This window comes from Silurus aristotelis (assembly GCF_946808225.1).
Source record: "Silurus aristotelis genome assembly, chromosome: 27".
NCBI lineage: Eukaryota > Metazoa > Chordata > Actinopteri > Siluriformes > Siluridae > Silurus > Silurus aristotelis.
Genome location: NC_139600.1, coordinates 8,300,642 through 8,372,730, shown reverse-complemented (window position 1 = coordinate 8,372,730; position 72,089 = coordinate 8,300,642). Strand labels below are relative to the sequence as shown.

The 72,089-nt window shown below is 39.0% G+C and overlaps 1 protein-coding gene across 2 annotated transcripts; it reads left to right on the top strand.

Annotated features, from left to right (window-relative positions):
• The first annotated feature begins 14,581 nt into the window (after positions 1-14,581).
• elavl2 (ELAV like neuron-specific RNA binding protein 2) lies at positions 14,582-66,977 on the top strand. Of its 2 annotated transcripts, none has more exons than XM_083532574.1 (8): positions 14,582-15,145; positions 39,200-39,290; positions 41,572-41,812; positions 52,755-52,858; positions 59,630-59,783; positions 61,448-61,673; positions 62,224-62,262; positions 64,686-66,977. In XM_083532574.1, exons 2-8 carry the CDS (start codon positions 39,219-39,221, stop codon positions 65,011-65,013), a joined length of 1,164 nt encoding a protein of 387 aa, XP_083388700.1. In that variant the 5' UTR covers positions 14,582-15,145; positions 39,200-39,218; the 3' UTR covers positions 65,014-66,977. The 2 variants fall into 2 exon arrangements, with proteins under 2 accessions (XP_083388700.1, XP_083388701.1); XM_083532575.1 differs by having other exon boundaries at positions 14,656-15,145; positions 41,575-41,812.
• The last annotated feature ends 5,112 nt before the right edge of the window (positions 66,978-72,089 follow it).

Below are 72,089 nucleotides of genomic sequence, written 5' to 3'. Positions count from 1 at the left end.
CTTTATATATATATATATATATATATATATATATATATATATATATATATATATATATATATATATATATATATATATATATATATATATATATATACACAACATTACAACAGTATCTTCTCCTGAACTGCAGTCACAGTGGAGTAAAATAAATGTTCAAGGGGGCTTAAGGAAAAACTATTTGTCCTTCTGGATGTTTTCGAACCTAATCAGGTACCTCACGACATTAGAGTTTACTGACCAATCGAAGCACAGCGGAACACCAGTAAGTCATCAGCTGAGGATGAAACACAGTTTTGAGGTGAGAAATACTCTAACACAAGGCTGGAAGTATTAGCTCTGTATATGAGAAGGTTGTGAGTTCAAATCCCATGACCCCCAAAAGCAAGCTTCACTCCAAGTGTCAACTATTTTCTGTTTAAAAAGCTCTATAATTGGACTTGATCTGCCAAATTATAAGTATAATACAAGTATAATGTAATATAAAAAAAAAAACATGCCTGTTAATCCTGTTTTTTTCAATGAAAATTTATCATACATCTGTTTTTACTCCAGTCTGTATGACACTTTCGAAAGTTCGCATCTCTTTTGCTTTTAATTCACTTTTCGACCTTCTATAAGCTCTCTGTTATTTTATCAACAGGCAGTTTAGCCGAATAAATATTTTAGGTGTCAGTTAAACAATTGAGTAATTGAATGTTTAATTATTAAGTCGTGGGTGTTTGCTCAGAGAAATGAGCTTAAAAATTGTTCAAATCTGTGCGAAAATTAAATGAATCTCTCCATCATAGCACAAACATTAAGTGTGAGACTTTTTGTTGAATTATAATGACTTTATATCATTGTCACCCCCCCCCCCCAAAAAAAAAAAAAAAAAAAAAAAAAAACAGGTTGAAGTATTCAGCTGAAGAAGGTTCTAGAAACTTCTTGTTTCGAATAAAAAGTAAATCTGGAATGGAGGTATTATAGAGAAGCTAAAGATGCCAATCAATAGTGAGGAACAAAATGGAAAGAATTTGTTTTCCGACCAATCAAATGCCTTTGTGATGTTTTAAGATTAAGCGAGAGTTGATGGTGGAAAAGTGGGAAAGGTGTCGATTTTAAAGTGGAAAATCAATGTCCATTTCCTACATGGTTGAATAAGAAAGACATGAACGTACATCATGCTTGTGTCAATCCTTTTCTGGTTTTTTATTTTTAATAACTGATTGACTGTAAATGATCTTGTCATGGATCAAAGGACAGCATCAGGTCTTTCTTTGCTAGCTGCTAAAGCACAGAACAGAAACCTCTTACTTGTGGTAATCAGATTTGTGGAGATATATACAGTATTTATATATATTTTCTTTTATATCTTTTGGATATCTTCTGGATATTTGGCCAGATCAGCAAAAACAGAAAATAAATGTTTAATGCGATACACAAAAAAATGAATTTTTTAATATAATTCTTTATACATTTATTTAATTGTGTTTATTGCAATCTCTGTGTGCTGCACTTATTCATGGCTTGCTCAGCTTTTTCCATTGTTTCTTTTTTATGCAATAAATTAAAGAGTTTTACAAGAATGTTTGTAGCCTTACAAATCTGATTAAGGTTTTTACTGTTTTGATTCTATTATTCATTGCACAGTGCTTCAACGTTCGATTTTTTTGGGGGGTAAGTTTCTTTTAATGATGCAAAATCTAAAAGTAAACTATTTATCTTTAAGTAAGTAAAACTACTGTATGTTTTTACAATTATTTTGCTTTAGGATACATCCTTCCGAATTTTAAAGGCAGTGTAATTAAAAATTTAATTTAGAAAATTGTGAATCGGTGCCATCCAGATGAGGATAGGTATCTTTCGAATTGGGTTCCTCTTAAGGTTTTTTAATCATCTCAGGGAGTTTTTTCAATTATTATTTCTAGCCACAGTTGTCACTGGCTCACTCATTAGGGACAAACTTGCAATTATAGGGAACAAACCTATAGGCACTAAACCTGTATACTTTTTAACTTTATAATCGCTTTATATCTGTAAAACTGAAAATAAAAATTAATTGAATTTAAATGAAATTTATCGTTATGAGTTCCTAATTGTCAAACTAATTCTGGGTTGGAAATAAAGGTAGGTAACTGAAGAAACCACGTGCACTATAGAATAAGTTAACAAATTTGTTTTAGATAGAAACAGTTGAGTATTGGTTTTACGGTTCAAGATGTTCCATTGTTTTTATATTTAATCTTGTTCTTTACTGCAAAAGACATGATGTTTGGTGCTCGTCGGCCAGACGCTTTGACAGTTGTTGTATCTCATTTCTCTCCAATTGTGGTACTTATTTAATATAATCACATAGGAAAATCACTTAAAATTGGAAAATTGTATGAACCCAGACAGACCCGCAAAGACAAAAAAAAGATAAATAGAAAGAGAGAGCAAGACAGAGAGAGAGAGAGAGAGAGAGAGAGAGAGAGAGAGAGAGAGAGAGAGAGAGAGAGAGAGAGAGAGAGAGAGAGCGAGGATGCATTCAAGACTTCATTCATTATGTTTAGAACTTTTATAAGAAACACATTATATAATTATAAGAAACCAACTTATACATTCTTTTATAACCGCTTTATCTGTGTAAAGCTGCTTTGAGACAATGTCCATTGTTAGATGCGCTATACAAATAAAATCATTTTTGTTTATGTTGTTTATATTTTTATTTTTTAAACAATGTTAAAAGTTATTTAAAAGGCATGTATTTTAGCTGAGATCGACTACAAGCAAAATAATGTGTATTGTTTGCTTTGCTACAAAATGTTACACCTTCAGCTAGTCTTAACTATAATTAAAATCATAACCCTTGAAAGTTCAGCAAGCATTTCTCAAGTCAAAGCCACCGGAGTTAAACTTGTAACTCAGTGGTTAAGGTCTTGTGCTGGCTGACTAATTTTGAGTTTAAATCCCATCCCCTTTCTTAACCTTCAACTGCTCGTCTCTCTGCTCAGATTGTATTCTGCCTCACTTGTAAGTCGCTTTGGATAAAAGCAGCAGCGTGTTCATTTCATCTCTGAACACACTCTCAGCAACAGCTTTAACCAAGAACGGCTGTTTTTCCACTTCAAAGCACCATGGCCTCGTTTCTCATTCCCCGCCTTTTTTTCCCTGAGATGAGAGCTAATTTTAAAAAGCTCCATGACTGAATTGGAGAGCGTGACATATGGTTGAATGCGGCAGCGACATCTCAGAGTCAATTTTGTTGCGGAAGCGTCGCCATTAAAGATCACAACAGCGTTCAAATGGAATTCATATCGACTGCGATACGGTGCCGGCATCCTCACTCTCCCACTTCGTCAGATTCAGAGACACTCAAACCTTTTGATGTGACATAAGAGAGCTTGTTGAGAGTGTAACACTTCAAAGGTTCGACACGTGTGCTAGTATCAAGAGTGTTTGACACGTTTCATACATCAATTCTAAAGCTGGAACTATTTGGAAAGTTTCATGTTCCTGTATGGAGGAGCATTCTGGGTATGAAATGCTCTTTGTTGTTTAGATTTGGTGTAATGGTCATACGAAATGGCATATGTTTGTTTAGTAGTCTACATTAAGTCCTTTTGGCATTAATGTTAATCAAAAGCAGCTTGGGGTTCTTCCGCATTTTCAACCACCAGCATACATTTTACATATAATTCTACAGGAAGTGGCTGCAGATCAAATGCACTGGCACGTCAAAAGTCATTTGCACAGTTACACTGGATACACTGGGCTTTGAAATGCTTGTGACAAAGTTTCAATTCATTGATACAATATATAACTCAATATAAAATAATAACATATTATACATGAATGTACTGAAATTATGTAATGGCATAAGGTAAATGAAAACAATAGAACAATGTATTTCTCTTTGCTAAACTGTTCCTCTGGTAAATTCTCTCAGCGCCATTGCTGCTACGGGAATATGACGTATCACAACACCGAGACCGAAATGTGTCCTGAGAGTCACATAAAATACAGATTAACATGGCAGAGGTAGAGCTGCATCTTCCTGGAGATGGCATTGTGTTGAATCAAATCAAAATCGGATCACACTGCATTTTAATGGGGGTAAATCGTAGCTGCTTCATATGTATCTTTAATGTATCATATTGTTGGCTATGCATTCAGATGCGAATCGCATCAGCCTCAGTTATGGAGATGTACATCCCCACTGTATAGTAATATATAGTGGCAGTAATAAAGTGACACAGTGAAAAATGTCGGACTACAGAATATTAAGGAGTCTGGTGCCTTGCAGATAAATACTGTTCTTTAGTCCCGTTGTCCATGATTACATGCAGCCATGTATCTGCCAGATGGAAGTGTCATAAAACAGGTAGGTGATTATAGCAATTAATGACACTGCACGCCATCCTCAAACAAAATGTTAGGTAATGTCCTGTAAGGCCAGAAGTTTATAACTGGTGATAAGCTTGCTGAAGAGCTTTGGTTGGGAGGAAGAGCAGTTTACGTAGCAAACAGTTATGTGAATGGGCAGAAGGCACTCTTTGGTGCAGTGTGAAATGATGTGAGAAGAAATGCAAAACTTCTCAAGCCTCCATGGATGGATGGATGGATGGATGGATGGAGGGATGGATGGATGGATGGATGGATGGATGGATGGATGGATGGATGGATGGATGGATGGATAGATAGATAGATAGATAGATAGATAGAGCAAATTATATGTAAACATGTTATTATTTAATATTACCTGAAACATTTACTTATAGAAGTATCTGAGGAAGAATAAATACTTTTTTCTTTTTCTGTACCATAATCCTTAGCTTTCCTTTTAATTACAAAATAGATCACTTGCATGAGTGTTGTCCTTCATTGGTATCGAAACTGAATCGCAGAGAAGTTTCCTTCCGTTTAGCGTGTCCTTCTCTAACGCCCCTTTTTTGCATTATAAATATGGAAGACTGTTTCCTCTTCCTTTTCCCCCAGCGAAATGGAAATCAATGCTAATCTAGCCGGGTGAATCGGGCAGCATTAATCTTGTGGATCTGTCTGTTTGACTTGGGTGGAATCGATCAATACGACGGACTGGAGGGAAAATGCTCATTAATCTCTAATTCTCCTCAAAGACACTGGCAAACTAAAGAGAAAAATAAACTGTTATTGTTGTATTCCAAACATGTCTTATATCTGCTATATGTATATTAATGGCATATGGAAGTAAAACAGTATGTGAATTGGTGCGTGTTGCTTAGTGACAGATGTCATTAAGTAAAAGCAGGGGAATTCAATTAAAGCAAATCAGCTGATAGCATGGTTTTGTTTTAGATATATTTAATATGAGTCTCTGCAATATTCCTTTACCCTGTTCAACACCCTGACTGCTATAGATACACACAAAGCATTAAGGCAACACTAACTGCAGTATGTAGTGTGCCTTTTTTTTTAAGACTCAGTACTAATATCAGGACATATTCAGAGTTGAGTTAAAGGTATAGTGGGATTTGGAATTGGCATTTAATACCTGAATTGTGTACAGATTTAAGCCATATGCAAGGGTTATGTAAGAATTACACACCCTTGTTTAATTATTAACTTTTTTTTGTTTAGGTTTTTTTTGTATTTGTTTTTTGTATTTTTTTATTTAAATATATAAGCTGAGCCTACTGGGCCTGAACATCATTCTTTGCAACTAGTTTGTGGACTTCTTGACTGGGAGAACTCAGTCAGTCCAGATCGGGAAGAGCATCTGCAGCACCACCACACTGAGCACTGGGGCCCCTCAGGGCTGTGTGCTCAGCCCACTGCTGTTCACTCTGCTGACTCACGACTGTGTAGCAATGCACAGCTCGAATCACATCATCAAGTTTGCCAATGACAATTAGCAAGAACGATGAGTCAGCATACAGAGAGGAGGTGAAACAGTCAACAACCTGTATCTGAACATTGACAAAACCAAAGAGATGGCTGTTGACTTTAGAAGAGCACAGAGCAGCCGTTATCCAGTGATCATAGATGGATTTTCTGTGGAAATTCCTTGATGTTTATTTGGTCACTCAACACCAGCTCCATTACCAAAAAAGTCCAGCAGCATGGCTGATGAAAGCCCATCTTCCTCCCCCTATCCTGACAACATTCTAGAGAAGGACTATCAAGAGCATCCTGGGCAGTTGCATCACTGCCTGGTTTGGGAACTGCACCGTTTTAGATTGCAAGACCCTTCAGAGGATAGTGAGGACGCCCGAGTTGATCATTGGAGTCTCTCTCCCCTCCATCACGGACATTTACACCACATGACCGGGCACACAGAACTAAACTGGAACTGCAACTTACATGCACACACTCAATCAATTGTGTTACTGAATTCCTACAAATCTGAACAGAAAAACACTCATACTTAATACAATTTACACACATCCATGTCTTCAGCACCACCTATTTTATATTATTATTTTATTATAACTATATTATAACTTTTTACATGTTGTATGGCACAAAATTGAGTGTTTATATAATTACACTCTTCCTTACAGTCCTTACACTCTTATTGCATTATGTACTTTATAACACATTATGCAGTAGGTTTATTGGTGGTGCTATTTTCTATTTTTAAACTGTTTTGTGTTGTCTTTTGTCTGCACTGTTAGCGTTAGGTTGCACACGATTTACTTTGTTTCTAGGACAACTCCCTTGGCGGAGGTCTAAGGCTAAGCGAAACCCTCAGCGGAGGTCTGAGGCGGAACAACGCCCTCTGCGGTGGTCTGGGGCGGAGCGATGCCCTCTGTGGAGGGTTGAGGCGGCCCACCATCGGCGGGACTCTGGAGTGCGTCTGCGCCATCAGCGGGACTCCGAAACGTAGAGCGGCGCCCTCGGTGGGACTCTGAGGCGGAGTGGTGACCTCCGCGAAAATCTGGAGTGGACTCTGAGGTGGTGCAGCGCCATTGTTGGTGCTCGCCGGCGGTGCAACACCCTCGTCGGTGACTGGGAGCAGTGCGACGCTACTGGAAAAAAAAAACAGGCGGAGAAACACCCCCAGCTCAAGAACTGAGCGGCACCCCCAGCGAGGAACAATGGCTGGGCGATGCCCCCAGTGGGGTTTGGAGACTGGGCGTTGTATTCAGTGGGGCTTGGTGACTGGGGATTTTTTAGGCTGCAGGGACAGCCAAACTGAAACCCAGTCTCCTGGCGAAAACCAGGATAGCCTGAGCATAAGGTACTCTGGCGCCGCTGGCGTCTGCAGTCCAGCCCAGGGCCTTCCCTGAGAGAAGGAGGAGTGTATTTCCGCCGCGTTAGCATGCGCTTTAGCCTGGACGAGTGCTTCCCAGAGAGCGATGCCGAGTACCTCGAATGGATCTGTGACTGGAGCTGGGGATCCATTGAGGTAGATTTTTTTACGGTTCGATCTTCTGTCACAGATAGACCAGTCGTTAGAAACTGGGAGTAATACTGAATGTTCTTTATTGTCCACAAATACACACACAAGAGTTTGAGAAGTGACTGAAGCAAAATGGCACACTTAACTGAGTTTTCCTTAGAATCATAGCCAGGAGCATGAAAGCATGAAAGCACAGGGAGCTTGGAAGCATGGATGCCTGGAAGCACAGAGAACCAGAAAGGTAGGAAGTCCAGGTGATCTATGGTCATAACTGGTAGATCGGACGGTGAGTAAAAGGGAATGGGACCTTATAAAGGGGACAGGTAAATGGAGGACCGGTGTAGGTGATTAGTAGCAGTGAGAGGCTGAGTGAGAGTGTGAGCCTTGGAGGTAGGCGGGGCTGGTGGTTCTCTAACATTTGCTCAGTCCGTATTTTTCTAACCCTATTTTTGTTTTAGATGCTATAAAAAATTTAAAAAAACACCTTTAAAATGTTCGATGTTTTGAATGAAGAAAAAAATTGCAGAAGTGTGAGCTACAGACCGGTCATTTGGATGGTCTGAAAGACACCCCTACTATACATGCAGCTACATAACCCAGCTTCAAATATGTGTGACTTGCCTTACTATTAATATAATGTAACCTTTGAACTAAAGTCACAGATCCAGTGGTGTCCAAAAGAACTGGTGCATTTTTGTGTCCTAATATATTTATTAAATTGGTTGTCATCAGACACGTTTGTTGTTTTGTACAGTATGTTTTATCTCATTTTATTAAATTTACAGTATATTGATCTCAGTTCCTGCTATATCACTCACTTTTGAATACCTATTTCTCTTTCTCGCTTTCTCTCAGAAATGTATATTCCAGACTGGCAGCTCTCCAGGCCTACATGGCTAATGTATTCTCTGTCTCAGTCAGTGTGAGAGAGAGTGAAGTGCTTTCGAATGAAGTGGGCTTCAGAGAAGATGATACTTATGCACAACATTTCACAGGTAATCAACACAACCTGAAGACTACAAATTGGGCTTTTGTTGTGATTCAGATTTTCTGAAACACCGGCTTTAATTTGGTTAACAGCCATATCATGTACGCAGCGACAGGGCCTAAACGAATCGAATGAGCATGTGGGTGTTTTCAGCCACAACATTCACATGATGTGTAGTACTGTCTGTGGAGGAGAAACACATTTTTAATTCATATTTTATAAATACATTAAGGAAATATCGGATGTGTATTGGGGGTGGTCACGTCTGGGGTGGAGTGCATTACATATTTTAGTCTGGTCTCAAGGGTCTATGACATCATTCATCAGCCTTATTAGATATGCATTATGGGTACTGTGGGATTTTCTCCTCCCCCTCCCAATGAGTCATATGTGTGCAATGGATGAGATCATTTAATTTTATTACCCAGAAACCATTGTGGGGCAAAGGAACTTTAAGACTCGCTGTTGTTGAATTGTTGAGATGGATTCATACATAATTTTGTTGTGCTCATACATGTTTTGGGTTTATGATCATTTTAATAGATATCAGTGTTTAACTTATTAATATCATTATATTAATAGATTGGTGTGCTAATAGTAACATTAGAGACTTTTCACATCAACTGAGTTGATTAGGAAAGAGTGACAAAAATGATAATAAGACATTATAACCATAATAAAGCATTGTACTTTGGATACTTAGTACATTTAAAGGCAAATACTTTTGTACTTTTACTCAAATGAAAGTTTAAAGGGAGCACTTTTACTTTTACTGGAGTCATATTTTACTGAGTGTATCTCTTCTTTTACTCAAGTAAGTGGTTTGTGTACTTTGTCCACCACTGTGGAGAACTCAGAGACAGGATTGTTGCAAGGCACAGATATGAGATAGGCTACAAAGTTTTTTTGTTAAAATGATGATTCCTAAGAGCACAGTGGCCTCCATAATGGAAAAAGTGTGGCACAACCAGGACTCTTCCAAGAGCTGGTCACCTGGACAAACTGAGCAATGATCCCCAGTAAGAGAGGTGACCAAGAACCTGACGGTCATTTTGCTTGAGCTCTGGAAGTCCTTTGTGGAGGGGGACAAATTTCCAAGAGAACAATCATCACTGCAGGCACCTGAAGGACTCTCGGATAGTGTGAAACAAGATTCTCTGTTCTGATGAAACCAAGATTTAACAGTTTAACAGGGCCTAAATTCTAAATGTTATGTCTGGATGCCCAAAACCATCCTAAAAGTGAAACGTGATGGTGGCAGCATCATGCTGTGGGGGTGTTTTTCTGCATTAGGAACTTGGCAATTGGTCAGGGTTGAGAGAAAGTTAAATGGAGCATAGTAAAGAGATATCCTCAATAAAAACCTGTTCAACAGCTCTCAGGACCTGAAGCCAATGCTTCACCTTCCTACATGACACCAACCCTTGCACCCAGGAAAGACAAAAAATTAGTGGCTTAGGAACAACTCTGTGAGTGGACCAGCCAGATCCCTGACTTAAACCCTATTGAACATCTTTGGAGAGACCTGAAAGTGGCTGTCCACCGACGGTCCCCATCCAACCTGACCCAACTTGAGAGGATCTGCAATGAAGAACGGCAGAAAATGCCCCAATCCAGGTGTGCAAAGACTTGAGGCTGTAATTGCTGCCAAAGGGGCTTCGAATAAGTACTAAGTAAAGGGTCTGAATACTTATGTACATGTGATATTTCATAGTTTTGTTTGTTTTGTTTTTTTCATTTACAGACATTTCTAGAATCCAGTTTTTATTTTGTCATTATGGTGTACTGAGTGTAGATTTATGAAAAAAAAATTAACGATTATAGTATCAGGCTGTAACATAGTAAAATTGAAGGCAGTCTGAAAACTTTCTGAATGCACAGTAGTTCCCGCCAAAACGATGAACCACTTGTGATGTCATTGCTCTGTCTTAAAATGTCTAGCATGAGTGAGTCAGTAAAGCTGAATAAGAACCTAGGAAGAGTGTTGGAACGTGTTCGGTTGTTGTAAAATTGCCGCGGTAACATTTCCATTTCCCGGCAGGCACGAATAAAGTGTTATCTTATTAAGCGATGTCATCAAAAAGGCTCGGCTGATGAAAAAATAGCTTTATCTGAGCATCAGCTCTCACCTTGCTGTCTGAGATGTCACTGTGTAGCCAGGTAACGATGCCTGAAAAGCAGTGTTTTACTGCAATTATGCCCATTATCTCGTCTTGCGATGTCAGAGGCTGATTGTTGACACTCGTTCCTCCCCCGAGCATGCGCTTCCTCTAATCACCTGTCTCACATTCAGGGCATGCTAGCATTGCTCTTCTCTGGATGCAGAGCATGATAGCGCATTAGTGCAGCCGCTATTGACTTTTCACCTCCTTCGCCAAGGGGTGAATGCGACGGGCACAAATTTAGCTTGCAAAGACGGGCAGGTCAAGGAGAGTTGACCTTTGACCCTATAAGGGCAGAGCAAAACTGCGAACTGGAATATAAGCTAAAAGCAGTCTTTATACAGTAATGTGTATGTTTGTGCCTTGACCCATGCATTGACCTAAAGGAAATCTCATTAACACATTATGTCTCCTGCTGATTCTATATCTCTTTATGTGTTATGTGAATTTGGGGGGAAAACTAAAATCGATGTTTATTGGATTATGGTTGAATTTTATTGTGTGCGTTTTTGTGTGTGGTTTTTTTGTGACATGTCCTCTGAAACTCGATCTATTACAGTTTATATTGCCTTTACGGTAACAAGTCTCTTGAAAGCTATCTCGCTGATTCCTGGTAATGATGCACCATGAAACATATAAGTCCAATTTGGTCTCCCGGGATAAAAATGCAATATAATGTTTAAATGCTCAAGGGGACAGTCGTAGACAAAAGCACATATTTTTTATTGTATCAAGTGTTCCATTTTATTAGTTAGATAAGACACCCAGACAAATCTAAATAACAAAATTACGAAATATATACATTTTCATTTCCAATTGGTCAGAAAGTGTGGATTAATGTAATGTGGATCCAACAGTAGTGCAGCTTTAAATTAATTCACAGGTTTGTAGCAAAGCACTAGCTCAGTGGTTACATCTCTGGGTTACAGGTCGCAGGTTCAAGCCTCGGTATTGCCAAGCTGCCACTCCTGGGCCCTTGAGCAAGGCCCTCAGTGCTCCAGGGGCACTGTATCATGTCTGAGCGTGCACTCTGATCTTAGCTTCTCAACATTCCTGGGATATGTGAAGAAGGAATTTTGCTGTAAAGTACATGTGACAATATTAAAGTATATAAACAATAAAGTTGTACCAAATCTTACTTGGTTCATAAAATAATATATTATTTTCACAGACCCTTCAGATACACAAAGAATCTATTAACTTATCGAACAAATAAAGATGCTGACTTGCTTTCTGGAATTAAATGTTTGTGGAACATGTATGGAGGAAGTCTCCAGTGTTAGCAGTGATTAAATGTTTATATTATGTGAAAATCGTCAGGACTCACTGCTGTCTGGTTTCTTTGAAAATTATGTTTCTTGAAGAGATGAAGAAAAGATGAGACTGTTAAGCTGATGCTCAACTGGTGCTCCACATAACATTAACAGGTGAGAAAGAACAACATGATGTCATGTTTGCAAAATTAAACATTTTGTATGATTTTAATAAATATTTGCCCCAGGAACTTCATTGACCTGTAGAGTAATGTGTGTGAAAAAATGAATGATTAATAGACATTTATCTAATCCATGTATGACTGGAGGTCAGTTTTCTAAACAGGCTTTCTCAGCCACAATAAACCGACTGCACCTAAAGATAAAACCTTTGTTGTTCGGTATGTTATTTTTTTGCACTTACAAAAAAAAGGCTAGAAATAGTATGGTATGGACACAAAAATAAGTACACTGAATTGTATATAAAAGCACATTTTTACATTCACTAGTCCACTTTGGCTTGACTATATGTATATAGATATATACAGTAAATGTCAGCACAAACTATATGTTGTGAAATAAATGTCTGCCGATAAATGAAATTTTCCATTAGCTTTGGGTGAAAAGTGCCCACTGCAGTCATGGCAAAGCATTCATTGCTGCCTACAGTTATAATCAACCCATAAAAGATTTTTTTGTGAAAGTTTGGTCTCTTGCATTACTGTTTTTATCACACATTTGCTGACTTCCTTCATTTATGAGTCAGAAGTGTGGGTCGTCTTCATCACCAAAGCAGTGTAAATAAAAGTGTTGACCTCGGCAGTGATAACAGTGAAGTTTTGCATGCAAGAGTTTCTTATAAAACCCATACAGAGGCATTTCGGCTTGCTAACCTACCCAGCATGCTAAATAGCTAGCAAAGAACTATGGCAAAAACGCAAACTAGATCGACATATAAAGGAATAATGACGATATTGACAAAAACAACAGCAAATAAAGGGATAACATTTTGAAATATAAAGAGATTTATTCTTCCTTTTGATAGTTTAATGTAGTATAGTCTGTCTGTAGATACAGACATTCCATTTTCTCTGGTCAAGTCAAGTCAAGTTTATTTCTATAGCACTTTTCACAACAGACATTGTCTCAAAGCAGCTTTACAGAATTTAACAGTTAAGGTGAGCAAGGTGTGTTTATCCCTAAAATGCAGCCATGGCGACTGTGGCAAGGAAAAACTCCCTTAGATGTTATGAGGAAGAAACCTTGAGAGGAACCAGACTCAAAAGGGGAACCCATCCTCATTTGGGTGACATCAAGAGTGTGATTATAAATCTTTAAACAATACAGAACACTGGAGAGTGAGAACTAACATGAGCACTAGAATGTAAGATTATGAGTAATGATCTTTCTACAGTCTTTTACAATCAGTGTGGTTATAAAACTAGGGGCTACTGAGCAACTCATAACATAGCTCAACATTTGCGATCATCACAGATCCAACACCAGCTTCTCCATGGCAGAGCCTTTAAACACTCCAGGAGGTTCAGTGCCAAAACTCCACACATGTTGTGGGATCCAATTGGCACTGGTACGTCTCTAAATGGTACGGGGTGTTTGCGAGTTCGGCATCTACTTCTTTGAAGGTCCATAATCTTCATGAGGTGGTCAGCTACCATTTATGAAAGCTGAAGTCTAACTCATCACCACACATACATCACAGAGCGATGAAACACACTCATAGTTAGGGTCTTTTTTTACACTCTTTCACATACATGAGCTAACAGACACTCACGATATATGTCTCTGTGACTGACGGGAGAGATAAAGTAAGCCATCACTGTCATCCACAAAGCATAGTTTTTGTATTTCTGGATAAGGATTACAGAAACCCGATCATCACAACTGTAGGTGGGAACGCAATTGTGTAGACGCCCTTGTCCAGAGCGACGCAAGATTACAAACTTAATATAAATATAACTTTTGAAGTCCACAAAGCAAACTTGAAAAGTGCTCATTTATATGTGTTTCAGGAAGAGGTAGGTCTTCAACAGTCGCTTAAGGATAACCAGGGACTCCGCTGTATGGACATCTAGGGGAAGTTCATTCCACCACCTCGGTGCCAGAACAGAGAAGAGTGTTATCAATGGACATGTCCCAAAGCAGCTTTACAGAAATAAATATGTTATACAATTCGGATTTATAAGCTAGTGCCTATAAGTTTGGTGCCTATAAGTTTAGTGCCTATAGGTTTAGTGTCTATAAGTTTATGCCAAATGAATAAAGCCAGTGGGGACTGTGGCAAGAAAAAAACTCCCTGAGATGGAATAAAGAAAAAACTTTAAGAGGGTGTAGGAACGGAGAAGGGAAAGGACAGGACAGAGAAAAGAAAAGAAAAAGGAACAGAAAAAGGAAGAGAAGAGAAGGGGTAAGAAGAGACAAGAAGAGAAGAGAAGAAGAGAACAGGTGAGAACAGGTGAGAAGAGAAGAGAAGAGAAGAGAAGAGAAGAGAAGAGAAGAGAAGAGAAGAGAAGAGAAGAGAAGAGAAGAGAAGAGAAGAGAAGAGAAGAGAAGAGAAGAGAAGAGAAGAGTTCCTTATCTTTTACACTTTTCTACTTGCTGCGTCCTTGTAATTTTGGTCTCATTCATTAATTCAAATCCGCAGGGTGGCTCAGGCCCCTAATGCAATGATTGACAAATGCTGGAGCCAATAGTCTTTCAGACTGGTCGGACAACCCGCGAGAGAAGGAGCGCGACATCCAATCGGATTGCGGGCTTCAAAAACATCACTGTGGAGGTGGAGTTTACTTTGGTGCGCGCGCGTGTGTGTGTGTGTGGGTGTGTGTGTGTATGGGGCGGTGAATGTGTGTGTGTGTGTGTGTATAAATGGCCGCGCAGCTCTCTCTCTCCTCCGCATGTTTGACTTTCTCCAGCGATGTGGCGCGTCGGTGCAGAGCAGCAGCACGCAGCTTCCTTTTTTTAATTCATTCATTCATCCATCCACCCATCCATCTCTCCATTCTTCTTTTTTTTATATATATATCTATATATGTATATATTTCTTTCTTTTCCTTTCTTTTTTCGCTTTTCTCCCCTACCTTTCCCCTGTTAGCGCTGTCCCGTTTTTTTTTATTTTATGTTCAATAAACACTTCATTTGAATCATTTTGAAGCCTTGGTTTTATTATTATTCTTATTATTCTTATTCTTATAATTTCTTCATTCCATGCTGCTGAGTTGCAGATAAAAGAGAAGGTGGATTCGTTGTGGTGGTGGTGGTCAGTGTAGCACGCGCTCGGGTGGCTTTATTACTCTTATAATATTTATTAGAATATTTATTCTTAACTATTGGCCTTGAATTTTGGCTCTGGACCTCGCCTAACTTTGCCTTTATACACACGGTAAGCTCTGATTGGTCTTTTTTTTTCCCGTTTTGCTCTTAAGAAATATTTATGCATGTATATAAATGTGACCGGAGATGGTAAAGAATGTGTGTGTGTGTGTGCGTGTGTAAAAGAGAGAGCGAGAGAGCGCGAGAGAGGCAGGCTTTAAGTTTAAATATATGACTGGACCGGGAATAACCGCGTGTGCGCGCGTGCGTGTGCGCTGATTTTGCATGCTGAGCGGCGCGTGCATCGTGTAAAACGCGTGCATACACCATGCATTATCCATAACTAAAGACATATCCATATCTATAACACATTAGCCCTTATACTATATATTATACAATATACTATTACAATATATAACAATATATATTATATATACATTATATATATATATATAGTATAAGGGCTAATGTGTTATAGATATGAATATATATATTTATTTATTTATTTATTTATTTATTTATTTATTTATTTATTTAATGATCTTTAGTACTGTTTTTGACCTTTAACATAAACACATGGTATATACTCTTATACTCTAATACACTAGTACTAGTCAATAAAATAGTATACAGATGAGCTGACATTTAAAGAGGCAGTTTTAGCAGAGGTCACCTCTACACACAATACAGATAATTAATGCATTAACAATCAGTTGATTTTCTGTGTAGCAACTTTCTGTAGCACCGGTCTATATTCCTTTGTGTTTTACTCCAATGATGGTTGAATGCTTTGACTTGGAGTTTAAAGATGCATTTATTCTTGATGCTCCATCTAGAAGATTAAGAGCTGAACATAAGAAGCTGCTACAAGATTTATTTCTTATAAAATAGCATTATGCACTTTATTGTGGTTGACTCAAATAAAGTAGTTTATAAAAAAATATAGGATTTTTTGTTCACAAACTCAAGGCAGAGCAATTATAATATTATAGTTTGATTTCAAATGCATGATCATTTTGCTCTATTTGAACACATAATTATTGTTCTCCTAAATCAGATACGATTCGTTTCTAATCACATACTCAATTCCATGCACCTGAAACCGGATAATTAGTGATGTGACCATTCATCCCGCCCACTTTTAAATCACTGTCCAATCACTAAAAAGAAAAGCTCAGCTACTTTGTTCTGATTGGCCAATCGGCTCGCTCGTCTGTCTCCTGATTGGACAATTGGCATGTCAGTTTATTTAGGCTCGTCGTTTCTTGGCGCCACTGCTTTCACTGTGAACACGGCCTGGGCGGTTTTGGAACCCACGCTTTAAGGACGCTTAGGCTTTATATAAAAAATAAGGTAAGAAGCGAGGCGAATGTTGATTTATTGTCCTTACAACGTTTTCCATGTTTAAGCGGTGGTGTGTACAATAACGCATTCGCTGTGTTTTGTTAGCTTGTACAAATTCTGGTTTATAATACTTAACATTAGTCAAGTGAACGCAAAAAAGTTGGATTTCTTTTTTAAATCGGATTAAACCTTACGGTTAGTTTAGCTTTATTTGCCAAAGTTCTTAAAAGGTAAAAAAAAAATGCATAGAAAACTGCAATTTATCTTGACTAGCTGTGTATTGGTGGGTTGTGTTCCAAACGGTTTATATTTTTTGTGTGCACCACGTAAACGTGACACAGCATCATTCGGCAAACTACGTAGTGCACTACGTGTTTTGTAAGCCCCAATTTAGGACATGACCGGTACGCTGGATTTTTGGCTTCGTGACACAATCGTTTTTTTATCTTACCGGTTTATGTTAAAATGTATTGTTTATGAAACAAAATATGCATATGTACATTTTCTATATAGTGCATGGTTTCTATTTTTATTTAAATTTGATTTATTCGATGGGTTACGTCACCTTTTTTTAAATGGCTAAACCCACGTGGTTTAAAATTCTTGTCAATGAACGCAGCACTCCTGGATTCTGATTGGTCAGTGAAGTCTTTGTCTGCTTTGCGTTAGCAACCGTTGGAAGCTAATAGATTAGCATTAATTCGTGTTCACGAGCCCCAAAATGTATCGTATCAGTTTTAAACAAATGGTTAAAGGTTGCTAACTTGGTACGATGCTGGACATATAGCTCACGTTTGCTAGTTATGGGCGTGTCGAGCAGCGCGACAACGCAAAAAATAGTTATAATAGATAATGCAAAAAAGTTTTTCGGCTTGTTGTATTTTTTTGATGGACCGTGTTTGTCCTTGAATTAATTTATTAGTAGTAGTAGTAGTAGTAATATTGTGTAAATAAGAATCGACTTTTTCAATGGCAGTGTAAACAGAGGTCACGTGGGCTGCCTGCTCGCCTTTAGGAACTAGAATTCGCTGCACGTGTGACTGTAGCATTAAGCCACGCCCACAACACAAACTTAGCATTTCATTTCAATTCAAATTAAATTTTATTTGTCACATACAGAGTACAACATGCAGTGAAATGATTTATACGACTGTCCGGCATGAGGGAATAGGATGGGGAGGAAAATAACCCTAGAAAAAGAAGGCAGATAAATAGAGTATAAACTATATAAAATATATAAAGATTGTCGTTTCTGAGTGAAAACAAAATAAAAAAAAATTCAGGTTACAGTTGCAATAATCCGGAGAAATTTGAAAACGGCGGGTTTTTTTGTCTAAAACGCTTCACGTCCTCACTTGTTTTTAGTCTTTTTCTAAAAGCTGATTGTAAACATTGAAAAACCTCAGACTCTGTATTGCGCATGAGCAGAACGCAAGACGCTTTACTTTTTAATGTATTCACTTTGGATAGTATTTTCAGTAATCTGTTTTCGTGCACTAAAAATGCTGTCTCGGTTGTGAATGAAAGGTCAAAACTGAAAAAAAAGGTGCCCTTTTAGATGAAAACGTATATGACCTCAGAAACGCGTAAAACACCAACCAAAAGAACTAGACAAAGTCCAGGGTTGTGATGTCGAAGAATCAGACTTTATTTCAGTAGAAAGTCAGGCAGTTCCATGAAAAATACCCTAAAACACAGTAAAAGCGGGTTTTATCCAGTCTTTTCTACAATCCAGGTAACGGCATTGTTTTTTTTTTTGGGCCAATTTGTACCTCAAATGCACCTTCAACTTCAAATAACTAAAAACTTTTCAGGGCCAAAGACATTATCGTGGCAGTTCCCATCCATCTCTTTAAATTTATTTTTAAGAAATATGAAAACTAGTAAAAGCACCATGTGACTCAGTCATGGTCCAGGCCGTGGCCCGTTCATGACCTAACATGAAGCGTCGCACTAAATCACCCGCTTTCACGCGCCTTTAATCGCTTGCTTTGGACATACTAAATGTTTTGTACGCAACCACTTTTGTGGAATATGCCAATTGCAAAAATGCTGATTAAGAAAAAGGTAAAAAAAATAAAAATAATGGAAGGAAAGTATTCAGCAGGACTTTAAATGTTTAAATGCGTTGACACCAGCTTTTGTTAAAAGGTTGACTTTTGCGTTTTCAAAGCAGAGCTGTATAAAATGGGATTCTGTGACATCACTCTAATCAGTGTTTTTATGAGGGCCTGGTGTGACGTGTCGATCGTCTCCACATGATACGAGTTCGCAGGTCAAAGTTGGCTTTGAGGCTCATCAGTGTGCAAAACTTTGCTCAGCTTGCGTTTGTGGTGTTCACTATAATCATGCGTTAAATGGCGGTCAATTATTTTTTTCCTATTATTAATTTTGGATGTGATTGTTGCAAAAGTTACGTCCAAAATTAATAATAGAAAAAAAAATAATTGACCGCCATTTAACGCATGATTATAGTCAGCAAAGAAGTGAAGTAGTGATTGAATTATTTTCCTCTTAAACATCATGTTAAAAAATTTTTCCTTTTTCTACCACAATTTGTCAACTTATGACTGCTATTAATAAAGTTTTTTTTTTACCGGTGAGAATTTAACGGCCGCTCTTAGTGCTGTTAAACCTTACGGTTAGTTTAGCTTTATTTGCCAATGTTCCTAAAGGGTAAAAAAAAATGCATAGAAAACTTCACTTTATTTTGACTAGCTATGCATTGGTGGGTTGTGTTCCAAACGGTTTATTTTTTGTGTGCACTACGTAACCAGACCTTCTGTCCAATCAGATCGGAGAATTCAGCAGGAAGAGGATTTCGATTGTTTCAGTTACATTTGCACTTTAGACAAATACAAAGCTGAGATCTGTTATGAGCTCAAAAGATTTTCCTCGTGTTCATGTAGCCCTCTGTGAGCTGAATGTTGCACCACCTGAGTGTGTGGTAGTGTAACTTAATGAGCGCGATCATACTGGCGCAGCAGACTCGAGTGCTTCATTACTTTGAGATTCTCATCATGTTTTTAGAGCAGAGTTGATTAAACGGCAGTGCTAATCAGTGTGCGCTTGTTATTCCAGTGTGGTGTACACCGTGTGTGTACTGGCTGCCAGTTGAACAGGCTATTTCTGGAAAATGTAATTTTATTGAAATCTCTTTCCTCACCATCCCAAAGAATCCTGGATTGGCTGAATATTGGGGGAACGTTTGCAAATTTTGGATTTACTTGCTTTTTCACTGTATTTTGTTTAAATTGTTTTTTTTTTTTTTTTGCTAGAGCAGCTTAAAACCCGTTTATTTCTATTCCCCAGTAAATGAAAGTGAATGATCACAATTCCTGAATTAATCTCGGTTAAAATACACAATTCATGCAACCTTTTATATTGTCTTAAAAAAAGAACAAAGCTGATTATACAATTCTCCACATCTGAACATGTTTATATACAGAATATTTATTTGTGTTCAAAATACGAGTCATCCCAAATTTCTGTTTAATGTAAGCGAAAGCTCTAGCATGTGATTTGTCAAATCATGAGGTTTTGCATATGGATTCTTGGATATGTGATTCACATCAGTAAAATGAAGTTCAAATTTTCCATGGTAAAAATAACTGATAGCAGTTTGTCATCTATCTGACAATATAGATCTATGTCATCTATAAAAAAAGAATCTTGTCATGGATAGTTTTGTGTATCTTGACCCGCTGCTGCTACTTCTTTCGGCTTCTCCTGTTAGGGGTCCCCACAGCAGATCATCAGTCTCCATACCCCCTGTCCTCTACATCTGCCTCTTTTAAACCAACTACCTGCATGTCTTTTTTTCACCACATCCATAAACCTCCTCCTTGGTTTACCTCTTTTCCTCCTACCTGGTGGCTCCATCCTCAGCATTCTCCTACCGATATACCCCATGTCCCTCCTCTGCACATGTCCAAACCATCTCAATCTCGCCTCCCTCACCATGTCTCCAAAACGTCCTACATGCGCTGTCCCTTTTTAATAACACATTTTTAATCCTGTACATCCTGTACATCCTTGACACTCCCAACGAAAACCTCAACATCTTCAGCTCTGCTACCTCCAGCTCCACCTCCTGTCTTTTACTCAATGCCACTGTCTCTAGTCTATACATCACAGGTCTCACCACAGTCCTATATACTTTTCCTTTCACTCTCACAGATACTCTTCTATCACAAATCAGTCCTGCGATCACTCTTCTCCACCCTGCCTGCACTCTTTTCTTCACTTCTTTAACACACACTCCATTACTTTGCACTGTTGACCCCAGGCACCTGAACTCCTCCACCTTCTCCACCTCTTCTCCCTGCAACCGCACCACACCACTGCCCCCCTCTTATTCACACATGTACTGTCTTATTCCTACTGACTTTATTTAATTTTTAATCAACATTCAAGGTGCTCTTCCTTGGCATGAAACCAGACTGTTGCTCACAGATGGTCACCTCTTCTCTCAGCCTGGCTTCCACTACTCTTTCCCATAACTTCATGGTGTGACTGATCAACTTAATTCCCCTGTAGTTACTGCAGGTCTGCACATCTCCCTTATTCTTAAAAATCGGTACCAGCACACTCCTCCTCCATTCCCCAGGCATCCTCTCCCCTTCCAGAATCCTGTTTAACAATCTGGTTAAAAACTCCACTGCATCTCTCCTAAACATCTCCACGCTTCTACCGGTATGTCATCTGGTCCAACCGACTTTCCATTCTTCATCCTCTTAATCGCTGCTCTCACTTCCTCCTTACTAATCCAATCCACTTCCTTCTTCATATAATCCAACCTTCTCTCTCTCTATTTCCTCATTCATCAGCTGCTCAAAATACTCTCCACCTTCTCAACACACTCTCCTCACTAGTCGACACATTTCCATCTCCATCCTTTATTGCGCTAACTTGCAGCACATCCTTCTCAGCTCGGTCCCTCTGCCGGGCCAATCGGTATAAATCCTTTTCTCCTTCCTTAGTGTCCAACTTCTCATAAAGCTCCTCATATGCCTTTTCCTTGGCTTTCACCACATCCCTTTTAACCTGCTGGCGCATCTCCTTGTACTCCTGCCTACTTTTCTCAGCTCTCTGCTGATCCCATTTCCATTGCTGTCTAGCTACAATGTCCCCTGCCAACACCTTAGTCTCCAATCTCCTTCAGGTTGCATCTCCTGCATAGAACATAGTCCACCTGTGTGCACCTTCCTCCACTCTTACGTCACCCTATGATCCTCCTTCTTCCTAAAATTTGTTCACCACTGCCATTTCCATCCTTTTAGCAAAATCTACCACCCCTTTTCCCTCCCAGGTTCATCACTCCTTCAACTTCCAGCTTTGATGTTCATAACCCTATCAGAAACTCTCTTCACCTCCATTACTCACCCCTACACCATTTCTCTTTCCATCCACACCATGATTAAACAGTTTAAATCCACCTCCAATGTTCCTGGCCTTACTCCATTTCCACTTGGTGTCCTGAACACACAACATATCTACCTTTCTCCTCTCCATTATATCATCTACCTCTCTCCCTTTACCAGTCATAGTACCAACATTTAAAATACCAACTCTAACCTCCACTCTCCTACACTTCTCATGTCCCTGCTGTCTCTGTAGACGTCTTCCTCTTCTCCTTCTCCTCCTTCAGCCAACAGCAGCCCAATTTCCACTGGTACCCTGTTGATCAATAATACCTGTGGTGGCCGTTGGTAACCCGGGCCTCGACCGATCCGGTATGAAAATCTGGTTTGTGATCCGCATATTTGATTTGGCCAAAATATTTTACGCTGAATGAACTTCCTAACACAACCCTCCACATTTATCGGACCGGCACTAAGAGTGCACTGGCTTGGTTATATCTTGACCTGCTTCTGAACCTTTTTTTTTTTAAATGTTGTTTACCCATACTGTGTAGTATTCATTGATCAGCTGATCAATGGTCAAATCTATTTCTTTGAGTTAGTGATTTCAGTGTAATAATTTGCATGTTATTTATGTAGGTGATATTGTTAAATTGTCATGGTAATGGTTATGGCAGTACTGACTGTAGAAGTCTTAGTCTAAGTGAATACGCTTCACCATGGGCAACCAATTCCACGCTTTCATAGTCTGCTTTAGATGATTAGTGAAGGTATAGTTTCAACTACAGTTTCATAAGAATTGCAAATTTTTGTGTAATACTTTCATGTGAGTTTGTCGACATGTCCAAATTCTTAAATATAAACTGGCATTGAAAAGGTTTTAACAGTATGCTTAGTTTTCCCATCAATCTTTTTAACATTCAGGTTTTTTTTTTTATCGAAGCTGTTTAATGGATTCCTGTACATAAGTTTATGAAAGTAAATATTTTTAATCGCAAAAACCGCAAAACAGCCCCAGATCATCACACTACCACCAGCATTTTTTACTGTTGGTATGATGTTCTTATTCTAAAATTCTGTGTTACTTTTACGCCAGATGTCTTGGGGATCATCAAGATGTTTTCTGCCCAAACTGCGGCGAGTTTTTTTTTTTTTTTTTTACTCAGCAGCGGTTTTCATCTTGGAACTCTGCCATGCAGACCATTTTCCCAGTATTTTTCTTATGGTGGCGTCATGAACACTGACCTTAACTGAGGCGAGTGAGGCCTGCAGTTCTTTGGATGATGTTGTGGGGTCTTTTGTGACCTCTTGAATGAGTCGTCGTTGTGCTCTTGGGTAATTTTGGTCGGTCAGCCACTCCTGGGAAGGCTCTCCACTGTAATTTTGGAATATTTGCTCTCATTGTGGTTTGCTGGAGTCCCAAAGCTTTAGAAATGGCTTTATAACCTTTTCCAAACTGATAGCTCTCAATTACTTTCTATCATTTGTTTCTGAATTTCTTTGGATCTCGGCATGATGTGTAGCTTTTGAGGATCTTTTGGTCTACTTAATTTTGTCAGGCAGGTCCTATTTGAGATTTCTTAATTGTGAACGGGTGTGGCAGTAATCAGGCCTGGGTGTGGCGAGAGAAATTGAACTGAGGCGTGATGAACCAGTTTTAACAGGGGGGCAAACACTTTTTCACACGGGGCCATGTAGTTTTGGATCATCAATAATAAAAACCTTCATTTCAAAACTGCATGTTGTGTTCACTTATCTTTTACTAATATTTAAATTAGTTTGATGATCTAAAACATTAAAGTGTGACAAACATGCAAAGAAATCAGGAAGGGGGCAAACACTTTTTCACACCACTGTATCTCCTCACCCTTTCCTTTGTGCTTGGAATTTTAATTAGCAGCACGTAGCAAGAGTTTCTTATTATTTTTTTGTTGTAATTCTTTACTCGTCTGATAGTTTGTGCAGTGATGAATGATATGCGCTGTGATTTATACCAGGTTGAACCAGGTTTGTTTTGTAAGTCAATTTGAATTTAGTTATGCTTTATACCTGTAGCTGCTGTAGTAACTGCTCTTTTAATCAGCTTATCCCATCTTGCTTTTCTTACTGATTAGTGCTCTCCCTCTCCTCCTGGAAATGAGGTTTTACTGCCCAAACCAAGTATATAACCCTGTTCAGAAGAAGGTGCTGGCTCTCATTTTAGTTTGGCGTGAACTTGGATGAAACCAACAATAAAAAAAAAAAATTTAGATCTGTGTGCTGCGAGACTAAATAAGGCAAGTACCAGCAGTGCAACATCTGTTTTCATAGGAAATCAGACATCTGTCTGAAACTAAAACTTTCAGATGGGTATTTGGTTTGCTGGAAAAAGTAGCTGTGACTTTCTCAGAAGTGGACCACAGACATGACCAATCCAGGTGAGGGGGGAAAAAAAAACAACTTAGGAACCTGTGGCTGAAAATCATGCGAAATGATTGCCTAAATAGCTCTTTACATACAATTTCTAGACACTTTGTTCCAAAAAGAAAGTGATGTATATCCACTCTTTGTTCGTGTCGCACTCGTTTCTGACTGGATTGCTACTGTTATGTGGCTGTGTGACTTATTTTAGGGTCAAATTCTGAACTATTGGATAGATTTCTTTTGTGATCTATAATTATTTTGCTGGTACTGACTACTCTAATCTTTATTATGGACAGTCCTACACTCTGCTCTCTTTCTCTCTCAATAGCCATACTCACTACTCTCCTCATCTAGCAACAGTTTTACTCTCTACTCTCTCTGCAGCTGTATGTATAGGGGTGTCCCCGACTAAGAATTGACATATTCGAATCAGAATTGTCAAGTTTCGCTTATAATCGACTGACGGTCAAATCGTGTGTGTGTATCAGCCCGAGGGACTTGAACGCCAGGTGTAGTCGTTAAACGGTTAGTTTGAAGCGCAGAAAGTTGTCACAAAAAGATATAGAAGAAAATGTCTAAAACCATTTAGGATCAATAAACCTAAAAAAAAAAAAAAAAAAGGCAGGAGGATTTGCGTTTCACATGTTGGCAAATCAAATGAAATCTGCTAAATTGCCTTAAGCACAGCGCAACATCGATGCACCGAATTAAATTAAACCAAAAACCGAGACATTGTTGAATGTTTAAATCCCTGCTGCCAAGATGCTCCTGTGTCGGTCATGAAAAGTGAAACTCTGAATCAGTCACTCCGAGGGGGTGGATTTATTCTTGCAATTGAAAAATATTTAGTAAAAGCGCATTTTTATTCACAGCATTGTCACAATGGGCTGTTTATCTATATTTCTATTCGCACACTACTCCATACTCTGTAATACACCACTACAGTCACACTGCATTCTTTACATTTCTATTTAGACATACCCTCTACTTCATGACCATAAAACACACATGTGAAGGAATCGAAATGTATCACCACAGAAAATACTAGAATACTTGCGGAACATCAAAGTGAAGATTTCCATCGAACCACCGAACTCGGAACTGCGAAAATGCAAACTAACCTTCCTTATGCTTACTGTAGTGTTTCTAGTTTTGTTTTGCTGTCGACGAGGTTATAGTTTGGGTTTGTGTAAGCCATGTCGGTTTTGTTTTACCTTCACGGCGATTAGGTCCCTGACCTTTCTGCTGAACGGGGCGTACGGTTCTCCCTTGGGCATTGCTAACATCTCCAGAAGTGTTAACCTGCCTGGATGCTGAGGTGATAAGTTAATGTAAGCCGCTTATGTAAGCGCATTATGTATGCTTTAACACGGAGACACTTCATAGTCCAGGCTGTAATTTTCTGATGTTGATGACTGAAATGGTTAGAATTATAATCTGAACACTGAAAGTAGTAAAGTATCGAATTGTGTACAGACTTGTCCCAGTTTTCCCAGAAGTGAAACTGCTTTAAGGGGGGCCATGTGTTGACCCTGTGGTGTAGGTGTGAGAGGTTAATCGGTATGAGCAGCTTATCTTTAGGCACTAATGTAATGGACATTTGGTGCCACCCAGATGAGGACTGGTTCCCTTTCAAATCTGGTTTCTCTCAAGGTTTCTTCCTCATACCATCTCAGCTAGTTTTTTTCTTGGCACAGTCGCCTCTGGCTCGCTCATTAGGAGCAAACTTTTACTATTACAGTCGTCCCTTGTTTATCGCGCTAGTTACGTGGCAAAAACGAATTTCCGCGATACATGGACGGCCCCCCAAAGAATAGAGCGAGATGAGTTTTGTGAAAGTTTGTAGAAATATCGCATTTATAGTAAGTGCTGTAGCGTAGTCTGTGCATAGTGTGTCTGCTTGTTTTTTGGTTGAAGTGTCCCTATGATGTTAAAAAAAAAAGGGCTGAATTAAAGATTCACGTCACTGCGTTCTTAATTTTCATTAGCTAAATCTGGTGACGTCTATCTTCAACTTCAACCCCTTTTTTTGTTTCTTATGATGAACTGAAATCAGGACCAAAAAAATGGTTTTGTGCCGAATTGAAAAGTGGGACCGGGAGATTCGAACCGCGCTAAATCCCGGGACAACTGTATAAGAAACAAAGCTATAGCCACTAACCTTAGACGGCGCTACCAAAATTTCGAGTCTTTCTCCGTTTATCTGCGTCGGCTTCTGGAATGTGTCTGGGAAGTCTTTTCCAAGCGTGTCAAGCATCATCTGCGATTCGCGCCAGATCTCCACAATTGTGTCAACAACTGGATCTTCATTGTTGATAAAAGTGCGACGTCCACAGGAGCCGAATCTGGCGTATAGGGTGGGTGCGGAAGTGGGATCATGTTGTTTCGGCTGAGAAATCCGGATGTAAGCGAAACTCTCTGACTGGCCGTTCTAACTTGCTGTCCAGGATGGAGTTTGCAGACGTATTAACGCATGTGGTCAGAATAGCACCAGTCGCACAGCTCAAACCTCTATAACCCCTTTATTTCCGTAAGCTGCTTTGAGACAATGTCCGTTGTTAAAAGTGCTCTATAAGTAATGAATTGAATTAAGGGTCTGCTTTAATGATCAGTGTTTCCGAAGTGCCTTATTGTTTTTAATCAGCGTTTATCATGCAGTAATGCGAGTGAGCGTTTAGCTGTGTAGATCACTAGACACTGGAAGTGTTAATTCTGTGCAAATTGTTGAGCAAAATGATCTTTTTCCTCCACTGAGGATTCTCTGAATGTTTCTCTGAATGTACATTCCTTTGTTGGTTTCTTTTTTTTTTTTTTTAAATTAATTTTTTTGTTTTTTTTACTATTTGCCAGTGGTGCAGGATCACATTAGTTTTTGAGCTGCGAATCGTTTTTTTCAGATCAGCAAAAAAAAAAGGTGGCGGAGAATAATATAATTTGCTTTCCATTCATTACAAGAAAAGTCACAGGAAGGAAATGCTCCCATACATGCAATTTAAATGATGCACGAGGCTTTTCAAGTTCCTCCGCTCTTCCTCTAGCTGTTGTTTTTAACTAGCGCGTCCCGGTCACGGGAACACGTTTCTGCTCTGTGTAGTGACGAAATCACTTAAAAAAAAAAAAATAAAAAAAAATAAAAAGCAATATAGACAGAAACCAAAAAATTCACTTTCACATTCGTTAAAAAAAATTAATAAAATAAATGTTAACCCTAGGGCTGGGCGATAAATCGATTTTATCGATTAACTCGAATGTGTAGTTTACATCGATCTGTTTTTAAAAAAAAAATCGGTTTTCTCTTTAATGTTCGCCGACGCTCCCCTCTGTGCTCCCATAGTTTCGAACGAACTCAGCCCCCGCCCCCCGCGCGTTTGCCATAGAGATACACAAACATGGCAGCGAGCAGAGAAGAACTCGTTCCCAAAAAACGTTAAGCAGCCGCATGTTGAAAATACACGGTTAAGCAGCCGCACTGTTTAGTGTTGCCCGTCCAATCGTACACTTACGGTACGGGTGGTGAAAGCGACCAAAATACATGTGAAGACTCTTCAGAACGGCGTTTCCGTTAAGAAACAGAAAAATCAGATAATTTAAATCACCATATTCAAACAGTCATAAACAGTCATTTTACTGTGGAGCTTTTAAGAAAAGTAAAGGCAAAATCACTCCAAGCATCAACGCACTTTTTTAACCATGTTCCACATTTAAAAACACATTTTTCTTTGTAGGTTTGCTCATTTTATATTATGTTACGTTCTATTTTCACAATTTACAATGGCAGAGCCGCCATCTTGTATTTTTAGCTTGTTTCTGATTGCACTTTATCCCAAAGTGGGTAAATAATCCCAGAAGGGTAAATAAACTTTATTTAATAAAGTTAAAACTAAAAAAAAAAAGCAGGGGGGGAAAAATCGATTTAAATCGCAAATCGGATTTTTTGTGAAAAAATCTGGGATTTTTAATTTTTTTTTTTTTAGGCCATATCGCCCAGCCCTAGTTAACCCACAAAAAAAGTAAATCTGCCGGGTCACTTGCACGTCGAATTGCGAGTCATCACGGATCAACTGCGATCCATTGCACCCCTACTACTCACTTCTCCTCTGGTCTTGTTCCTCCTTTCTTTCCTTTTTCTTCCTACATCCTCTCATCCCTTCTGCATTTATCATTCCTTTTTTCTCAGCCTTTTTTCTTCTCTTTTTTGTTCCACTATGTTTTTCCTCCTCATTTCTTATTCATTTTTCCTCCTCCTTGTCCTTCGTTTTCTTCCTTCTCTTCTTTCCTTTATTCCCCACTCCCTGTCTTTCCATCCTTCTCATTTTTCCTTGATATGTTTTTTAATGTCCTAATGTTTTTTTTTTCTGTCTCATGCCTGGAAGCTGCAGTGAGCTTTAATTATTATTGATTAACCTTTTTGGCTGATGTTATCGATCATTAATGTGCAAGTGTGCGAGTCTGGCCGAGCTGCTATGCAGACGTTGTCGGAAGACTTGATGAAATTGTAAAAAGTAACGTTTAGACTTATTTACCCTGTCGATGTTTCTTCAGCTCAGCCTTCACGAAGTTTAAGACGCCTAACGTCGCAATATGCATAACGTATGACTGATCAACATCGCGCGTGTTCAGTCGAAAGATTCGCACTGTGTTCAAGTGAGACGGAGAGAACGAGGTGTACGAGGTCGTCGTGATGAATTATTGTGTCCGAGCGTTTAAGATCTTCAATCCTCTCAAATAGTGGAAGCTGAGAGAGCGAGGAGCTGCTGCTACTGTCCTTTGTCTGTTGCAGCTGAACAGAGCTGTCATGAAAACTAGGTTAACTTACTGTTCAAGGCCTTGAATAGATATATCTATAAAATTGTTCTTTCCTTGCTCTGTGTGTAAGCGAGAGAAAGAGTGCACATGTTGAGCGAGAGAGAATGTGTGAAAAAGAACATTCATTTTACCGGTTATTATTACTTGTTTTTAACACTTCATTTATTATATATACTGTATTTTCCGGACTATAAGCCGCTACTTTTTTTCCCCACTCTTTGAACCCTGCGGCTTAAAGCGGCTAATTTATGGATTTTTCCCGGTTTCACAAACTTCATGCCAAAAAACTGAACCCCATAACATTAGACCAATGAAATTGCTGAACGGGTTCAGGTCACCCAATTAAATTCTTTATATTAAATCAGATGCGCTCCCACTGAATCGGGCCGCACCACATCATAAATATGGATGATGTTCCTCTTACGTTTGACCTGCCGCTCACTCGGACTGTCTACAGGAAATGCGAATCATTCGTCACGCTGAAAACAACCGGGCATGAAAAAAGACTTCACCTGTGTTCTGAGCTGCACGGCATCGGGAGAAAAACTTCACCGATGGTAATTTTTAAACGCACGACGATGCCAAAAGAAAAACTCCCAAGAGAAAGTGTTGTGAGAGGAAGGAGGAAGACAGTAAACAATGACTTTCTTGGTAGGCTACTGTTTAGATACAAGCCGTGTAACAGACCCTGTCTTTCATTAAAGCCTGTGTGAAGTTCATTAGTTTCATATAGGCTTATAGACAGGTGCGGCTTATTTATGTTCAAAATAAAAATATTTGTAAAATTCATTGGGTGCGGCTCATATTTGGGTGTGTTTAATAGTCCGGAAATTACGGTAATTGTAATGTTCATACAGTTCAACTTTGTACTGTGGACTGCTAGTTTAGCTGCTGTATGTTAAGTTGAGTTTATTTCCTAGAGCTTTCAGCGGCCTGTACAGCGGCCCCTACCACGTGGTTACGGATTTATTTCCCTCCTGTGCCGCAATCAATAATACTGTGATGCCCTGGTTGGGACAGGGTCCTGCATTTTGTAGAATTTGTAGGTCATTTATAATTTTTTTTATCAATTGTATCTAGGGGAAGTTCTCCAGACATTTTGCATCGTTGTATCTGCACAATGTGACGTGATATTTTTCGAAGATGCACGATACCAATAATTTGGGACCAATATTTGATATGTAGATTGATTTTCTCCTCGCATTTCTCCTGTTTCTCAAGTACGTTCTCTGAGCACCACTGCGAATGTAAGTGGAACACCATCTCTACCATATTGAATTGCATAGCATCTGATTTTTTTTTCATCCCATTGCTTCGTAATCGGGGGGGGGGTTGAATCACATCGCTAGTTGCTTCGTACGTATCTTTAATGTATCGTAGGCGATGCTTGGAGATGCACGTTTACTGTCTGTAGATGTCAAATGGAATGTGTGGGAGTGAACGTTTTGAAGAGGACTTTGCGGGGACTTTTCAATAAACCTTGAGATTTCGAGTAGAGTTCATCACGAATAAATGTGAATCCGATGAGATTTAACACTCCAGTGAGGCCAAATGGTTGCTGTGTAGTGAGACGTTTAAACCTAGTACAAGTTACGTCTTTACTCTTCCTTTCTTCTCCTCATTGTTCTTCCTCCTTGGCTCTCCTTTCTTCTGATTCTTTCTCCTTGTCCATCCTTTCTTCTCGTTGCGCTTCCTAATTTTCCATCCTATCTCCTCCTCATTGTTTTCTCCCCCTTCCTTCTGTTTTATTCATATTTGTCCTCTGCCTCATTCCTGTAAATCAATGCGTGATGAACAGCACTAAAAAACATTTTAAACATTAAGCTCGTTTGACATTGCGAATATTTGAAGCTGTTATCTTGCTGTGATGTTTTTGTTGTTTTTTGGGCTCCATACCTCCTATTTTCTTCTTTGTTTTGACTGATTATGCCTCATGGCATAAATATCTTCATTTAATAATTGCCATAAAACCCAATTTTTCCTTAGAATCCGATGTTCTCTGTGAGCTTTATCCCCACCGCGTAGGTTCGCATTTAGAGCGTAAGAAGTAAAACGTACGTAGACGCATCCTGACAACCGGAGCGGAACGGCAGCACGGAGAAGCCGTTAACCCACGTGTTGCGTACGTGGGCGCGAGATCATTTGGCACTCCTTCCTGGATTATTTTTGCCTCTCAGCTTGCTGTAACACCCGCGGCGATGGCGAGAAGTGTGACCGTTTTCAAGCTTTCGCTTTGGCTCACTCTGGTTTTAACCCTGAGTTTCCCATCAGTCTTTAATGTAAAAGACTTGCTTAAACTCTAGACACACTTCGGGCACGTGTCTGAAATTGTGCCAAATCAGCACAAAAGAGGAGTTGGCATATGGATTTTTTTGTATTGCTATTTATGGGATGGTGGCAAAAAAACAATATAATGGCAGACGGTGCAGATTTGGAAACTCAATGTTTTGGACGGTATTAAAGCCAAGCATACCTTCTCTAACGAAGTACTGAGTTTTGAGTGGGCAAACTATCGCACCCTTAACAACAGGGTACGCTTGCAAGTGTAATCACTTGGACACGATACTGTGGTCTCTAACCTTTAATGCTGCAGGTTTGGGGTTCATTGAGCACGAACGTCTCAATACAGGTTTGATTTTGCTCCACGCTCGTCAACAAGTCATTTACTTTGTGACGGACGCTTGTGCTGTCCTGATCTTCTCCGCACCGAGACACCAAGATAATTAGAGCAACTTTCGGCCATCTTGACGTGTTTGCTGTGAAATCATCTCTAAATCCATCCAGCAATAGCCTTCCACTAGCACACGTTTCATAACGGACAACTGCGAGGTTGAAAGCGTTCACAATCAAAAGGAGCAGAATGGTCTTCCGTTTTCTTTCATATTTCTGTGGCTATTTTTTATTTATTTATTTTTTAAATGAACACACGTACTGCGAAATGAAACGTGAACACCAGCTCGTAACGACGATGGTTTTATTGACTTCTCCGAATAGAGAGAATTTTGGACCGATCTAAAACGTTGCGACTCCGACGCCCCTCTTTTCTCCTGCGAGCTCCTACACTCGAACCTCAGCATCTCAATCAGCCTTACTGCTATTTTTACGTTTTGATGGCTGTGGTCTAAACCCCCAAACCCCCCCCCCCTCCCCCTTCGCCTCCCGTTCTGCTCCAGAACACACACCAACTGCTGCACCATTTGTTGCAGGACTGAATAAAGGCTTATTGCCGCATGAGTAAGTTGAATAACCCGGATGGGCGCATGACTAGGAACATATTCGGGTCGGTTAATCGCAAGCGTTCCGCTTTCAAATGGATCAATGATCCGGCAGGCTGAAGCTTGAAAGGCTTCATAAAGTATTTTAATGTTTGCAGTCATAAACCCCATAAGTTTCCTTAATGGATCATAAACTGTTGGATAAATTGTTTATTCTTCATGCTTGTTTAATCAACATAAACGAAACACTTGGTGTGTAAGCTAATGCACACCAACGCACAATTTTTATAATTATATTTATTTACTTTTTCATAGGGGAGGTGGCAGCTTAGCACGTTTAGGCTACGTCTAATCCGGATACCTTTGATGATGCTAATGCGGATACATTTGAAAACTTTCTAAACAATGTCCACACTTTCGTTTTCAATTGTTTACAAAAAGTTGCTCACACTGTACCGCCTGAAAGTGCGTGCGTCCCTGTACTGAGCATGCGCGAAATCCTAATTCCGCCTGGCGGTAATTCACTTTTAAAATTCACAAATAAAACCTCTCGCAATTAGGGCAGAACATTCAGGAAAGGGTTTATTTTTTGTTTGTTTACGTTGACCTGCTCAATCATTCCAAGTCGCCCTGACCCAGAAGCACACCGCGCATTTGTATGCGCTGCTAAAATACTCAAATTCGAATACAAATTCGGCCTCCGAGGTCTAATTCTGGACTTTTATTTTAAATGCGATTGAAGGTACGGCATTGTTCACTTCACAGAAGATATTGAGCGTCTGCATTTTTCGTTCAACCAGATTTTGGTTGAAAGTGCGCTTCAGTAGCAGCGATCGTAACGAATTGGCGAATGTGTTTTTCAGCAAGGGACAAAAACTGCTGATCAGTTTACACGTCGCAACTTTCAATCATTTCTAGTATTGTATAGCAAATAAATGCCAATAGTTAAAATTTTATAAAATGGCTTAAATTGGACTCGTAGACCCGAAACCTCACGAACGGTGGACCTGTCGCTCCTGAATTCCCGTTCATCCTCTTCTTTTATTGGGCTGCTTTGTAAAGCCAGGAAGTGGTTCAATATTTTACTCCCTATTGAATTAAAAAGTGAAATTACAGAAGCAGAGGAGTGTAGAAGCTAGATAAATAGCATTGCCGTCTTCCTCCTCTTTCTTCTTTTTTTTTTTTTGCCGTGCGCAGCCTTTTTTTATATATATTTTTTGTCTTGTCTGGCTCACAGTCAGCCTTTCTTTTCCTCAGGCTGTATTGAGCTTTTCACAGGCTAAAGATGCGCTCTCTGTAGAGCAGATTCAGATGCTGCTGAATTGAATCGATTCGCTCTTTCGTATCTGTCGGACGTGGTCAAATTAGAAAGGCGAACGTGGAGGGGGGGGGATTAAAAAAAAAAAAAAAAAGCCAAAGCAAAGGATCGGAGGGCCTCATGTATGATGGGTCGACTTTGTGGTTTATTATATGCAAATCCCTTCTGTATTTACCCTGAATTAATTTGCTGCACAATGTGTGTTAGAAGTGCACTTCTCATAAGCACAAGTCCTGTCAGAGTAGCCGAGGAGGATTCCTGAGTGCTGGATGTTCGAGAATATTAGCGTTTGTATATTGCTTTTATATTCGCTGTACAGTATACCATGCCCAGTTTGTATCAGTAGCTTTTTTTTTTTTAAGATACTGTCTAATGTTCAAAGGTGCAAACTTTGCGAAAGTATTTATATCTGTTCAGAGCGATGCTTCTTGAAGGGCTGCCAGAACATTAGGTCTGCGTTTTAGAGGAGGGAACATTGAAATTGAAAAATGAATTGCTGTGAATCGAAAAAAAAAAATATATAAAATAAAACTGGAAGACTGATTTAAGTTTCAACTGTAGTTTTAAGTAGGTTTTGGAAAACAAAAAATTTAAAAATCAACAAAAAATTTGGTTAATTTTATATTAATTTGCTGGTTAAAAATAAAAATTTCCTGTTTATTTGTATGCCTGTGTAGACTTTTTTTTATTCATTTTTTTTATTCCCCCAAAACTCAAATCTACAAATCTTACTTTTCTGCTAGAGGGAAAGATTCTGCTTTTCTTTAACTTGAGAGATTTGAGTTTTAAAGGGTATAAAACAAACAGAATAAGAATGTTCTGTGGGGGGGGGAAGAGCTAACCTGGGGTTAGATTATGAACATTGTTTATATGTTGCTTCAAATGATTGAACTAAAAGTTGGTTAGAATCAGTTTGTTAAGCCACAGGGCAGAGCTGTAGCACTGCAGAACAACGGATTTAAAACCCTAAACTGCATGTTTGTCTCTTGGTTTTTCTCATTCCTGCAAAGTCACTGGTGAACCCCCGAATTTACCATCATTGTATTTTTGAACAGGGAATGTATTATGAGGATCGATTAAATTTTTTTTTATCCAGCGCATTAATTCATTCATTCATTCAGACTCTTCGGGTTTGGTTCATTATGAGCAGCATGAAGCTTAAAGCAGATTTAAATTTTTTGTTGATTTGATTTGGACTCAACAGCTATCGATTATAGTAATCGAGTTTTCTCTCGATTAATCCGATTAATCGAATAAGTACTTTTTCTTTATTAAAGAGCAATACTAAATATACAAGAGAAAATATCTCAATTTATTTTCCTTTTTAGAAAGATTATTATTGCTGAAATTGCACAAGAGTATCTGTGAAAACTAAACCCATGAAGTGCATTTAATTGCCACTTTGTATCAAATTACAAATATATAAATAAATTTAATAAAAATGTAATTTTACATTACTTGGGGGGGGAAGCTAAAGATGGGAATGGTGTTTTCTTTGTTTTATTTTGAAATAATCCCAAAGTTTGAAAACTCGCTGTTAATCTTAATTCTGCAGCCTTGTCTGTGCTACCTGTACAGGGGTCTCATTTCTAAACGTTTAAAAATGAGACTCTCGTTCATTGCCTCTATTTACTTGTATTCGAATTACTTGAGGAATCGTTTCAGCCTGCGTTTTAACAGACGAATTGGTGGGAAAGTGAAGCTGAAGCGCCACATCGGTCTTTCGCAAGCGTCCCTCATACTAGAAGAAACAACACTTGTCATTCTTTTTTGGAATTATGGTTGCGGTCTTTAAAAAAAAAAATAATAATAATTATTTTTTTTTAAACGTCAAGTATATTTATCTATTTTTTTTCATATCACCTGAGATTTGTGTAACTGTTTATTCTGCTCGAATATATGAATAGTTTTTGTCTTGCATTTTCTATTATTGGATTATCGGGTGTAAAGATGTTTACTTTAGCTGTAAGACATGGTGCTGGTTATTATTTCAAAATGCTGGATTTGGGTTTTTCATTTTCAGCCACAGTTGTGCTTATTTGAGTATTTGTTGGACAGCAGCTGATGCGGATCACACCGTGACGTTTTAGTTTATAACCAATGAAAAGGTCCGCTTTCATTTTGATGGAGGGCTTGAGGGGGAAATCACTGACACCAAGTGCTGTTTTTATACGCGAGACTCCACGCTGCATGGAGAGCGCAATGTATAACATAAGTACTATTTTTTTTTTTTTTTTGTGTGTGTGTGCGCTAAAGTTCAGCGTTAGAGGTGCAAATCAGACCAAACTTCTTTACGGGAACTTTATCTGGGGAATTTTGGATATATTTCAAGTTGAACTTATCGGGAATTAATGGGAATTATAAAAATAGTTTTTCTGTAAACTGTTAAACACAAACAAAATTCAGTTTGGTCATAAGCCGACATTCCGATTTAACAAATAGCTTACATACAGCACAAGGAAGTTTTAAACGTACTTTTAAACGAGATAAACATTTTTGGCATGAATTTGTGTGCAGGATTCAAGAAACGTTATGGAGGAATACACAGTGCATGTAGGGGTTAAATCTGGTTGTTTTAACCAAGACTATCCTGCAAGATTTGATTAGATTTTTTTACTACGTTTAAGTCCCTGGAAATTGGCAATTTTGTAAATTCCCTGTACATTTTCACAAATTCTTGTGATTGTACCCTGTTCAGTCATATTTTACATGGTGTTTTTTTTTTTTTTTTTTTAAATCCAGTATCCATCTTTAATTGGCAAGTCCAATCCAATCAGTATCGGTAAAATCCACTATCAGTCGACCTCTAGTAGCTATGTCCGTTGGTGTTATGTTTTGCCAAAAATCAGCCTGAATAGAGCAATGTCGCAGGGACATGACGCAAACCCTAGCAGAGAGAGAGAAGTGCAGTCAGTGATGGAGAAAAGGGCAACATGGCCAGATAAGCAGAGCTGCAAAAGGATCACAAACCTAAAAGGCTATTTCAGAGAGAGCATTAGGATTTGACGCTTACCTAAAATTGCCTCTTTCTGGGAATTCAAGTGTTCTTTTATAAAATTTTCTTTCAGCTTCTCACATTAGGGGTCGCCACAGCGGACCGTCCGCATGTTTGATTTTGCACATGTTTTTACACTTAATGCCCTTCCTAATGCAACCCTCCCCATTTATCCGGGCTTGGGACCGGCACCAAGAGTGGCTGGGGTTGGTTCCCTGAAGTGATGTCGTCCAATAGTTCTATACAGTGCACTCTATACACTATACACTCCGGGTCTTGGATGGATGGAATCGGGTGTAAATGCTGTGCTCGGCGCACGCTCGCTCGCATTTTTCAAACGTTTCTCAAGAGCGTCACGTGTTGTGCAGAAGTTTTCAGTGCATCGAGGAAATATCAAAATATGTTTGGAGATGTTTTTCTCTCAGCTTTACAGTTAATTTGCCGAACGTGATCCAGTTGTGCATCAGTCAGCCACCTGCAATGGGGGCTATCTTTCCATATTGATGTCACACATTTATTACGTAACGTTGCTTTAGTGCCTCGTCTGCTAGTGCGCAAATGGGATTTGTATGTATGTATTTATTTATTTAATTGAGTGGATTGTTGTATTGCCTTGTTTTGTTTTTTAAAAACCAATGAGATGTGGTTGTGATTTTAAGGCTTTAAATAGACCCTATAGTACTAAATGGTTGAAAATGGCTTCTGAACAAGACACAAAAAGCCGTTACAGGTTAAGTAGAGGTGAGCGATGACTGCGTAAAGGTAAAAAAAAATGGTTACCCATCTCTTTACTCGTTATTTTTTGAGCTAATTGGTCTAACAGCAAGAGTAAGGTGTTATCATTCACTGTTTAATATACTGCTTAGTTTGGATTATCATTAGCGCTTATTATTCTATATAATGTTCAAAGGTTTGCTGTTCGAATGTGTTTATATCTGTTGAGAGATGTTTCCTAAAGGGCTACCTACAGAACACTAGTGTTGCATTTTGGGGGAGAAAAAAATATGTATATGATACTTTAATATCTTCAACATTTTTTGTAAACCCGCCAATTTTCTTTTTAACAAAATCACTTAGAATTTTTAAGATTTAGTTCAAAATCTAAATTTAACTTTTAATTGTCTTGAAATGGCAGGTTGGTATAAAAAAAAAAAAAAAAGCTGTTCATTTTGCTAGGTAAAAATACATGTTCTGCTTATTTGTATTCCAGTGTAGGCTTTTAGTTTTTCCCCAGAGCTCAAATCTTTTTTTCATTTTATATGAATTTTATTTGAGGAAACAGAAGAAAAGTATTTCCCTTTTTTCCCCCGTGGTCTTAGATCGACTTTTGAGGATTATTTTATTTGTAAATAAAAAAAAGTTGTAAAAGGTTTAACAAAATTGTTCATGTTGTCAGTTATGTAAAGTGTACAATACAATATTGTAACGTAGTATTTGGGCTACATCGCTGATCTCTATTTAACAGGTTATTTTTATAATTTTTTATTTTGGATGAAATCAATGTAAACAGTTCTGTCTGGGGCTTGCATACAGAGTAGGGCTGTAACGATTCCTCGTGATTCGATCACAGAAATTCCATTCAACTACACCGAGAGCACTGTTCCCCCACGGACCATTATTACTGACGCACCACTTGCTAAACTCTGGAGCGCTCTGGACAGGAAACTGCAGAATGAACAATGGAGTAAAAGGGAGAAAACAGCGAGGGGCGAGGAGGAAATTCGTGGAAAGGGAAAAAGGTCGAACGTTTGCAAAGTGTGGGTTCATTTAAAACTAAAACATAAAGTAAACCCCGTACAGTGTGTTTACCGGTTTTAAATTCATGTGTAAAATATTTTTATACTTTTATTTATATACAGTGCAGCGGCCGTGTAGAGCAGGGATAGGAGGACGATTTTAAAGATGGCGATAAATACACTGATTTAGTGCGTGAGAAATAAATCTGAGAGAATAATTTTCATTAAATGGGTAGTTTTACTATAACCTTCTCTACATGGCCACTGCAGAGGGACTTTTTGAACACAACTGTTTGTATTTTGATGTAATATGCTGATTAAATGTGCTAAATGGGTTGTTTTTAGATATTCGTGTGTGGAATTTCAGCAATTAAAATGTAAATTTTTCCAAAAAGAAAAACCACTTGTTCATTTTAAGAGACCCGTCTAATTTTCTTTCCTCTCATTTAGTATTGCGGTTTAAAAAAAAAAAAGTGCTACTTATACAATTAATCGACGGAACGATCGTTAGAATGCACAAATAATCTAAAATAATCGATAGCAGCAGCCCTAATACAAAGCCTTTTGTTTTTACTTTTCAAAAACCATCCTTCAATGTGTTCTTTTGTTTCAGTCCATCGCTGATCGTTTCGCGCTTTAAATCTTGACTCGTTCTTGCACCGGTGCTGTTGTTTTGACGTCACCACCATTGCCATTTGTTTTTAGCCATAAAAGTTGATTTCAGGGTGCTGGATGTGGGTGACTGGTGTGTGCACTACATTACACAGTGTGTTTTTGGAAGTGCCACTAGTGTGCAAATTTGTGCCATTGGCCTATAAAGGAGATTTGAGCAAGGAATGCAGATAACACCACCCCCCCCCCCCCCCCTTTCTGTAGTGATTTGATATATTTTGATGTGTGTGTATGTGTGTTTCTAACACGGTGTGCTCTCCACATTTTTACAGACGGCATCTCCGAACTAACATGGCAGTCAGGCTGTGTGATGTGGCTTCTCTGCTTAGAAGTGGCTCGTGGGCGGCTGAGCCTTGGACCGGGGTCTGTGGGCCTTCTTTCTTTCTTACTTTCTTTTCTTTTTTTAAACTCATTTTATTATTCTTTTTTTTTTTTTTTCCACGTCATTCCAGTCGTGGCCAATTTCCTGTGGTGCTCCACATTACATTTCAAGTGGTTTATGAATCATGGAACGGAGTAAGCAAGCCTGGGTCATTGCGTCAAACTAAATTCAAACTTTCCTGGATGTTTTTTTTGGCGACTCAATCTGCTCCATTAGTCACGTCCCTCAAATCTATCCACTTTCTGCTTCTGGTTTTGTATTGTTAGTTGTGCTAGTCAATCGCTCACCTAAAGAAAATTAGTGTTAAAGGCAACGATTTGTAAAAAACGAAAAAATGCTACAACTAAAATAAAAAAAAACAACAAAGCAATACCTCAAGTGAAATATGGTAGCGGTCGAAAAACATGACTTGTCTGATTAAACATTAAATTCAATCCTCGATTTAGCTTTAATTATGCAACTGAAATGTAATGGACAAGTTTATGCAAAATTTTATTTATTATCTCTAGGCATCCAAGGGCTTCTCTTCATATATAGAAACGGTTTTCGCTCTGTTCTCTTTCTATTCAGATATCAGTCCTTCTTTTATACTGCTACCCTGTAATAAAATATAAAAGTATAGTTACTGTAAATTCAAACTTTAGTTGATATCGTAAAAGACATCATAGCTGTGTGCTTAAACTCCAGAGCAAAATTCAAGTCTGAAAAATTGCAGAAAGAATCTAAATTGGGCATGTTAGTCGATTATATCCAGAAGCTGGTTGGCTGTAGAATCAAGTTGGTTGGACACAGAAAGTGGAGTGGTGCTGGTTGTAGGAGGAGTTTGATTTATTCAAATTGGTTGTAAAAGGGAGTTGGTTGGTTGATGGGTGGGGTGGTTGTAAAAGGGAGTTGTTTGATGTGTGGTGGTTGTAGAAGAGGGTTTGTTTAGTGTAGAAATTGGTTGGTTGGATTTAGAAGGTTGGTTTTAGAAATAGGTTGGTTATGGATGTACAAGGGGAAGCATTAGTTGTATGGAGTTGGCAGTTCAAGGGGGAGGTTGGTTGTACAATAGGGAATGGGTGGTTGTAGGGAGGTGGCTGTACAAGGGGAGTGGGTGGTTGTAGGGGGGTGGCTGTACATAGGGGAAAGTTGGTTGTAGGGAGTTGTCTGTACAAGAGGAGTGAGTGGTTGTAGGGTTTTTGGCTGTACAAGGTGGGTTTGGTTGTATAAGGGGGAGTGGGTGGTTGGAGGAATTTAGCTGTACAAGGGGGTAGGTTGGTTGTAGGGGATTGAAGGGTATTTTAAAAACTGTAGTGTTTAGGGTAAAAAACATGTAGCGGATTAATTGCTTGTTGAAATTTGTAAGAAGAGTTTGAGAGATTTCTTAAGTGTGTTTAAACAGTGCATCTTAAGCAGGGTTTTGAACTTTTGTAAAAGGGTGTTTTTAATGTTGAAGCACTCGTTATTTGTCGAGGGATATTGACCATACTTCAGAAAAGAATGTTTTGCTGAAGAAATGTCAGTGTTTTGGCAGAAGTACTTTAGCACTATAGGGTGTTTGTGTTTAAGCCTGACAGGATGTGGTGCTAATATACTGTACTGTGTTGCTAATTTTGATGGTGTCTGTGAGCAAGTTAGCTAAATAAGCCTTAATTCTATTTACTTGTTTTTTCTTTTGGTGTAATTAGCGGTTACTTGGCGCTAATGTTAGTGATTAGGAAATGCTTTATAGCTAAACAGGTGCTTTGTGCCGGAGCAGAGTTTATCATGGTGTTAATTCTCCTAATGAATGCTTTTGGCTTTTAGTATACAAAACAAGATACAAGGTTTGTTTATCGTACAACCCTGCACAACGTTTGCGTCCTTAACACGACCCCATCTTGTAGCTAATTAGCATCATTGATGCTAGGTGTGCATAGCTTAGGCTCGTTACAGCTGGAAGATTTGAGAAAAAGATAATCTCTAAATTTTGTACATATATATTTAAACTCACCTGGACACATTTTTTCCTACCGACGCTTCCATTTTCTGCCGTTATGCCATTAAAAGCACGCTTTTTTTTTTTAGCTTTTCTATTATTCAAAATAAATTCCACACTCCATCTGAGTGAACTCAAAACTTTTATTCATTTTATTTTCTCAAAACACCACTTTAGGTTTTTAGAATTCAACGGGTCGTTAATCTTCACTCAGGCAGCACCTACAGGCAAAAAGGCTCATGATGGAAGGTCCGACTGTGTGTTCTGATCACCCTCCACCCTTATTTTTTTGGGTTCTATAGCAGGTAATCGCTGCCATGGAAACACAGCTTTCGAACGGTCCGTCGTGTAACAACACGAGCAACGGTCCGAACCAGATGAACAGCTGCTCCTCCCCAGTGGAGTCGGGTGGCATGGAGGACAGCAAGACGAACCTGATTGTGAACTACCTGCCCCAGAACATGACCCAGGAAGAGCTGAAGAGCCTCTTTGGCAGCATTGGGGAGATCGAATCCTGCAAACTAGTACGAGATAAAATCACAGGTGAGGTTTTGTTGTGCTGTTTTATTTTTTTAAATGACTGACCTCATTCCCCCCACACACACTTATACTGGAGAAAATAATTAACTAAAAAGGAAACTAAAATATAAATGTCAAGTCTGTCATCCAGTTTTAGCAAAAAAAAAAAAAGTTTCCTGATCTCTGCCATTTATTACAGGATTTGACATTCAGTATGGTCTCAGATGTCTGATCCATCAAAGCCCAACACGGATACCTTAAGTCAATTTTCTTTTTTTCCCCACCCGAATAGGAAGGGACTGGTCTTAATCATAATCCCTGAGGGCTGGTCCTACATACAGTTTAGATGTTTTTTTTCTGCTCGAAACATCACATGGACACACTCCATGTGCAGCTCTCAAAATTCTAAAGGTTGAGGTTAGAGTTGTAAAATTCCAAGGAATTTCATGATTGGAAGCTTTTTATGAGAATGAATGGGAATTTGACACTGAGAATTTACAAAATTGCAGGTGAGCCAATAACAATAAATCTGTATTAGCTTGCGGGCATGTCAGCTTGTGACGAAGCAAAATTTTTATATAAACTTTTGTATACAAATATAAATTCCCCCAAATTTATAATTAATTGCCATAAATTCCCAGAATTCTGGTGGTGTTTCCCAAATTGCCACAATGAAGTTTTCTACTATGTACTTCAGATTTTCCACCCCTATGCAACACTAGTTGTGGTCAGGAATAAGTACAAAACGTGTTGCATGCTCTGGATCCTGTGAGTGGTCCGTCTGAAGCTGGGAGGAAAAATAGAATATAGAAAAGAAAATAATTGCTGTTATGTTTATTGTAAGAAAAAGAGACAATTAACAGCTTCTGAAACTTGAAAATACGAAATAATTTTCAAAAATACGAATGTTAAGTGCTGACATGCTACTGGAATAGTTACACGTGGAACTGCGAGACTGATTAGATTTCATTAAGAATGGCCTGTTCATACCTTCTTTTTTTTTTTTTCCTGCATTGTAAGTGAGGAACTGTACATCATTTGGACACGTCGATTTCAGGAACGTTTGTGAGACGTTTTGGTGGTGTGTAATGAATAAGTGCGATGAGTTTGGAATAATTATAGCTGTTTAGCCTGAATGTCTTTTATTTCATTCACATTAGGTATATACAGATCAGGCATTACATTGACAGGTGAAGTGAATCACACTGTTTCTAATGGCACCTGTTAGTAAGTGAGATTTATTAGGCATCAAGTGAACATTTTGTCCTCAAAGTGTTAAAAGCAGGAAAAATGGGCAAGCGTAAGGATTTGAGGGAGTTTGACGAGGGCCAAATTGTGACGTCTAGACGACTGGTTCAGAGCATCTCCAAAACTGCAGCTCTTGTGGGATGTTCCTGGTCTGCAATAGTCAGTATCTATCAAAAATGGTCCAAGGAAGGAACAGTGGTGAACCGGCGACAGGGTTGTGGGTGGCCGAGGCTCAGTGATGCACGAGGAGCGAAGGCTGGACCGATATAACAGACGAGCTCCTGTAGCTCAGATTACTGAAGAAGTTGATGCTCGACAGGTCAGAACTGATCAGTGCATAATGTTAATTGATTTATAAGGCGCTTATTTTCTTCGTTGATATTTTAAAAGTGAAATGTCACGGACGCACACCAGTGGATGGGGTCGTTACTAAAATTAGGACTGTGGCTCATCAAAGCTGCTGGTTATTGTGTTGTGGGCATGCAGCATACTTTATTTTTGATGCGAGTTACAACAGACGTGCTACAGGATTGCATTATAAATGGAGCTGCTACTGCGTTTGAAAGATATTTAAATTTTTATTTATAGTGTTTTTAACAATGAACATGATCTCAAAGCAGCTTTACAGAGACAAAGCAGTAATAAAATAGAAGTGCCTATAAGTTTACTTTTAAGTGCAAGTTTATCCCTCATGAGCAGACCAGTGGCGACTGTGGCAAGGAAAATCTACCCGAGATCGCAGGTGGAAGAAACCTTAAAAGAAACCAGAGTCAAAAGGGAACCCAACCTTATCTGGAGGGCACCGAATGACCATTCATTACAGTTCTATCATTGTTGAGGGTGTGCACTGATGGAAGCTTTAATCCAAAACTATTCATGCAATCTGTAGTCCTGAGTCATTGTAGTAGACTGTTAATAAAAAGGTCTTGAGCTGCTGATTTAAGTTGATGTTGATATGGAACTATCCTCAGCTTGTCTCCAGTTGAAGAGAACTCCATCCAGAGGTAGAGGGTCAGGATGAATTGAGCAGATCAGGAAAGGAGGGTAGATATCAGGAGGGTTACTCTAGATTAGTTCTTTGTAAAACAAATAATCCCAAAGTATGTTTTTCCTGGAAATTGGTACAATAACCATAACTACTTCTGGTTGTTTCTTGTTTGCTTTTTTTTTTTTGCAGTATAATTTTATTAGATAAGTTGCATAATTTATTTTTGTTTTAAATATAAGACTCAGTTGTTGGTCCTCTAAACTAAATTACCAAAGTCATCTTGCCGTTGGCTGTTTCGATCCTTAAAATCTTTCATCCTGTTTTTTGCACTTGGTTATACTTAAACTTTCCCCCTCTTCTCTTGTAAGCAAGTACAGTTACGAAACTTCCCCGCTAGCCGATTGGCTAAGTTCCTTGGCTTGTTCCTTATAAAGAGCCATTTAATTGTTTAACGTCGGCGGCTTTATTCTAGGCACCCGTTTTGAATCCTTCCCCCACACACATCCACTCTGCACACCGCTGGCTCTGTGGCTCTGCATCTCCTCAGCTCAGTAAAATGCATTAAAATGAGCTGCTCCGGATTCTCCTGTTTTCCGCAACAGTGAATCAGTCAGTTCTGCCCGTCTCTGTAGTTATAATGGGATCTCGCGTGTTCAGCTGAGCTCCTCCTCAAGAGCTTGTTCACTAGATTTCGAAACAAAATTCAGTACAAGCATGAAACGGCTCTGTTTTAATTTAGACAAGAACAATTATGCAGTCTACATGCAAGCAAGGCTCTTTGTTCAGTTCTTAACGTTGTCGATTTTTCTTCTGCGGCTGTATGCACACAAGTGCGTTGCTGTAGCTAAATATTTGTGCGCATTGCCTTCGTTCTGTGCATTTTTGCAAACTCTTTTGAAATAGTAATCGGGGTTCCAAAATAGTTACCGATTTGCTGTTACGCACTTTCAAACTAAATCAGTTACATAGTAAATGTATTAAATGATTATGGTTCATAATTGCAAAATTTACTATACTGAACTAAACTGTATATATTTATGTGCCATAGGGTTGCAAAGGGCCGGAAAAGTTCTGGTAGATTTCCCAAAATTCTCCAGAAACTTTCAATGGTAACTCTGGGAAATATGCCAAGTTGGGAAAATTAACAGGAATTTGCGAATTTATTAGAAATTTATAAATGTATAAAATTATGGGAAATGTATAAAAACCATCATATACAAACTAAAACCTTTTGTTTAGTCATAAACTGACATGCATGCAAACTAATACAGGTTAATAAAGACCTTTTTAGATTTGATATAATTGTTAGTATAATTTTGTTGCACAAGAGCTTACACACAGCACCAGGAGGTTTTAAAGGTGAATGTAACATTCAGGTTATTTACGTAAATACTCGCCAAGATACACATTCTTTGACTATTTTTGTCTGCAGAATTAAAAAAATTTGTGTTATGGAGGAATTCAGTGCATGTAGGGGGCGTGGCCTAAGTAGCCCTGCAGTAAGTGTGCTGTGCGGATAGAAATTCAACAGAAGTTGTATTAAATTTGATCGTTTTAACCAAAATGGTCCTGCAAGGATGAATTAATTAACTGGATTATATGGAAATATAATAATTAAAAATTAGTTTGATTTTATAAATTAAAAAAGTTGTTTTTTTTCCAACTACATTTAAGTTCCCTGTTATTGGGTAATCTGGAATGTTGTAAATTCTCAGTTTATTCCCATTAATTCCTTTTAATTCCCATATAATCCAGGTAATTCCTATAGAGCATATCCAGTTTTGAACATTCCTGGAATTTTGCAACCTTAATGTGCCAGTAGGCAAGTGGAGGAGCGGTTCGCGGGTGGAGGGTGGCGCTTACGCTGCTACATTTGCCTGCCGCTTGAAACTTTAAGTATTTGTAAAATTTCGCTGTCATCGTAATTCAAACCATGGTAACTCGGGGACCATCTGTATTTTATAAACAAGTATCGTCTTGTGGATTTCTCTTGTCGCCATTATGGTTGATGGATTTCCATCTCACATCAGTTCAGTTCAGATTCTTCTCATGTTTTATTATTTCGTGGCTTATAATGCTACAGTGTTGGAGCCCTTTTGCAAGTGCTTCACTTGCACTTTTGGACCTTACGAGCTTTTGTCCCTTTCCCATGTGTGGTTACAGCGTTGTTCTAGAGAATTTTTTTCCCTCTCCGCAGCTGTCTTTCTGGCCAGAATGGCCAAAAAGCTCTACTCGTGTAACTTTATTTAGCTCTGACCTCTGTCACTGCAGATACTGAATCTTTTTCTTTTCTGTTGTTCTCTCTTTTCCTCCAAGCTCAGCTTCTCGGTTTCCTCGTTAAAGCACACCTCCGTTAGATCTCCCACGGTAGCACACTAAACGGGGAGCCAATTATAGCAAAAGCAGATGCTTAGAGCCACTCTCTTGGGGACGAATGCATATTTCACCAGTCTAATTGGCACTTTGCAGGTGGTTTTGGTGAGTGAAAAATGGGATATGTAAAAATGTTATTTATTCAATTTTTTTAGGTACGGGCCGTATCGCGCTTTTTTTTTTATTTCCCCCAAATTGGAAAGATGTTAGTTATAAAGTTACAAATTCACCCTGTCAGATGTGTCAGTGTGACTTTTTTTTTTGCAGAGCTATTAAGTGATGCAAAGACGGTCGTTTATTTTCTTTAAGTCCTCTGGCAGCCTTAAATATTTGCTAATTTGAGCAAAGCGTCACTTTATTTTTTTGTTTTTATAATAAAAAAAATGTAATTACACACCAGATAAAAAAAGAGCTAGAGTAAGTCCAGTGTCACCTTGCCTACACACTTCATCCCCGAAATACGTTTTGCGAAAGTGTGCGAAAATACTATTTGTAGTGCGTCGTAAAAAACCTGATTTTGTTTTGCACATGCGCGAAATCGCTGCCTCTTCCGTTTTACGACAATCCAACAGTATGGATTCTTTTGCGTTTTATGTCCAGCTTTAAGCGGTTCTCATGAGAAAATCCTGACAGTTCTGCATAGTGAGGGAATGAATGAATGAAGGATGGAAGGACCGAAGACATTTGTTGGTGTGCTGAAATAAGTCGAACAGTTAAGTTAAATAATATAAAATTCAATATTAAATGTAAAACACTCTTGCATCTGTATTACTCAAGTCTAAGGAACTACCCAAGGAGTCGAACAAATGTACACTCTAACATACTCAGTGTAGTCAATATAATCGTATTGCATTCATTTTATTCAATTATTTAATATTTAAAGTTTGTTTACCCAAGCAGGCATTTTATTTAAATTGTTTTCAAAATCTAAACTTTTGTTCACATGTTAAAAATAATTAACTGTGTTGATATAAAACAAGCAATTTTTTGTTTTGCATTTCTTCCCTCTAACTGTACCGAAATTAGACCAAACCGTGACTTAAAAACCGAGGCATGAATATTGTGCATCTTTAAACAACATAGCAAAATGTTTCCATGCCCCTGACCATTACTTTTCGGAACTGCTGCCACAAAGGTTGGCGTATCCTTTCCTAGAGCCCTGATCCCAACCCCACTGAACACCTTTGAGAGAAGTTGTAACACACACATGGACACACCAGGTCTTCTCACCCAGCACCAGTCTACCTTCTTCCCAGAAGAGTGGAGGTTGTTAACAGGAGAGAGGGAACTAAATCTGGAGTCAGATTACATTATTATGCAGGTGGTCAAAATGTTCAGCCTAATTGGTGTACTTTTTAACCTGATCACCTCTTTATCTCTGGAAAGCTGCTTTGAGACAATGCCTCATTGTTAAAAAGCGTTCCACAAATAGACAAGTAACTAAATTGACTTAAATCTGATCCATGTCTGTCCATTTTAACAATTTCATTTGGGAACCCCCGAAATAAAATGTACTCGCATACACACCCAGCCCTCTAATGCACATTTGGGATGATTGAGCTTTGGGGATCCCAAAAAAAAAAAACCCAACCAAACCCACAGTAGGATTTCCCGTGTTGCTCTTTTTGCTATAATATTTTTTTTTGGATTCAGCATTGCGATTTGGCGCAGCATCCTCGCTGCAATCTCACCGTCTGTGCTGATCATTAGAAGGTTTCGTTGTAGCGGAGGAGGCTGAGCTGAACCTGACCAGCAGCTACATCTTGGCTGTGGAAATTGCATTGCTACCATGTGGTGGAAGGAAGTGGGTGTCGAGCTTTATTTTTGTTTTTATTTATTTATTATTTCTCCTGCAGATTTGAGATTGGAATTATTCAAGAAAACAGAGATCTTCATTGCTCAGCCTGATGAGTCATAGTAGCAGTCTGATCCCCCCCCAACACACACACACACACACACACACACACACACACCCCACCCCACCAGTGTCTATTAAAATAAAAACGTCCATCATATCAAGCTGGAGGAGAAACTTTCCATTTTTTATGGAATCGCTTCAATCCAGTGAAAAGCATGAACAGAGGGAGGAAAAGCTTGTACTTTATGAATTCTAATAACCTGATGGCTGTTTATGTATTTGTGTTTACAGTGTAATTGGTATACTCCTTTTGAGATGTTTTAGTCACTCATGATCAACAGTCTCCCATGTATGAGCCTAAAGGTTCCTTTACACTGATTTCCATCAGTATAGATACAGTACATCCCCCACCCGCTCCCCAGAGTGAGCTTTACCTATTACAGCAGCACAGGGTTAAGATATAATGTCTCCTGAGACAGCAGCTGTTGTAATCGGCTGCCACTAGCACAGCGCCATCTTGGTATGCTGTCACGCTGTCAAATAATTCCTTAGACGCGAGACAAAATTGGCAAATCGGCTCACAGGTAGTCTGCTTTGAGCCGAGACAGCTGATTAAAGAGTTCGAAAAAGTTCGAAACGCAGCACTGCCACTGCAGGGCCCTCGAGCACCGCTCTTAACCATCGTGTTATATTAATGAGATAAATATCCTTTTGAATTTAAATGCCGTAAATGCTCTCAACAAAACGCTACTTTGGCAGGTCTAACTCAACAGCCATTTGTAATCATAGAAAAATTACTGGCCTCTTCTATACCCGCCGCTGTCGCATTCTTCATTCTGATTGGCCACGAACAATTCGGTCATATCAGTGCTAATCAATTTAATACTCTCCTCCTGACGTTATTTCCATATCAACAACATGCACAAGGGTTCCCATGGTAAAATAATTAGAATAAACAGATTAGTATGTGTTCGTCTTGCATTTTCCAGCGTCTTAACATTCAGAGGTGAAACCAACGCTAAGTGTATACGCAGAAAGCAGGATTTCAGCTGGGATTTAAAAAGTCTCAAATATCGACAAATCCAAATTTTAGGCCTTAAGTCTTAAATTCGCTGTTCTGTCTTAGGAAATTTAAAACACGTCTTAATTGTCCGAAGTCCACGTAACACTTTCTTTAATGCTCAGTGAAATGCTCCTACAGCACTTTAGAATGTTGTTTTAGTTTCTGTGGTGGTCTTTCTTTCGCTGTATTACAAATAAGACCAGCATGTAACAGCCAATCATCTTTCTGTTATTGGTGCGAACCACTCTCGAATTGCACCACAGGCATAAAACGGATTTTATTTTTCAACTATGTAAAAGTGCAAGTTAAATCGATACTTGGCTTGAAAGTAAATTAATTTGGGGCCCTGTTAAGGCCAGTTGCTAACGTGTTTTTTTTTTTTTTTTTTTTTAAATGTTTAAAAATCTATTTTTAAAGGTTTGAATTAAAAGTTTAAAATTTGACTTGGTGAAAACTGCAAAAACCCTAAGAAGGTCTTCATTGTGTTATTGTAAATACTGTAAGGTAAAATAAAAAATTAAGAGGGGAGCTGTTTGAATCGACTGCCACTCGCAGAGCGCCAATTTGTTCTTTCACATTTTGAAAAAATTCCTTAGTTGTGAGGTGAACGTGCCAAATTGGCTCACAGGCAATCGTAATATATATAGTTATTTCCCTCACTTACGATGGAGATGTGTTCCAGTGACCTCATCGTAACTTGAAAATATAAGGCGAGACATGGCCTCGCCTACCCAGGCATCTTAAAGAATTGCGATCCGTATGGGGTAGTATAATGTAATTTAATAATTTAACAAATTACAATACACAATTTACTTGTTCTGATTTATCAGGCATTTAAACAATTCGTCCTATTAACAAACTATTTGTGGCTAAATTGGCCTTTCATTTTATTCGCTATAGTCTAAGCAAACGCTTGTGCTTTTTAGGGGAAATGAATTATCTTCAGTGAGACATGAGCCAATTAGACCCATCTTTGAGTCACGAATCATTGTTGTGCCCCCCCACCTGGTGCATAATTAACATATTATTAAATACAACATGAATACGTCTTGTTCCTGGATGTGCCTTGTGTTCGCACTGTTAGTTGTCACATAAACGTACATGAGCTGGGTAAAGAATCCCTGTTTTTACCTCCCCTCGGTCAAGAGCTTGTCTTTATCCGTTGGCCTAGCTTGCCAAAGAGTCTTAAAGAATGGCGATATTTAGCCAAAAACCCAATGATTAGGGTTGCACAAGCCCGTGCAGTCTTGGGTGCCGGTCCCTAGCCGAATAAATGGGGAGGGTTGCGTTAGGAAGGGCATCCAGAGTAAAACGTGCCAAATCAAATACCGTAATTTCCGGATTATTAAACGCACCCAAATATAAGCCGCACCCACTGAATTTGAAGAAGATTTTTATTTTGAACATAAATACGCCGCACCTGTCTATACGCCGCAGGCGCCCACATTGAAACAAATGAACTTTACACAGGTCTGTTATATGGCTTGTATCTAAACAGTAGCCTACCAAGAAAGTCATTGTTCACCGTCTTCCTCCTTCCTTTCACAACAATTTCTATCGGGAGTTTTTGGCATCGTCGTGCGTTTAAAAATCACCATCGGTGAAGCTTTTCTCCTGATGCTGATCCTGATTCACATTTCCTATAGGCAGGTCAAACGTCAGAGGAACCTCATCCATATTTATAATGTGGTGCGGCCCGATTCAGTGGGAGTGCAATTTAATATAAAGAGTTTCATTGGTTCACCTGAACCCGTTTGGCAATTTTATTGGTCTAATGTTATGGGGCTCAGTTTTTTGGCTTAAAGTTTATGAAACCGGGAAAAACCCAGGAAAAATCCATAAATTAGCCGCTTCATTGTTTAAGCTGTGGGGAAAAAAGTAGCGGCTTATAGTCCGGAAAATGTATGCGGATCACAAACCAGATTTTCATACCGATCGGTCGAAGCCCGGGTCTGGTAGGGTGATGAACGTGAAGCTGGAAGTTGAAGGAGTGATCATTGTCATCAGTGTTTGTTCCACAAGTGGGCTGTGAGATGGAGGAGAAAGAAAACTTCTGAGTTAGATGAAGTGGTGGAGAGTGATTGGGAGCAGATTTCAATGGGCATGTAGGTGAAAGGAACAGAGGTGATGAGGTGATGGTTGGTATGGCTTTAAGCAGAGGAATGTGGAAGGGCAGATGGTAGATTTTGCTAAAAGGTAGGAAGGTGCACACAGGTGGACTATATTCTATGCAGGAGATGCAACCTGAAGGAGATTGGAGACTGTAAGGTGTTGGCAGGGGACAGTGTAGCTAGACAGCATCGAAATTAGGATCAGCTGAGAAGTGAGAAAAGTAAGCAGGAGTACAAGGAGATACGGCAGCGGGTAAAGAGGGATGAGGCGAAAGCCAAGGAAAAGGCAAATGAGGAGCTTTGAGAAGTTGGACACTAAGGACAGAGAAAAGGATTTATACTGATTGTCCAGGCAGAGGGACCGAGCTGGGAAGGATGTGCTGCAAGTTAGCGCAATAAAGAATGGAGATGGAAATGTGTTCACTTGAGAGTGTGTTGAGAAGGTGGAGGGGAGTATTTTGAGCAGCTGATGAATGAGGAAACTGAGAGAGAGAGAGAGAGAGAGAGAGAGAGAGAGAGAAGGTTGGATTATGTGAAGCAGGAAGTGAATAGGATTAGTACGGAGGAAGTGAGAGCAGCGATGAAGAGTGAACAAGATTCTGGAAGGTGAGAGGATGTCTGAGGAATGGAGGAGGAGTTTGCTGGTACTGATCTTTAAGCATAAGGGAGATGTGCAGACCTGCAGTAACTACATGGGGAATTAAGTTGATCTGTCACACCATGAAGTTATGGGAAAGAGTAGTGGAAGCCAGGCTGAGAGAAGAGGTGACCATCTGTGAGCAACAGTATGGTTTCATACTGAGGAAGAGCACCACAGACGCATTATTTGCTTTGAGGATGTTGAGGTATAGAGAAGGTCAAAAGGAGTTGTGTGTTTGTAGATTTAGAGAAAGTGTTTGACAGGGTGCCGAGACAGAAAGTAAGTGAGGAACAATTGAGATGGTTTGGACATGTGCAGAAGAGGGACATGGGGTATATCGGTAGGAGAATGCTGAGGATGGAGGAAAAGAGGGAGACCAAGAAAGAGGTTTATGGTTGTGGTAAAGGAAGACATGCAGGTAGTTGGTTTTGAAAGAGGCAGATGTAGAGGACAGGGTGGTATGGAGATCGATAATCCGCTCCGGCGACCCCTAACAGGAGCAGCCGAAAGCATTTTATAGTACCGTAATGTATAAACTATACAGTATGTATGTTTGCTTTTCGTGCGAAACTTAATACTTTTACAATTTTGTTGTAATCGCTTGTCATCGTAAGATTGAACCATCATAACTCTGGTACCATCTGTAGAGTAGCAATATTTAAATCCTCTTGTGTTTTTATTCCAGGGCAGAGTCTGGGATACGGATTTGTGAATTATGTGGATCCTAAAGACGCAGAAAAAGCTATCAATACTCTGAACGGTCTGCGACTCCAAACCAAAACCATCAAGGTGAGAAATGTATTTATTTATTTTTTTATTTGGATTTGTTGTTTCCTTGAAATAGCGGGTGAAAAAAACCAATGTAAACAATGACGTACAGTTGCTCAAGCTGCATTAATTTGGTCAAAACGCAGCATTTGCAATTCGGCTCGCCAACATGTCGTTTATCCTTCATTTTGACCCTCCTCTGGGGTCGGCAAGTCCGCAATCCGACATTTACTTGCAAATCACATCCCGTTTAAAAATTAAACGCAGGAGCAGCAGCGTGTACCCATTTCCTGTTTCCTTATCGCTCTCGAGCACTCTAAAGAGGGGAGAAAAAGAAAATCTGCTGTCCTTTTGGAAATGCTGATGCGCTCCCCCAGATAACGGGCCGCAAGCATTCGCTGAGAAAAGCCATAAAAAGTTAAATAGTGAAGATTTTGAAGTCGGAACAAATGACGTTCTAGGTCTGGAAGAGACTGAGGGAATGCGTGCGTTACGTTACGGCCGCACGTTACCTTATGCTGCTCCACCCCAGCATACAGACCCTCCTCCCCACCTTCCGAACGATCGTTCGTACCATGAATTTGTTCGTTAGTTGTTACCGTGTTCGTTATTGACTACGCATATCTCCTAATGATCATACAAGCAGTAAAATATACTAAAACTAATCGAAATACTGTATACAATATTTTGTATTAAGTAATAAAAAAATTTAAAAATAAAAAATTCATTCGCCCGAGTCCAGTGCGCATCGACGACTAGCTCGCGGTGGCTCTCCTCCATTTTGTTTTTTTTTTTTCACTCCGAACAAATTTCACTTCGAGGACAGGTTTGTTCGTATCCGCGCAAGTCCGTGAAGTGGGGCGTCTGTAATGTCTGAGAAAAGCGAGGCTGAGTTTGGTGACGTTTATCGATCGCGGCTCCTGCGCGTGCGGACTCGGTCCAGAGCTTTAATTAAAAGCGGACAGTTTTTATCGACATGGCTGAGATTGCAGTGCCGAGCCAGCGTTTTTTGCGTCTGCGAGCGTTCTAATTAAATTTAGGCAGATAAGCAGTGTGCACTGTGTCCCCCAGGCAGAGCTGCTGAGGAGGCACAGAACCAGAAAGTGTGTGTGACGAGAACCTGAGCTATTTTCCTGTTCTAGATGTGTCCTAAAATGATGTGCCAAGCTTACTGACACACAAAGTTTAGTGTTCTTGCCCGCGGCTTAAATGAACCAAAGCACACGTAGTAGAGCGCAATGATGCGCCAGGTCCACTCCTCGTGCTTTACTGGCGAGGAGCGTTTTCTCCAAGCAGTGCGCTAGGAGCTGCAACGCAGCTTCAGATCGCTAGTATTAGCCAGCTCATTGTGTCTGCTGCCTGCTGAAAGGTTCATATTGTCTTTCTCAGCAAAACGATGGAAAAAAAACCAGTTCAGCTGAGATCAGAGCCACAGAAGTGCGGTAACTCCCACAATGCACCCATAATAGCCTCGCTGCAGCGTGTCTGAGGAAAACTACGTGCGTGTTAAATTCGGGACAATGCAGTTTGTACCCTACATATAAATAGTAAGTAGTGAGGTTTAGGACGCAACTACAGTGAGCTGTATGAACCTACACTGATCGGCTAGAACATTATGACCGGTGATCTGAGATTGAAAATAACGAAGTACAAATACTGTTACTGTACTAAAGTAGATTTTTCTGATATCTGTACTTTATGTATTTTTACACAAATGTCTACACTTTGTACTACTTGCATTTTTAAACCAGGCTGATTACTTTAGTTTGAATCCATTTGGTAAAGTGTCAAGATTTTTTTTTTTTTGAGACAATCAAACTATTTCCTGTCATTGCGATGCTTTTCAACCTACCGCTGGTGTATCATTTCCTGGCTCTCGCACACCACAGACGAAGACTAGTTTATGAAGATAATGAGCAGGGCAAAAGGCAACAAGAAGTCTGGGGTTAATGTGGATGAGACTGAGGGAGTCAGTGATGTAAACATGATTGAGAACAGAGACATTCCTGATCACCTGATCATCATTTTTTTGCTTGTGCTCTATATGGTGAATGTTCAGCTTGGACACATTCATCTGGTAACAAAATTTGGAATTCTTTCTTTACGCAGATTTAAAAAAATTAATAACTCAGATTTCTTTAATTTTTTAAATCAATTACTATTTGTTTTTCTGCCGTGCAAAGTCTCAAATCAAACACAAACTCCGCCCATAGTGCACCCAATTAACCCTCTGGGGTTGACAAACGCTCCGGCACGTTTGTGGGATTTATTTTTTTTTCCTCATTACGCTAACACAAACTTAAATTAGTCTTTCTTTGATCGTACAGATAAGAACAAAACATCATTCGAAATTGTAAAGTTTTATAAAATTGTACTTTTATTTGTACTCTCTCATAACAACAAAACGGTGCTTTTGTAAAATAAACAGACAGGGGGCGCTCTCTGCCGTCTTTGTCATCTCTCTTCAGAGACGCACAAAAAAACCTGAATCTCAGTAAATACTCTCCTCACAGCCATAATTAATAAATAAATAAAAAAGAGAGCTCAAAGTCTACTCTTTTAATAAACCAATTGACATAGAAATACAAATATTCTGATTATCCGTATAAAAGTACAGTTACTCCGTGATCACCTCATTAATAGTCTGTGTGGAAACGTAGCAAAGTTACCATAATTACTCAAAACATTTCCAAGAAAATTTTGTCTTCATGCTCTGTTTAGTTTGGTTTCACTAATAATAAACATACATTTGCGTAAAGCATCAATATTTCTACATGCCCATGTTGATTAGAGTATTAAAAACGTGAAAACGTTTTAATCGATTGCCAGTCCTGATATTAATGTTGTGAGGTCCAGTTACCAGCTTGACACCAAAACAGGTAGCAGTAAGGGCTACTTTTTACTTAAGTACATGAGATCCCAAACGTCTTTACTTTAACTTGTCTTTTAAAACATCAGTATCTGTACTTTTACTTATGGGATGTGTGTACTTTTGCCACCTTTACCAGTAATTAACACTGATTATCTCATCATCATGGCACCTGTTAGTGGGTGGAATATATTAGAGAGCAAGTAAAATGTTTTTCCTCAAAGTTCTTGTTAGAAGCAGGAAAAATGGGCGTAAGGATTTGATAAGGGCCAAATTGTGACTGCTAGACGACTAGGTCTCCAAAACTGCAACTCTTGTGGGATGTTCCTGGTCTACAGTAGTCAGTATCTATCAAAAGTGGCCCAAAGAGGGAACAGTGGTAAACCGGTGACGGGGTCAATGGCGACCAAGGCTTATTAATGTACATGGGGAGTGAAGGCTGGTCCTTGTGGTCCGATCCAACAGACGAGCTCCTGGAGCTCAAATTGCTGAAGGAAGTTACTGCTGTTGATGCTCGACGGGTCAGAAGTTTTTTGGCAGCAAAAGGGGAACCAACACATTAGGCTGGTGGTCATAATGTTATGCCTGATAAGGGACCATAAAGTTATAAATTTTTTTTATGTATATGGAGACTGTTATACTGGAGAGATCTCAGCACGTTTAGAGCGGTCATTACCTTTATTCTGATCCCCCCCCCCTGAAATAAACAAATAAATAAATAAAAAATAAATAAAAAGCCCAACTAAAATTATCTGTACAAGAAAATAGCTTTCGGGGGTTTACACATTTCCATGCTGTGCATACACCCATTTTCGTGTCTCGGATCATTGTTGTGCCCCCACATGTTGCGTCATTTATTCATTTATAAAACGCAATTAGTCTTGAATCCTGAATCTGCCTTGTTAGCGCTGCTGTTTTTTTTTAATAACACACGAGAAGTAAAGAATCCCTGTTTAAACGTGTCAAGAATTTCTGTCCTTGTAGCTTGTGAGAAAAGATGTCCGCTTATAATGAGTAACGTAAAGGAGTGTGTGAACGTACAGGCGTTTGAAAGGAGAATCGTATGTATGGATGTGGCGCTTTGAGTAGTCTGGAATAATCTTTGAAAGTGCTTTACTCTGCAGAGCATTCAGTCAGGCATTATTTTAACTAAACGCTTCGTTTCTTCTTGGTTTAAAGAGATGTGCGCCATGCTGTCATCATATTTTGCCAAAAGCAGCTTAGCATATGCTCGTCGCTGGGGCTGCGTGCGAGCCGAGGGATTTGGTCAGTGTTTTGAGCAGCAACAGCTCACAGTTTGGAGAGGTGTTGCAGTCTCCCTGCGTTATAAATATCTCCATCTGTTCCGAAGCTTTCTCGCTCTATAGACAGTGGTTGGGCGTGATTGCGTCCTTAGCTTAGAGGCTTGAGTGAGAATGTTCTCTATTGTCGGCCTGTCAATGCTTTGTGTGCGCGAATTCAACGTTATTATGAAGAATAAAATCCGTTTCACAGCGCTTGCGCTTCAAAAGGCCGACACGAACCGCTGTTCTGTTTGTTTGGCATTATAGACAGCAGTGAAGTTCCATAAGCGTTTTAATACGTTTACTGCACGCATTTAACCTCCAAACTGTTTTCATTTAATGTGTTGCTCTAGAAAAGTGTAGAATTGTCTTGAAGGGTACCATCAGGTTTCCAGCTTCCTTTGAGTGGGAATGACTGGACTGAGAATTCTCAGCACTAGTTTCATCGTTTCTGTGCAGCGAGGAATCTGTTATGGATATATTATAATATTGTTCGGGAAAACGTATAGTATGTGTGTATATATATCACATACGTTATAGTCTTTACTGTTTACACGAGTGCTAAATACTTGAGGTCGGCCGAATAATCGGCACCGATATTTGATCGATTGCTGGAACTATGGGCAAAAATCCATACCGATTTTCAGGCTTGCGTCTGTTCCCTGTGCGGCAGAGGTGGTCCGCTGTCATTAGGAATCATTAACGCCATGTGCCTGTATCTGCATTCCAGACTGCGTGCTGCATTGGGAGTGCTATTTATATCACATTTTTATGTAAATGAATTTTATTTAATTTAAATAATTTTTATTTGTATAGCACTTTTTACAATGGACATTCTCAAAGGAGCGCTACACAGAATGTGGTAAAAAATGAATAAGAATGAATTCTATATTCTATGATTTATTAATATTTTCATTATTTAGCACAATTTATTTTTATTTGTTTTCAGTACTGTTTTACATGGAGGATTAAAAATTTTTGTAACCAGTACAATCGGTTGATTAATCGGTTATTGGCAAGTGCGATCCAAGCCATCTCCCAATATCATTAAAATTCATTATAGGTCAACCGCTACTAAAGACTGAAATCCTCAATTCACCCCTGTTCAGTTGTCCTGCAGTGCATACCACATTCACGCCAACCTATCCATCACACGTCCACGTTAAGAAATGAGACAGATCCTATAATTCACCTTGTCCCTTTGAAACCAAAATGATGGCTCTTAGTATAAATGTTAGACTTGGATTAGGTTAATCAGTGACCACATTTACAGTACATGCCCGCATTATATACATTCAGTGTTCTCTTTCTGTCTTTCACCTTTTATATTTATATAATATATATATATATATTATTATTATAAAAATCACCAGTTGCTGTTAATTTGACCCATAAATGCTAAAAAAAAAAAAAGGAGGAGCCAGTCGTCTCAATCACACACAAATAATGCCTTATGCTTCAAGGCACGTCATTAGAATAAAAAAAAAGATACATGTATCCCAATATTGGCCGATACTATATCGATTCTCAAACTGCAATATCGCTATTTAAAAAATATTAATATTCAAGACTGATGGCAGTTGATTTGAGTTCATATCTCGACCAATGGATAGATAGCGGACATCTAGTCTCTGAACTTAGTGACAAAGTACTAGCATAAGTGCACGCCACTAATGTTATGGTTAATACCCACCTGTTACCTGGGGGGGGGCGCTGTTGTAAAAAAACGATTAGTGGTGTAACTACTGCCGGAAGTAGTAGCATCGTTGACTGACTTGCACCGACCGCAATAGGTTTTGTTTTTGTGCAGGTTGTTTTTCAGGCGGGAAAATATGGAAAGTGGCCTCAAGAAGCTCAGGAACAACACGTGCTCCTTGTGGTTGCACTTATAACCAGACGAAGCTTAATTTGTGGCTCAAAGCACAAGGTCTGTAAAACCTAAAAGTCAAAGCGGACTGCCCTCGTTAGAGTGCAGGACCTTTATAGAAGATAATGGTCTAATGGTCTTTCTTACTCATTTTCTTGCCTCCCTAGGATTGTAGCTAGGAATAAGAAAATGAATATCCCAATATTTCCTTGCTTACGGTTTTGCAAAATATTGTATCGCATCCCCTGTATCATGATGCGTATCGTATCGCCAGATTCCTGCCGACACATAGCTCTAGCTTGTAGTGAATTTGTTTGCAGTGGGCGCACGCCAATGTTGGTATTAGCCAAACAATACAGGGTTAGAATTAGTTTGGTGCCAAACCATCATTTGATCTACAACGTCTTGGCAAAACTTTGTGGACACTCAATCTGTGTAAGCTGTTGTTGAGTGAGCGCACAAAATTTCTACGGAAGCATGACCGTAATTTTTAGCATTCTTATCGGGCCGAGTGTGAATTTACTGCCCGCTGTATAATTCATTCTGGAGGATACCTCTTGCCCTATGTAGTGGCGTTGAGGACATAAGCATATATAGTAAACAGCTGATAGTGAGGTACATGGTGGCATAGTAGATTGCCAAATTTTTTCATGGTCCATTGGAAAGAATTTGCATAATAATTAGAAATGATGCTCTTATTTATTTATTTATTTATTTTTCCCTTTAATTTTGCGATAATTGCTTTTAAGCCATGATGCGTGCGTTTCTGTCAGGTGTCCTACGCCCGTCCGAGTTCGGCTTCCATCAGAGATGCTAATTTGTATGTGAGCGGTTTGCCCAAGACCATGACGCAGAAGGAGCTGGAGCAGCTTTTCTCTCAGTACGGACGCATCATTACCTCCCGAATCCTCGTTGACCAGGTCACAGGTAAGTGACTTAACCACCTGCTTGGGTTACATCCTGGTTTAGAGGACTCTGAGCTGGGAGAAATACCCTGTACAAAAATCTTGCTTCATATTTATATGCCAGTAGTGTCTTGCTAATATTGCTCCACCCTTGAGGCCGGTGGAGGACATTACAGGTGCTGCTGGTTAGTCTTTAGATATGGCTTTTTTCCCCCCTTTCTCTTGCTCCACTCCTCTGCAATCCCTTCAGTCATAAATATGCATGGACAGATGAAATGTGAAATGGATTTTGGAGCAGAGAAATGCAGTGTGTAATGAAACCCACCTTCTCTCTCTCGCTCTCTCTCTCTCGCTCTTCAACCCCCCCCCCCTCCTCCTCCTCCCCGCAACCACCATCTTCCCCTGAGGTGCTGCTGTAATGCCTGTTTCACAGCAAGCTTTAAAATGAATTTACAGTCAGGCTGATCTCCATTTCCAAAACGTCATGTCTCTCGCTCGCTCTTCCTTACATTTTGTGATGGGAAATTTTTACCTTTTGCGGCCTAAGTAGGGATGTTTAGATTTACCGATGTAAAAGTTAAGGATGTGATGCATCGATTTAAAAAAAAGTGTGCATCAGGTACAAGTTTTTTTTTTTTTTTTTAAACACATTTGCATCGATAAAAAAACGATTGGTTTATTTCTAATCATTAGTAGATGCGCTATACTTTGGTTATTTAGAAAGTGACCAATAAATTGTGACCAGTATTTTAGATTGATTTCCTCTTTCAAAACTGCTTCTCAAGCGCGTTCGTATCTCAACACTACAGAGACCGAGACGTGTCCTGAGTCACATAGAATATAGATTATCATGGCAGAGGTAAAGCTGCATCTTCCTGGTTTTATTTAATGTTTTTGCCCTTTTTGCCCTACAAAGGCATGTTTGTGAAAGGGCCATGCATTAGAAGTCAGAAGGCACTTAAGTAAATTTGTTTCGCTGTCTGAAATAAAAGTGAACAATCTGAACCATGTTGAATTGCATAGAATCATATTTTTGCCACTGCATGAAGCTGCAAGGTGCCCATCCCTTCTGCTAAGTGAAGATTTAAAAAAAAAAAAATAAAATAAAATAAAAACCTTCTGAGAGAAAACAGTAAAAGATTAAGAACCCACATTTTCAAAAGAAGGTGGAAGGAAAAGGGGCAAAAACATTTATAATTTTTTTTTTTTCTTTTAGTTCAGCGTTACGAGTTGAATTTGTTCTGTGAGTAAACTAATTTAGTGAAGGTGAAAGACACACATTTGGTTCTGCTACTGATTGCGTTCCCCTCACAGTTGGCCATGGGTTTGTGCGCCGGTACAAGTGTATTTTTATTATAACAGTTTATTTTTTCCCTCTCTGCCTGCCTGGATTTTCTTGTTGGCTGAATTGGCAGCGCCACAAAAACAACAAAAAAATAAGTGGTGATAAATAGAGGAAAGATAATGAAATGGACAAAGTTGTTCAGTATCAATGTGACAATGGTGGCAAGAAAGCGGAATAACAAATCTAAAATATGGACATTATGCTCACGTAACCACGTTAACCAATCAGCATCCTTTTTTTCTTTTTCCTTTTTTTTTGGGTTGATTTATGTATTTTTTTTATAATTTTTTTCTTCTTCCTACTAATCCTGAATTTGTAATGTGCACGTCTCTGGTCTGCAGGCGTGTCTCGAGGTGTGGGTTTTATCCGATTTGATCGCCGCATTGAAGCAGAGGAGGCCATTAAGGGCTTGAACGGGCAGAAGCCTTCCGGAGCCACTGAGCCCATTACAGTGAAGTTCGCCAACAATCCGAGTCAGAAAACCAGCCAGGCTCTGCTGTCTCAGCTCTACCAGTCTCCGAACAGGAGATACCCAGGACCACTTGCCCAGCAGGCTCAAAGATTCAGGTAACTCGCCCTGAAGGTGTGGATAAAGTGGAGATACTGAGATGTTCTCCCTGTATTAGAGAGAAACAATGTTTAGCTCCTCTTCCCCCTTCTTTCTCCTATTACATTTAAAGTGACTCGCAATTATTGAGCAGGTCACGTATAATTAATGTAACACAATAATATGCGGTAATAATGTGCCAGACTGCCTGTCACAGCGGCTGTGCTGCATATAATTATGTATAATTATTAAATCATAATGCGTGCGCCGAACGCCGAACGCGTGGCTGTTCAAAAAGAAATTGTGCATGTTTAATTTTTGAACGACTCAGTAGATTTCCATGTGTCTGGGGTCAGCGCTGGATCACCCTTCTGTTTAATTGGATGTTTTTTTTATTCAGTCTCTGATTGGCTGAGAGGAAATTTAAATATCCTGTTTACATACTCTGTGCTCATCCTGATTCCCATCTAAAATTAATTAAACTTTGATAATAGTGAAAAAATAAATTATAAAGTAATAGTTGCTAATGCCACTTTGTTTTTTTTTGTTTTTTTTTTTGTTTTTTTTCAGGCTGGACAACCTGTTGAACATGGCTTATGGAGTGAAGAGGTAAATGTGCACATGGAGCTGTGTGTGTGTGTGTGTGTGTGTGTGTGGACAGTTCAGTCAAGCAATTAGTTATTTCCTCTTTGAGATGGCTATTGTGTTCTGGGATTTCCCTGAGCATCTTTGCAGTGGTTGAGATTATATATTACATAGATTAGTTATTGATGTCTGAGACCACCCAGTTTCACTGGATTGTACAGCATGGTAACAGATCTAAATGTAGGACTATCAGTAACCTTCTGGAGAGCTTTTCAACTTCCAATCCTGTTAAGTTGTGAAGGTGTGTATATGTGTGTGTATGTATATAAATTTTGGTACAGTTAGTTAGCTTGGTTCGAGATTTGGTACAATTGCTGGTCGGTTTTTTAATTAACATTTGTGTCAACATACAGTTAAAATTTTAAAACTCTTTTATTAAAATGCCTGCATGGTTAAATACTATATAAACTATTTTTAATAAATATAATAGAACAGAATAAATCAAATGAATGCAATACCCTTTTTTTTAATAGTAGTCAGTAAAATAGGCACAAATGTAATTATTTAAATATAATTAAATAACAGAAAAATTTCAATTAGTTTACATTTCTTAGACCCCATTTTTGTAATACAGATGTGATTTTAACATTTATTACATTTTCTAAAGATGTATAAATGAACTGTATGTTCTACTTAACAAAGGTCGTCTTTCCACCCATCCTTTATTCATTCACTTATGTAGAATTGTCAAGATTTTTCATTTCAGAGAAATTATTAAAGCTGGAAATAAAATGCTAAAGAATCCATATTGCTAGACATGCACAAAACAATGCACTACAAATTGTATTTCCAGTACGAAATGAGTAGCCACGGTGACACTTCGAGAGAGAGAGAGATATATATATATATATATATATATATATATATATTTAATATGCATGAAATTCAAAGCCACTTGAGAAATGGAAATTTAAATCTGGGTCACGGATAGATTTTTTTTTTTGTTGTTGCTGCTGCAGATGTTTTCTCCACTCTTCACCAGGAAAGCCCTTCCTTTTATTCTTTGTTCCGTTTCAACTAGTCACTACACTGCCTGATTCAGCACTAACCATATGTCTGTTTTACACCTTTTGGGTCAAAGTGACTTGGTTACAGTGCAGCTTATTTGGCAACGGCGATGCAGGTGAAGTGCGGGATCATGGGTGATGCTGTACTTCCCCTTCCAATAAAAATGGATTCTCTCAGGACTTATTACATGTTAATATTTGGGTAAAAATATTCCAAAACCCTTATTTTCTCCACCATGGAGGTATTAATAATACACAGGCATCTCCTTCCTTTAAAAGACAAGTAGCATCAGCATTCACACTGGTTTTACTGGAGCAAAATGTAGCTCATACCGTTCCTAAATGGTGTGTGTATGACTGTGTGTGTGTGGGGGAGATGTAGTGTTAGGAACACACCTGTCAGGATGTGGCTGCTGAGAGAAGCTCAGTCGAGTATGTGATCTAATCTGAAACCTGCTGAAATAATTCATGCCCTGCTGTTCTCTAGTCTGCAACCCCACACACACACACACTGCTACACTCTTTCGCTAGTTATTTATAGACTTTTTTCCTGCCTTTGGCAAAAGCAGAGCAAATCAAGAAAAGAAGAAAGAAATTAGCATTTTTGAAGATTTGTCAGACCGATTATCAGTGGATTCTCTTCACTTTCTCTCCTCACAGAATCCTCATATGCGTTTCTTTGCTATTCATTAAATGGTTGTATTGCTCTGTTCTTAAATGCGTTCCCATATGAAATGCTGAGGAAGTAGCATTTATAGCATGAATGGAGCTATAAGGTAGAAACTCAGCAGCTTCGCTCAGCGTACCAGCGCCAAAAACCTGACGCCGGTGGAAGGAACGGGTCATTTTCATAATTTAGTTAGACGAGCGCCGCCCCGAACTCTACACACACTATACACGCAAAACTTCCAATGTCCTACATACTAAATAGAGCATCGCGATAACAGTGCCGGTTTGGTAAGTGGGTACAGTATGAGGGATTCATGCATCTAGTAGGCGGTTTTCAAAAGGCACCGTTTGTTTGTTTGCACCATCTTTTTGTGGGGTTAGGAGCAGACTCTTGTCAAGAGATCAGCGCTAGACTCGATCTGCACAGCCACGATTGGTTAAGTTGCAAGGCAGCAGTTGCCATGACGGTACCGCGCCCCCAACCATGCGACTAAAAACCTGGAAAACATGAGATTCTGTATGACACACATCAGAGATAGTAACGTAACGCACGGTACAGCTGGAATTTAAAATCTTAATTTCAGATGCATGTTTGAGTCTGGAAGTTTACCCTGATATGATTTTCTTCCCTCCAAAGTCACACACATTTGTCATTTCAGCTGTGTAGCATGATTGTGTGTGTATACATACTCATGGCAATTTCCTCCGCAGTAGGTTTTCTCCCATGGCAATCGACGGCGTCACCAGTCTGGGCATCAATATCCCCGGTCACGCGGGCACAGGCTGGTGCATCTTTGTCTACAATCTGGCTCCTGATGCAGACGAGAGCATCCTGTGGCAGATGTTCGGGCCGTTCGGTGCCGTGACGAACGTCAAGGTGATCCGCGACTTCAACACGAACAAGTGCAAAGGCTTCGGCTTCGTCACCATGACCAACTACGACGAGGCGGCCATGGCCATCGCCAGCCTGAACGGCTATCGCCTCGGAGACCGCGTGCTGCAGGTCTCATTCAAAACTAACAAAACACACAAAGCTTAACACAGTGTGTGTCTCCGATTCTACAGTGCAACATGTTTAAACTTTGTTCTTTAAAAAAAAAAAAAAATTAGCGATTAATAGCATGCGTTTGGTGGCGACTGAGCCCATCTTTATTTCTTTTCTTTTTCTTTCCTCTGCTTTCTTTTTCTTTATTATTTTGAACCATTTTCAATGTGGGTGAATATTTGAGGAAAAAAAAAAAAAATAATTGATCTTTCCATGTTTAGTTTCTCATATTGAGTTCATTGGCTGCATAAATGTTACTGTTAAATTGAGCGCAAACACAAAAAAAAAAACAAAAAGACAAAAAAAATTCTTAAAACAGTACCTTGCCAAAGAGCTACAACCTCTTTGAAGTGGGTTTAAAAAAAAAAAAAGTGTCTATTTTTATAAAAAGAGAAAATTTGGAGAAACTTTTTACTGGACATGGAGCAAAATATTTTGACTTTGAGAAACTATCTTCATACGACACCCTGTGCAATTTTCACACTTTACCAGACAGTTTGCAGAGTACGAAATTTTCCGGAACGATTTCTTGATGACAAAGATCGTCTTTTTTGAGGTCTTTGCGTTCCACAGCTTGCGTTCGGATTCGCTATTTTCGAGACGCAGGCAGCTAAAAACGACGAAGGTTTTATTACACGCGCGCGCACGTGCGCATGCAGGAACGATGGAGGGAATGTGTAGGTAGCAAGCGGTTTAAGTGAATCGGTTCTTCCTTGACAGGTTCCTTCTATAAAATAGGTGAGAGGGAGGGGGGGTTGGGGGGTAAAAGGGGGTCTCAGTGCTTTAGTATCTTGTTAAACACTTTCTAAACGCTGACAAAGGTTTGAATGGTGAGAACGACGATGCCTGCGAATAGAACAATATCGACTGAGTGAAGGGAGGAAGATCTCCTGAGTTATTACCTTACTGTAAATAAGTACTTTTTTTTTCTTCAAAACGAGTGTTTTCTTTTTTGGGTTAAAGTACGTACAGTAATTTTTATTTTTTTATTTTTTTTGGTTAATCATTTAGTTTGACGGAGTTGTTTAGTTGAAACTTTGATGCATTGTTACTGTATCTGATTTGTTGGTGGTTTTGTCTGTAGGTAGTCTTGCTTCTGCAAAATTCTAGGTATTTGATTTTTTTTTTTCTTTGTTTTTTTTTTCTTAAATCTATATATTATAAGCATTAAATATATTTGTGGTAAAAATTGACGAGCCACAGTTTTGAACAAAATACTTATTTGATTTAGTTTTTCGTATTCATGTTACACTTAATACATAATATAACCCATTTTAAAATTTCCAATAAAAGTATATCTTGCTTAATCTTTATGAGGGGGAGCCTGACGAAGGCTTTTCCACGACCGTAGCAACACAGTGGCGTGTGTATTCTCCACTCAATGAAGGAACAAGCCTTTAACAGTGCAATTCAGGCTCCCCGGAATGTGTGGCAGTGTGCTATGCATTACTTTTCTTTTCTTTATTTCTTTATTTTTTTTTTTATTTGGTGTTCATTTTATTTTCGTTCATGAACTGTGGCTTTGTGCTGCTCAGGGACAGCGAGAGCTTTTCATGCCACATAAGGTTTATTTTTCCATTAAAAACAAAAAATAAAAACACAAAAAAATAGCCAACGACGCTTGAAAAGGCAGAGACCAACCAGCTGCTAGTGTTTAAACATGGCTATGTTTGAGCTCAGATCCCGCATATGGCATGAAAAGCCTCGGTGTCCCGTCTGTAGTCTCAGTTCTGTAGTGTGTGCATTATTTATATAAAGTTGTACAGTATAAACTTATTCACAGCTAAGTTTAGATTATTTTTTTTTGTTATTTATGTTTTTGTTCAGTATTGAAGACAAAAACAGTATTAACTGAGGATGTACATGTTCTTTTGAGTTTTCTTTTCGTTTGTGTTTGGAATACTTTGTATTTTTTCATGTTCGGTACATCAATAAATAAATTGAAGGGAGCTGTGATAGATTTGCTCTTCACTGTGCTTTATTGAATTTTCCTACCTCAATTCTTTCTTTTCTTTAACTTCCTTTCAGTTGTTTTGTATTTTTGTTTTTTTGTTTTTGCCTACGTTTCTTATGACTTTTTTTTCTTCTGCCTTTTCACTTAATTTCTTTTTTTCAGTCGTAATTTATTTTTTTTTTTTTCCTTTTCCTGTTTTTTTTGTTTTTGTTTGGTGGTTCTATTCCTTTTCCTCCTTTCTCTTTTCCTCTCCTCAAGTCGAGTGTGTTTTAGTGAGGCAGCTATCGAGTTTCAGTTGCATAAAAAGGTTTATGCTTTTTTTATTTTTTATTTTTTTTACATTTTGTTTGTTGTGGTGGGTTCTGAGAAAGTGTCTTGACAAAAATGCACTCGGACTGAGACTTCCTGTCCTCAAAAATTCAAAGGAAATATTCGGGCAAATTTTTTTTTGACCAGCAATGTTGTAACCATTATTTGGCTTTTATTTAGAATTTGAGTAACAGTACAAGTCAAATTCTGCTTTGTTGATCAGTTCAAGTGTGTCACTTAGCCTCTAAGGCGTGGCTGCCCATGTTTAGTTTGTAAATAGTTTGGAGAGCCTCATGTACGTTTGTCTTAATTTGCAATCAGCTCACTGCCTCTGGAGCAACGGGTGGAGGAAAAGAGTGAGAAGAGAAATCTATAATCTATGATAATACTGGTGTGGTCAGGAAAGTCTAATCTGAGCTTTTTCATTAAATATAACTCTTGATGATGCATGGTACTCACATAACAAATAACCCACCAATCATAGATTAACAATTAAAACATTAAAAATAAACTTTGATGAGCTAGTTTTCAACCTAGTGACCATCTTCTTTTAAAACCCAGTCGGCATGATCCAAAAAGTGTTCCTGTGGTATGTATGAACAACTAGTTTGCAATAGCTGATCCTAAAGCTTGTGGCCAGAAAAGTGTACAGTAAATGCAACACTCCAGCTTAGCCTACAGGCAGACATTGTCGCATCAGCGTTTTCTACGTAGCTCTCTGAATAAAAATCGGTACATATTAAAATTGTTTATTAGAAAGTATAGCAGTGAATACATTAGCAGCTTTGTTTTAGCAATACACGAGTAGCTTTAGCAACAATAGATTCAACAAAAATCCCCACTATGCAAAATATATAATCAGTCGTCTCTGGTGCTAGTTTAAGAACCTTACAGACTGTGTGGTTCTACATGTATGTTTTACTTTATTATCTAGTCATGATAATGAGATGGAGAACGAAGAGTCTCTGCTGATCAACACAACTGCTGTAATGGGTGGCGGTCAATCAATGGGGCAGGTTAGTGCAAGAAAGTGCATCACCCCACACTTTTTAGTTAATTTTTGTATTTCATTAGTTCCAGTATAAAGAATTAAATTTCCTGATTGGAAAAATTATTCATTTCGCATTATGCAGTGGCAAATTTACTGCGTTTTAGATTAAAGCAGCATTGAGACCGAGCATGAATAAACTTTACTTAGATTTTGGAGGACCTTTTAAGTAGTGTTCATATCCAGGTGAGCATCATGGATCGTATGCTTCAGGCATATTTGCATACATATAAAATCTTTCATAAACTATATGTATAACACCTGTGCAGAGATCAAGGCACAAACATTTTAATTATACATTACCAGTTTGAGTGGGTTTAATATACCATTTGTTGCAGGTGTATTTGAATGTTTACTTTGCTTTCCACAAAGGTGCAGATTTGGCACTTTTTTGGGCGAATGTTCTGTTACGCCCCATAGACACAAAGTACACCAGTACAACATTGAGCTAAAACCTTACTAGTGTGAATGAAAGGGGGTAGGCTTCAGAGTGACCCTTGCACAAATGGCTCATCTGCTGCTGAGAGTCCGTACAGTGTATTTCAGATTGTTCAAAGATCCATTTTAAACAAATACATTTATCTTGTGATTGTATTTAATTCTTCTTCATCTCCTCCATCTTTAGCACTCTTTACCGATATACCCCTTATACCTCTTCTCTGCACATGACCAAACCATCTCAACCACACCTCTCTCAACTCCTCAAACATCCTACCTGCATAGTCCTTTTTGTAATCTCATTTCTAATCCTGTCTATCCTTATAATCGCTCCCAATGAAAATCACACCAACTGTCTTCTGTCAACGCCACTGCCTCTATACACCACAGCAGGTTTTACCACCGTTTTATGAACTTCCCACTTTCACTCTTGCAGATACGCTTCTATTCCAAATCACTCCTGGCTTTTTTTTTCCTCCACCCACTCCACACTGCCTGCACTCTTTTCACTCCTCTAACACACACACTCCATTACTTTGCACACCCTCAGGTACCTTCGTATTCACACAAGCAAAATGCTTTACAACAGTATGCATTTTAAAAGTAGCAGCTCTTAAAATAAATAAATAAATAATCTAACTGGGATATGTGCATGAAAGCTCGTTTAGTTTGCTTTTCTAAAGTAATAATCAGGAAACAAACATGTAAAACGTAACTTTTTAATTAAAATGTTTTTCTTAATTTTATTTCTCCTCCCTGCTTCTGTCCCAGTTTTCAGTGGTTAATTGCGGTGTGACGCGGAGTCTGCTCCAGCTCCTACTGTGTGAGGAAGAAAGGAGTGGTAATGGTGTATTGATTTTCCTCATCGTGCTCCACTTGAAGCTAGCAGCTGTGCTTTCGAGTGTGTTCTGGAAGAGAGCGTTAGTCAGGTGATCCTGGTGCACGTCACAGCATGGAGGGGGGGAGAAAAGACTCACTATTGAGTGACTAATGAACATTTGGGGGGGGTTATATGTTAAAGTAGCAGTGGGTTTAATTCAGTGTACCCACCCCCCACCCATCTATCAGGCAATGCATTTTCAACCTACTATACAATGTGCTGCTTTTCAGGCATTAGCACATGCATGGGATATGTTTATACACCGCATTCCAATTGTTTTCTAAATGGCTTTTTTTTTTTTTTATATTATGTTAAAAGAATTGTCAAACAATTAGATTACATTGTGGATGTTATTACATGTTAAAGAATTGACAAATTAATCTGCTTTATTGACATTTTGAAAGAATCACAAAATATGCTGTTACAAATCATTATTATAATAATAATTATTCTAAACCATTCAAGGGTTATAGTGAATTGTCATATACGCTGCTTGGACAGAGAACTTTTTATCCAAATAACACGATTTAAAACAAAACAATTATTCACATTTCAAATTACTTGTCAACATATGCACCCTAACCCTTCTTTGAGATGACTTTAACAACTCTCTCGTCTATTGAACTTGCGTTCCATGTATAGTTTCTGCCTGTATTTCATTTGAGGATGCCAGAATTACCTCCCAGAGCTGTTGTTTGGATCTATACTGCTGCCCACCCTCATAGATCTTCCTGTTGAGGATGTTCCACAGGTTTCAGTAGGATTAAGGTCAGGGAATGATGGTGGCCACACCATGATTCTTTTCTCTTTTTATGCCTGAAGCAACTAAAAATTATTTTGCAGCATGTGATGCTGCATTGTCCTGCAGACAAATCTTATTTTAGAAGGCACAATTCTTTTTATACAATGGTGGAATATGATCTGTTAGGTCCTCTACATTTCTGAGGTCATTTTGACATTTACATTTGCGGCATTAGCAGACGCCCTTATCCAGAGCGACGTACAAAAGTGCTTTGAGTCTCTAGCAATGAATAAATCTACACTGGTATGCAAGATTACAAACTTAATATAAATATAACTCTTGAATATAACTCTGATTGAGGGAAAGAAAAGATTAGTTGAGTGTCATCTGCATAGCAGTGGTAAGAAAACCCATGTGAGGATATGACTTCACCAATTGAGTGGGTATAGAGCGAGAAAAGGAGGGGACCAAGTACCAAGCCTTGTGGGACACCAGTGGTGAGTCTGCATGGGGCAGATGTGGATCCCCTCCATGTTACCTGGTATGAGCGACCTTCCAGGTAGGAAGCAAACCATTCCCATGCTGTTCCGCGGATACCGAGGCTCTTGAGGGGTGACAAGAGTCTTGTGGTTGACTGTGTCAAATGCTGCTGAAAGGTCCAGGAAGATAAGTACAGATGACAGCTTGGCTGACCGAGCAGCATGCAGTTTCTCAGAAACAGCCAAAAGGGCTGTCTCTGTGGAATGTGCCGCTTTGAACCCAGACTAGTTCGGATCATGGAGGTTGTTCTGTGAGAGATAGACAGACAGCTGGTTAAAAACAGTGCGTTCCAGAGGTTTAGAAAGAAAAAAGAGGTGATACTGGTCTGTAGTTGTTGATGTCTGATGGATCCAGAGCAGGCTTCTTTAAGATGGGAATGATTTTGCTTGCCTGAAGGTAGTTGGTACATAGCCAGATGTTAATGACCCATTGATGATTGTGGAGATGAAGGGCAGGAGATCTTGTGTGGTGATCTGAAGCATAGTTGAATGGATTGGATCCAGAGGACAGGTGGTGGGATTGCAAGATTGGATGACTTGCAGTCTCATATCTTCTGTTAAGGTTGAGAAGCTTGACAGCGACGTAGTGGATTGCTGGCTGTGTTGTGTAGTCATTGTTGGGGAGGAAGTGAAGGTCTGGCAGATTTTCTTAATCTTTTCATCATAGAAGGAGGTAAAGTCATTAGCAGTCAGGGAGGATGGAGCAGGTGTGGCAGGGGGGTTGAGTAGTGAAGAGATAATGATGTGGATTGGACCATCCAGTGTAGCACGGCGTTAGTCAGTAAACAAAATTTGTTCGTAAATTAGTCTTTATGTATTTCCGTGCAAACTGCAAATGTTTCTCTTTGTAATATTTGGTTAGGGGTGACTGAAATACAGCTTTATGCACAACTGCCAGCCTATGAAGGATCCTTTCGAGAGTTTCTTGGGACTCCAGGAACAGCACCAGCTTCAAATATGTTTGCTGCTCAATAATAGCTTTTTTTTTTTTTTTATAGCTGCCCTTTTAATACAATTCATTTGTCTGACAGAAATCTTTCTCAGTAAGCCTTCATCTGATGCATTCTTCTGTGTTGTAAATCACTCACATCTTTTGATAGTTCGATGATCTTTGTTTAGTTTGAGATACATCAATTGTTTGCATGCCTTTGGCAAGACAT

What these genes read in the sequence shown, in the direction of transcription:
- elavl2 (XM_083532574.1), top strand. Translation starts at nt 39,219, where the DNA reads ATGGCAGTCAGGCTGTGTGATGTGGCTTCTCTGCTTAGAAGTGGCTCG. An exon ending in CGGCTGAGCCTTGGACCGGG is followed by an intron (nt 39,291 to 41,571) that starts GTCTGTGGGCCT and finishes TGGGTTCTATAG; the next exon opens with CAGGTAATCGCTGCCATGGA. An exon ending in ATGGCTTATGGAGTGAAGAG is followed by an intron (nt 62,263 to 64,685) that starts GTAAATGTGCAC and finishes TTTCCTCCGCAG; the next exon opens with TAGGTTTTCTCCCATGGCAA.